The 72,089-nt window shown below is 37.8% G+C and overlaps 2 protein-coding genes, 2 long non-coding RNA genes and 1 other non-coding gene across 16 annotated transcripts; 1 reads left to right on the top strand and 4 right to left on the bottom strand.

Moving 5' to 3' along the window:
- Positions 1-8,569: 8,569 nt before the first annotated feature.
- Positions 8,570-8,676, bottom strand: LOC141635864 (small nucleolar RNA R71). Its single transcript, XR_012540519.1, has one exon. It is a non-coding gene; the product is annotated as a small nucleolar RNA R71 (small nucleolar RNA).
- Positions 8,677-24,933: 16,257 nt separating this feature from the next.
- LOC141626917 (uncharacterized) lies at positions 24,934-25,691 on the bottom strand. Its single transcript, XR_012536485.1, has 2 exons — positions 25,519-25,691; positions 24,934-25,189 (listed from the first exon to the last, which is right to left on the bottom strand). It is a non-coding gene; the product is annotated as an uncharacterized LOC141626917 (long non-coding RNA).
- Positions 25,692-25,813: 122 nt separating this feature from the next.
- On the bottom strand, positions 25,814-38,108 carry LOC141632715 (uncharacterized). The gene is made up of 3 exons (XM_074445234.1): positions 37,959-38,108; positions 26,561-26,659; positions 25,814-26,470 (listed from the first exon to the last, which is right to left on the bottom strand). The coding sequence occupies exons 1-3, from the start codon at positions 38,106-38,108 to the stop codon at positions 25,814-25,816; spliced, it is 906 nt and encodes a 301-aa protein (XP_074301335.1).
- A 6,518-nt stretch (positions 38,109-44,626) lies between these two features.
- LOC141632714 (protein FAR1-RELATED SEQUENCE 5-like) lies at positions 44,627-46,183 on the top strand. Its single transcript, XM_074445232.1, has 3 exons — positions 44,627-44,756; positions 45,224-45,418; positions 45,528-46,183. The coding sequence occupies exons 1-3, from the start codon at positions 44,627-44,629 to the stop codon at positions 46,181-46,183; spliced, it is 981 nt and encodes a 326-aa protein (XP_074301333.1).
- Positions 46,184-59,494: 13,311 nt separating this feature from the next.
- Positions 59,495-63,755, bottom strand: LOC141633329 (uncharacterized). 12 transcript variants are annotated; one of them, XR_012538111.1, is made up of 6 exons: positions 63,432-63,755; positions 61,225-63,215; positions 60,979-61,056; positions 60,019-60,715; positions 59,845-59,908; positions 59,495-59,755 (listed from the first exon to the last, which is right to left on the bottom strand). It is a non-coding gene; the product is annotated as an uncharacterized LOC141633329 (long non-coding RNA). The 12 variants fall into 12 exon arrangements; XR_012538117.1 differs by having other exon boundaries at positions 60,019-60,128; positions 60,264-63,215; XR_012538112.1 differs by having other exon boundaries at positions 60,019-60,124; positions 60,264-63,215.
- Between the last annotated feature and the right edge of the window lie 8,334 nt (positions 63,756-72,089).

Genomic DNA, 72,089 nt, shown 5'->3' with positions numbered 1-72,089 from the left:
GAGAGGAGCATTTTGTGAGAAATTCAGAGTGAGACTCTGCACATGAGGTTCTGTCTATGCTATCTCTTATGGGATGAAGGATTTCATAAGAATAAAGGTGAGAGGTTGATGTCCATGGCAACAAATGATTTTTGTGTTTTAGGCCTTTTGGATGCCATGATACTCTTCTATGATTATGTAGGACATCAAAACCAAGTATAAAGTCTTTTCCAGGAAGATCAGACCCATATACTTTAGTTTTCAGTGTGTAACCCGAAAATAGTTGAATGTAGATCGGCTTACTCTTAAGAGATATATAGAAGACATGTCCATTTGCTGCCTTAAATGCTACAAAGCATGCCTCCGATTGTGATGATGGGAGAATACTCGGTTTGATTATAGAGGATGCAGCACCAATATCAAAGTATGCAATAACAGGTATTGGTTTCTCATATTTATTTGGGAAAATGTAGATTTTTGCATTTGGGGAAGGCTGAAAGGGATAAGTTGGAATAATGTCACTTTGTGGTTCTGCCTTACAGGCTTCTATGGGACAAAGATCAAACCTGACAAATTGATCGGTAATACCTTCATCATAGTCAGAGTCTTGGTCCGACTCCTCGGATGAATCTCCCCCAACTTCCATTCCCATTGCCAAAATGGTGTCATCCGTTGGTTCATCATCAAGGGAGAAGATGGACTCAACATCGGCATCATCAATATCTTCAATTTGTGCTAGATATCCCATAAGATTATCTCTTTTCTTTTTGTTTAGGCAATCTTTTGCATAATGCCCTTTCTTTTTGCAAATATAGCACCGATCTGATTTCTTGAACCCTCTCCGTTTTTTCTTTCTGAAAAATTTCAATTTTTTATCTCTAGATAATCGGGGAAATCTTTTCTTCCATTTATTCTTGTAACCTCTATGTTTTCTTCCCTCTGAGGATGTGCATTCACATTTTTTAGGTTTGCACTTAATGGAGAGCTCAGGGTGATCACATGCTTTTCCCAGAAGTTTTCCTTGTTCTTGTAGTTGCTTGAAAAACTTTTGATGGTTACATAGTTTTTCAAGAGCTGCAAGCGATGTTTGATAGAGTTCTCCTAGTGTAGCAGTATTTAGGGGTATGTTTTTGAGGGAGAACTGCCTAGCGGTTTCGTTTCCCAATGGCTCTGGAAGGGAATTTAGATAAGCTTGCTTGAGATTTACATGATCCATACCTCGAAGAGCATAAAACCGCTTGGACATTCTTTCATAATGTCGTTCAAGATCTTTTCGCATGAATGAACAACATTTCATACTGAGGAATTCTTCTCTTGCTTGAGTCGTGTAGTGATCCCAAGCACCCGGCCAGAAATTCATTATGGGTGTTTCCAGTGAAAGCGTCAACTGTAGAGGACTGTCGGATTTGCAATTGTCTATAACCTCCAAGACTAATCCACCATTGCCGCAGACGGCCATAAGATCTTGAGACTAGTCTGTCTATTACTGTTGTAAGTTTAGCTCCAGGGTAAAGAAGTTGTTCGGTACACCAGGCATGCATTTCGTAGATCTTGTCTCTCCATTTTGAAGGTGGGATATTATCAAAGGAAAAATCATGGCTTGGTATATCTTGACTTTTAGGGTTCTAACCTGATGGAGGATGAGTTTCAGGTTGTTCAGTTCCTTATGGATTCTCTGTATCACTCTCAAGGACTTCCTCAACTTGAGTTGGTTCAGCCATCATAAATTCTGGCATTAAAACCTCGTCTACCGAACATTGAGACGTCGGCTTCTTTATTTTGGGGTTGGCTATATTGTTTAGAAAGGAAGAGATGGGATTATGATATTCCATCATAAATTGGGAGGCGTCTTCTGGATTTTGAATTTTAGAAGATTCAATCTGGGTTACTATAGATGTTTTTCCTTCATCAGTTGATGTCGACTGCCTCTTTTTTGTTACATGTCCTTCCTCCAAAACTTTTGTTGGAAGGAAAGACGATGCTCCGAAAGGATTTGATTTTGGAGGTAGTATAGGAAGGGGTTGTGGATGTTTTTCAAAAGGTGGTGTATAAACTGGGTATGGAGTGAATATGTCGCAGGGCATATTTGGTGGTGTTTTTAGCAGATTTTGTAAGGAGGATAACTGTGCTTTTAGGTATTATAATTCGGACTCTTTTTGAGAAATAATTGGAGATGCTATGGAAACTGTCGTTGCAAGTCGCAGGAGTTCTTGGTGTAATGAAGAGATCTTTTGATGTATCTCTTTTATTATAAGATCCATGACTGTTTCCTTTTTATCTAGTTGCTGCAATAGATTGTTTTGGGCTCGTGTATTTTCTGATTGCCAGTTTAATGTTGCTTCTGCAGCACTTATTTGCTTCGTGGAACCATCAGGGTTTTTGATGACTGGATTTTTAATTTTCAAAGAATGTTTTGAATTTTCTTCCTCAAAATCGGTTGGTGGAAAATTTATGTCTTGAGAAGAGGATGGACCAAACATGAAACAGGTAAGGATCTCTTTTTGTGGATTGGTAAGTTTTTCTTGGCTGGAATATTGTGCATAGTATTCAAAAGTTTTTCCAGTTGGTTCTTCTAAGAGACCAACATTAGGATCCCCTGATATATATTTTTCCCTAAGGATTTGTTGTGAGGATTTTTTGTTTTTGTTTCTTTTCTTTGGATAGTCATCTTCATCTGAGTCTGTCATCATGCAATTTTAAAAGTCACAGATATCAAAGTATTTGTGTTCTGACTCATCTTTAAATACGTATACTGGATCTCCAAGAGAGTTAAAGTAATGTATAGGAATATTAAGGTAATTCTCATTTTGTTTCATTGGAATGAAAAGTGGAGTGATAGTATTTATTTCAGTACAGAAGATTGGAGGACATGATTTTTCATTTGGTTCTTTTTTGAAAAAGATCTCAATGGTACCATCCTTTTGTTTGGTAATTTTGGAGTCTAGGGATTGTATAGGAGTGTTAACATCATGTATTCTTTCATAATGAGTAATCCAGGACTATAGGAGCAGTTTGATGAGTTCATCTTTGGGAATTTGTCTAGGTATATGAATACAAGAGTGGCTATGTGGTGATTCTAATTGAATAAAGAGAGCATCATTTGTATCCCTTGGAATACTAAGATCAATTGCTTGGTTTTGGACTCTATATGCCATTTGATGGTGTAAAGTTACGGCATATGTGTTTCTAATTTGTGGGGTTCCAGTTATTTGAAGCTGGATTTGAAGATTTTGGAGAATTTGTGGGTCTTCTAATGCCATATTAAAATTTGGAAACAGGGTAATAAATACAGTACCTGCATTGAGTGTTGTTTGTATAGTTGCAATACAGGCATGTTTGTATTCTTTGTACCTTGTATCCAATAGGGCTATTCGTGCCACAACAGGAAGACCTTTCCTACCATGGAGAATTAGTGCTAAACGTACCGCTCCATAATGAAGGTGGGTGTAACCACTTGTTTTCCAGGAATGAAGCATAGCTTGATTAAGTCAGAGAGGAATCATTTGTTTTGCTTCTGTAGCTGGAACAAAATGTTGTTCTAATTGTGAGGCCAGAACAATCTCGCTAACTGTATTTTTATGTGGGCCAAGTGCCTGTTTGATTACTTTTGGAAATGAGGAAATTGGTTTATAAAAGCTCGGTATGGATTTAACAAGGGAAGTTGAGTAATAGGAACTTTTTCTTTCTCATCTACATATTCTACTTCGTAAAGATAATCTACTTTATTAGCATTTGATTTGCGAGAAGAGGAAAACGTATGTGCTAAAATATTAGAAGTATTTTCCACATATTTTGATATGAGACCAAAAACCATAACAGAATGCCTTATTTCTTATCGTTCCTTTAAGGTTTTAAATTATAATGAGTGTTCCTCCTCTTTAATATGATATAACGGTATAAAGAAGCAATTTTAATGTTCTTAAAATTACTAAACCGAGACAACCCATAGTTTAGAATTTTGTCTCAAGGTACAACCTTTTAAGAACATCATAATTAATTCTCTACACTTTACTTCTCCTAGTATGAATTTTTTCTGATGTGGAAGATCCACATAGTGGTAACCACATAGCATACTTTTCCATACTTAGGGTATTTTTGGAGGGGATAACTCATTATACTTTAATACCTTTTAGGAAGATAAGAGCCAAAGCTTAGACTGTCATGGCTCTGATAACAAGTTTACGAACACATAGTAAGTACAACCACAAAGGAGGTTAGTTAGGATCGAAGTTGTAATACTAAAAATAAAGAGTAGAACAAGAAGTTGTAAAGCTAGAACTTATATTAGGAACAAGAGTTAAGAGAATTTTGATGTGAAGTATTTTCTGATTTCAACTGAGCTTGTGTTTGTAAGGTCACAAGCATCTCTATTTATACTACTCAAGGAGGTTACATCATAAGCATGCCACATACACTTGGCACACCTTGGTGTTACACCTTGCACTACACCTAAGACACTTTGCTAGCTTATTTGTTTTACACATAACACTTATGTAGTGCTTACACCTAGCATACATGATTAGTACAAATAATTTACCTTAATGGTAAATTTGGATTATTTATTTACTTTTACATTTCCTTGTCTTGTTCCCCCCCTCTCTAGAAAAGGGCAGCGTTCACATTGAGCTGTCACTGTCATCAGAATCACTTTCTTCACTTCTTGATATATATTCATCGACATATATTTTAAAACCTGGAGTATATTTTTCAATCATAAGTGGATGCCTATCAACTCTGAACCTTGGGTGGTCAGGATGATTGTTGGGCCAGCAGTACTGGCTATGAAAGCCATGTAGCATTTCTCTGATTTCTTGAACAAACTTTTGAGGATACGTGTCTGTATGATGCCAATTTGATGTGAGTAAGTAAAATAACCTTCCATCCACGGTAGATTCTTTTACTCTATTGAGGGCTGCTAGTTCACATTTTCGTCTGCTAAAATGCTTTTCTTTAGATAATGATCCCTTATATCCTGCCATGACCTGAGTGTCGTATCTTCGTTACACCTGAATTTCATTGATTTCTTGGACTGGGAAGATAGTAATTTTGAAGGTGATAAATATTGTATGGCCTTCTTTCTCTCGGATACTTTCTTGCCACCAAGTGGGATTTTGGAACAAGGTTAACCACTTGTACAGTAGCTTGTAATGAGGCTTCCTTCTGGTTAGAAGACACTTTGCCAAATACTATAACATTTGACCCTTCTCTATGAGCACCCCAATAGTGTATAACTCAGCAAGATACCAGAGCAGGAGATAGGCTTCACGGGGAAATTTGCTATAATGTCTTGGATTTAGGTTGATAGTGGTGAGAAATGGATACGTCGGATGGAAAGGTAGACCAAGAAGGGGGCTTTGATCTAATCCATATCTATGGACGTATAAGATGAGGAGTTTATGAAGGGTTTCAATGCCTCTGGTGGTTAGGAGTTTCTTGAGAAGGTCTTCTTGTAAAACTTGAGGCATAGGACTTACCAATGATTTTAGGGATTCCTCATCTGATTGTGAAGGATTGAGCATATAAATCATAGGGATGATTGATGAGATTTGACGTTGTGTTCTTGATAGGAAATCAGGAAGGAAATTATCCTTTCCTTTTATATGTTTGACATCGAACTTCCATTGATAAAACCAACTTGCCCAACGGAGTAGTTGTGCTTGGGGAAGAGTAAGCCGATCTACATTCAACTATTTTCGGGTTACACACTGAAAACTAAAGTATATGGGTCTGATCTTCCTGGAAAAGACTTTATACTTGGTTTTGATGTCCTACACAGTCTTAGAAGAGTATCATGGCATCCAAAAGGCCTAAAACACAAAAATCATTTATTGCCATGGACATCAACCCCTCACCTTTATTCTTATGAAATCCTTCATCCCATAAGAGATAGCATAGCCAGAACCTCATGTGCAGAGTCTCACTCTGAATTTCTCACAAAATGTTCCTCTCCATTATGGCAAAATCCTGAATTCTTTATCACTTTGCCATTTAAAAAAATGAAGATATCAACCCAACAAAGGCGAGTCATATAGGAATGAACCGAGATCATTACACTCTAGCTCTCCAAGAAATTGACCAGCTACAAAAAGAAAACCAAATTGAGCCAACAACCTCCCCATGGGCTTGTGAAGCATTTTATGTCGATGATGTGACTCATATTTGAGCACATTTAGTCCCCGAATTAGCCTCGTTCCTATGCTTTATAGTGCATAATTGGGCCATTTACTATCTTTAGTTTCCCATTTGGCATATTCTTTGAGGTTTTGTTTCCTTGGTAGGAGAGGTGTGCAAACCTTTCATTTTCACGGCGAAATGGAGCTACATTGATCGCATTCAATGACCAAGCATCAAAGAAAAGATGATACTAGAAGGTCTATGTAGATAATAAAGTAGATTGGGCAATGATGAAAGGATCCTTGCATCCTAAACAAGATCCCCGCGGATTGTTGAGGAAAGAAAAAAAGAGAAGTGCCTGTCTCACAATCCGAGCGGATTGCAGCCAATCCGAGCTTCTCCCTGCCCACAAATCCGAGCGTCCCGATGCCAAGACGCTCGTCTTGAATCCAAGAAATTCGAGCGTCTCTCCTAAGATCCGCTCGGATCCCCTTACAGATTCCACCGTGCCAACTTCCTAGACGCTCGGGACGAGCATATCTTCGTGGGACTAGCAAAACAGAGATGCGCATCTCCTTGGAGAGGAGCACTTCCTCAACTTTTCTTAAGGGTCTTAATAGTCATTTAAGCCCTTATTAACCCTAATATTTGTACCTAATCTTTAGTATAAATACCCCTTTGTACTACCTAGATTAGGAAGGGGGGATCTCAATATAATCTTAATCTTATCTTAATCTTGTAATCAACTTTTAATCTAGTATTAATACAAATCTCATTCCTTAACCTTTCTTTAATTTCTCTATTATTCATCATTTATTGTGGGTAATTAGAAGATTATTTGGGTTTATTTGGAGGATTGACAACCTTCCATCAATCATCAAGTACTTCTATTATTCGTTGCTTTATTATTTGGAATCATCTTCATAGGTATAATTCTCTCTTAATCCTTTTTAATTATTGTTAATCATTTTCATTTTTTCATCATGTTTTGCCTTGCTAGTATGATTGACAACCTTGTTAGCATGTTAAACTTGATAATGAGTGAGTAGTTTCCTTAACTAGGGTTAATGGGGAATTAGGGAAAACCAACATGGGGATTGATTCATGCTTAATCTAATATGTTTTCATAATTACTTTGCTTGCTTGTTGTAATTCCAACTTATGCACATGTTATGTTTGATGAAATGCGAGCCTATGAATCCTTGCATTTTTTACCCATCACTTACCTTTTCAATGAGACTTGTAAGACATAAACCAACTCGAGTCTCATTAGACTATGCATATAGTTGGATAGAAAGGATTAAGTCGACTTGTAGGTGTTGTACAATCTAATCGACTCGGCTCCGGGATCCAAACCTTCTTAGGGATTGTAAGATATACACTAACTTGATCCCATCACAACAATAAGTGCTTGCATTTAGTAGAGAACGTGTTTGTATGGTCAAATCCCATGAATCCTCTATGAACCCATGACACCCTAGTGCTTTTAATCAATTGTTTAAATCTCATTTTAATCATCTTGCTTATTTTCATTACTTTATTTACATTGTTGATTAGTTTAGTTGATCTCCTATCTCAACTCAAATTGTGACACCCCTAGACACAACCATTTGCAATTGAAAATCCTACATCAATACCCGTCCCTTGAGATCCGACCTTTACTTACCTTTTCACTAAGAGTAGAGTAGTTTGTGAAGTTATAAATATTGTTTCGGTAAAGGTAACTTTTGATGACGAGTAACAAAACCGACGAACCAAAAATGGTGCCGTTGCCGGGGACGGTGTTAACTTGATTTGATTTTCTTTAAATTGTTTTTAGTTGTGTCTTTCTTTACCTTGGGGAAGTTAAACTTCTCAAGGTTCGTTCTAATTTTTTTCGAGTTGTTTGATATTTTGCATGTCTAGGAGATCACAAGGTAACTTGTTACCCATTGATCTTGAAATTAAAAGAACTTTGACCAACAATAGAAGACTTGCTAGAAATATTTTGAGAGGTATTGGTCAGATTGTGGACATTCAACCAAATAATATTGAGTTTACCAACCCTTTTGCAAGAGAAGGAGAGGATAACCCAACACAAAACCAACCACAAAATCAACCCACAATGCCTAAATTTTCATCACATTCCGTACCAACCGAGGAGAACTTACCAAATGGTACTCCTACCCCACAACATTTAACCGGTAATTTCATTGCAAAATACGCATTTATACAATTTGTTGAGAGAAGTCAATTTGGGGGGATGCTTAGTGAAGACCCTCATTCTCATATGGAGACTTTTTATAACTATTGTGATGCGATTTCTCAAACCGGAGTTACTCAAGACCAAATTCGATAGGTCTTATTTCCTTTTTCTTTGATTGGTTCCGCGAAATAATGGTTGAAAAGCCTAGATAAGTCTACTCTTGGTATTGAATCTTGGAAGAAATTGGCACATGCTTTCTACAAGAAATTCTATTCTCCGGAGAAGAGTAACATGTTGAGAGCCCAAATCACCGGGTTCAAACAAAGGGACGAGGAATATTTGTATGAAGCATGGGAGAGATTCAAGGATACTTGTCGATCTTTTCCACACCATGGACTTAGTGAGTGGTTCCTTGTACAACAATTCTGAAATGGTCTATATGAAGACTCCCGAAACATTCTTAATATGGGGTCAAATTGTATGTTTACCTAAGTTGATGATAATCAAACATGGAACAAGATTGAAGAAATGGCGGTCCATAACTCACAATATAGTAGACCTCGGAAGGCTACTAGAGGAGGAAAGCATGAGGTGGACTCTATTACTCAATTGGGTGCTCAACTTAGTGCTCACATTGACACCATTAATTTGAAGTTTGAGAAGGATATGACTAAATTTGAAGAGGCCTCCAAATCACCCAAGCAACATGTTAATGCTATGGTAGCATCATCATCATCAATTCCAAGTGGAGTATGTGAGAGTTGTGGAACTTTGGGACATGACCAAAGTGAATGTAGGGGAACAAGTGAACAAGTGAATGCTTTCCAAGCATACAAGAGTGGTACCCCTTATTCCAACTATTACAATGAAAACACCATATTCCACCCCAATATTTCATACAAAAGTCAAAATGTTCAAACCCTCAACCAACATACACCCCACCTCCAATGAGAAACCAAGATCAAAGACCCTTTTACAATCAAAACCAAAGTTATCAAAACCAACCTCCATACAATCAAACAAATGGCCAAGGTTTTGATGTTCAAAAAGCGGTCCTCTAAATGCAGAAGAACCAACAAGAATTTTCACTCAAATGCAAAAGGATAGTCAAGCAAAAGATATCACCATCGACAACATACTAGCTCACACGAAGATGTTGGAAACCCAAATGTCTCAATTAGCATCTTCTAGTTCACAAAGACAAAAGGGGCAATTACTACCTGAAGGTAATCCCCCAAGACATGAGTCGGTGAGTGCCATCCATTTGAGGAGTGGTACAAGGTATGAAGGGCCGAATAGGCCCTTGATGAAGATGTTGTGAATGCTAGTGACATGGAAAGAGTTGAAGACTCTAAGAAAGAAGAAGAACCCACCACCATTCAAGAAGTTTCAAAGGAGAATGAAGAGAAGGCTAAGGAGAAAGAGCCTATTGTGATTCGGCTTCCATTTCCAAGTCGTCAAGCTAAGCCTAAGTTTGATGAACAACTGTGAAAAACTTGGAAGTCTCAATTCCATTTACGGAATTGATCAATCACGTTCCGGCCTATGCGAAATACATGAAAGATATTCTTACAAAGAAGAAATCCATCCGGAAGCTTGAAACTATTGCTTTCACTAAGGTGAGTAGTGCCATCCTACAAGGAAGTTCACCTCCAAAACTAAAGGATCCGGGAAGTTTCTCTATTCCATGCACCATTGGCGATACTACAATCAACAAAGCTCTATGTGACCTTGGGGCAAGTGTGAGTGTCATGCCATATTCGGTGTGCAAAAGGTTAGGAATGGGAGAGCTCAAGTGCACTAATATCACACTCTAAATGGCGGATCTATCAACGAAGACACCTTTAGGGGTATGGGAGGATGTGCCGATAAGAATTTCAAGTTCTTCATCCCGGTGGACTTTGTTATTGTTGACATGGAGGAAGACTCCAACATTCCTATCATTTTAGGAAGACCTTTCTTACACACCGCGGGAGCAGTGATTGACGTGAAACATGGAGAACACACACTTGAAGTGGGAGATGAAACAATCACTTTTAATCTTGACAAGACAATGAGAGCTGCCCGACTACATGAGCCATGTTTCATGATTGATCATTATAGCCGGGAAAATGATAGGAAGAAGTTGGCATCTCAATGCAAAGAACAAGCTATGGGTAAAGAATCACCACCCATGTGGGAGAAGAAAATGGGTAATCTCCAAGATGCTCCACCCAAAGAGCAAGAATGTTTCGACAAGAATGAGAGCTTGAATAGCTCACCACCACTCATGACAAGAGAAGAGGAACGCCTCATTGACCATAATGACAAGAAGAAAGAGGATTTGTTCTCATCAACACATGATACTATTGGGGAACAAGTTGATGAAGTATGCGGTCTTTGGGATGATGAGTTTGAAGGGTTATCAATCCTTATATTGGTACTACTATTACCCAAGACCACGATGAAGAACAACATGTGCAAAGGTTTATTGAGGATCTTTATTATAACAATGAACAAGCCTTCGATTACTTCTTCAAGGTGTTGAGCAACATCAACAACACCTTGGCTATGCCCCCTTGACATCTCATACATGGATGAGAGTTTGGTGGAGTCCTCCCTAAACCACCATTTGTAAATATTCTAAACCCTTAACTTGCATTTTACTTATTGTATTGCATTTTTGTCAATTTTGGATTTGTATTTTTATGCTTTGATCAAGATTTTCATTTTGAGAGAAAGTGAGGGAGGGACTTATATGTTTATTGATGTGTAGTGTTTTGACATAGTGTGGGGATAACAATTGCCTAGGATATCCAAGCCTTCGTAGTGCCCCCACAATGAAGACCAAAGGAATGAAGAGTAAATGACTCGGGTTATGAAATACCCACGGGTGGAACTGACTCCTTGAGGTACATGGACAATCCGAGCGGCCCGACAGAAATCCGCTCGTCCTGGAAGAAAATCCGAGCGTCCTCTGAAGAAGACGCTCGTCCTGAGAGAGCTGGAAAGGTAAATTTTTGTCTGACTGAAGATCCGAGCGTCTCCATATAGAATCCGCTCGTCTCAGCCAAGACGCTCGTCTCACTGAGGATCCGCTCGTCCTGCTGCTATTAAAATTTGGGATTTCTCCCTGACAAAGAATCTGAGCGTCCTCAGAAGAATCCGCTCGTCTCCCTTCAGAAAGACGCTCGTCTCCTACTGAAGACGCTCGTCTCAGCACGGGCTCTCTTTTCTGAAATAAGCTGATAGAGAATCCGAGCGTCCCGACCCAAAGACGCTCGTCTCCCCTGCTGAATTAAAAAATAACGGGATTAAAACCCCCCTTTCCCATTTCATTTTACTCATTCAAAACATAAACACATCCCTAAAACCCCCAATCCCTCCATCCATAAAAATTAATTTTCTCAACCAAATTCACCCAAATTAATTCCAAACTCCCTCAAAACTCAAACAAATCACTCCTTTGTCAACAACAAGCAATTAAAACAACAAAATCCTCCAAGTTTGAATCGATTTTCTAGGGTACAAAGACAAAATTTGAATTTCCTAAATCGATTTGGGTCTTATTGAAACTTGAGGAATTCAAGCAAATCTTTTGGTGTTACTACATACAAGGAGAATATGGCTAGGACAAAAGGTGGAAACAAGGCACTTCCAAAGAAGAATCTCTCAAAAAGGCAACAAGCTCTTCAAGCTTCCAAAGCTTTGGCTTTGGTGGTTACAAGTGCAAGGATGGAAATTCAAGAGACTACATCTCCTATGGTGGAAACTACTACTTCTACTCCGGTTGTTGAGCGACTACATGATTATACGGAGGTAATTTTCACATCCGATGCTCATAGGAAGAAATTTGTATCCCTTGCTAAGAAATCTATTTTACCCACCAAGTTTATATGCCAAGAGACCTTGACCAAATTGGGTGTCTTTGAACAAACCAAGAATTTCTTCGAGTCTATAGGATTGCTTACTTTGTTTAATATGCAAGAGTTGACCTACTCATCCCTCACCTTGGAGTTTTTAAGCTCATTGAAAGTTACGAAGGTGGAGACTCGAACAAACATTAAATTCCGCCTTGAGAATGTTGATAGGAAAATGTCTTTTGGCGAGTTTGGTAAAGTTTTTAGGCTTAGAAATGACTCGACCTATGTGAAGAAACCCGGAACAAAATATGATCCCGCTCCTTTATGGAAGGCTATTACCGGAAGAAAGTTTACGCCTTACCATGATTGCCGGGCATAAGGGTGTGGCACAAGGTTGTTGGGCACACTTTGATTGCTAGAAAGGGATCAAACCACTTCACCGAGCTTGATTGTATCTATCTCGAGTCGACCTTGAATGTTGGTAGAGAGTTCACCAAAAAGTACAATATTCTAAAATTCTTAATTGAGAGGTGGCTCAATATCGATCATGGCAAGGAAGGTGCGGCCTTCATTATTAATGAGGGTTTGGTAACTCATTTGGCAAAACACTTCAACCGGAATTTCAACAAAGATGACACTTATAAACTGATTAAGGGAGGCCATATCATTGATCTAGCCACTATAGTTTAAAAATTCAAATGGCTCAAGAACGACACTCTTGACAACAAATTCGAGTGGTTAACAAAAGATGCCAAGTCCTTCACTTTACCGAACAAAATTTGCCGACTCAGTGTCCATAGGCCACACTACCTTCTCCCACTCTCCGAGGAAGCCGAGTACATTATACAACACCAAAGGGAGGACATTGCCGAGTCCTCCTCCTCTATTATCACTCCACCCTACCCATTCACCTACCATGAGTTTCAACCCGAAAATGTTAAGGCGGGGAATGACTACTTGACTCTTTTGATGCAATAAATGCACAAGCAAGCCCATGAGGATCGAGTCGATGCATATAGAGAACAATATCCTCCTCTCTTACATCTAGCTAGGCAAGGACTTCTGGACCCATCTTGTCCTTTGCCTAGTTGGGGGATAGGGAAGTATTCTTTCCTAGTGCTTCTAGGAGTGCTAGCTTGGGTGAAGAGGAGGTTGTTGTTGAGAGTGGTGGAAAAGAAGGTGAAGTAAATGAAGAGAATGAAGAAGGTGAAGAAGAAGAGGGTAGTAAGGAAGAAGAAGGAAGTTCAAGTGAAAGTGGTGAAGCCTTCGGATCTATGGAGGTTGATGAAGCTTCTAGTAAAGAAGTTGGTGATGATGATGGAGATGGGAATGATATCGCCATGAGCGATGATTGAGTATTAGCAAGCTCTTGGGAGGATGCCACAATACTTTGTGAGTCTCCTACACCTCCTTTAGGCTTTGTTTATTTCTATTGTTTTTTATATAATTTTTATCTTGATCATGATTTTGAGTCCTAGCATCATTTAGAGGACTCACACCTCGGTCTCATTGAGGTGTTTCCTTTATTGTTCCCACCATGTAAAATCCAAAATGATAATTGTAGTTTCATGCATAGCATCCTTATGCATGAACTCCCCCGATTTTTGACATTAGAAATAATGTCTATTTTGGTTTGGGGAAGTTTATGCATATGCATTGGGAGTTAATTTAAATTATGCTTTCCAACCAAACAAAAACTCATGCATCATATAATATAGTGTAGTTGCATTCACTTTTGTATATATATCATATAGTTTGCATTTAGTTTAGGAATCATGCATTTCATATAGCTTGCATAATTTCTTATCGTATTGGCCATTGAGGACAATGCCCATACTAGTGTGGGGATGGGAAATTCTAATATGACTTTTAAAAACAAAAATGATAAAAATTGAAAAAATTTGAAAAATACAAAAACATGTCTTTTTATTTCATAATCATAAAAACCATAAAAATTTGAAAAATGCAAAAATCCAAAAACATGTTCACTTCCTTTATAGTGTAGTCTTGTATATCTTGTGTTTGTTCATTCTTTTTCACATTGATCGACTACGCCACATCCGAGACATGAGGATATTGAAGACCGCATGGTATGATCTTTCCAATCTCCTTTCTCCTCTTTATGTTAATAACTATGTGACTTTATTTTGATTGATGCGGTACAAACAATGTGATTATAGGATTGCATTTATATTATTTGGCATACTAGTTGGTAGAAGCATATGCATTATGATGTATAAAAGTTAGTTGCATCATGGCATATAGTTGCATTTTGGAAAAATTTTGTGAAAGCATCTATTTGGGAAGCTTGACAAGTGTATATAAGGCCCTTGTAGATACTTTTCTTCTTAAGACTTTGCTTGTTAGAATACTTGTAAAACACCCTAGGATGTGTCATGCTAGTATCCTTTGACCCATGGATTAAGGCCTAGTCAAAAGTGCCTTGTGGTGTGATAACTCCTTGGCTACCGTTTATTCCAAGGTGACCCTTGAAACCATGCAACTATCTTCCATGTTCTACCACATTTTATCATCAAAGGGAATGGGCACAAAAATTGTTCAAAATTTGAGTTCAAAATCGAAATGAAAAGCCAGGAAAGTTTGCAATTGCATCAAAAGAAAAGAGGAGTAACAAAAAGGAAAACTCCTATGCTTCAAATATAAGCACCCTCACTAAAATGGGGTGACTTTGAAAATGTTCAAAAGAAATGCAAGAAAAAGTTAAAAAAATTGTCAAGTGTTGAAAAATGCCAAACATCAGAAATGGCAAAAGAAAATGTTATCAAAATGTCAAAAGCCACAAATTGGGGGGAAAAACAACAACAAAAAGCAAACTCCCATATGAAACTCAAGTTCTATTGATCCCTTTTCCATCGTATCCACTTTTGTGCATGGTAGAGAGGGGACGACCCTTCTTCTTGTCTAGGCAAGAAGGGGAATTCTGCGATCCTCTAGTGTTTCTAACACCATAAGGAGTCTACTCTTGAGAAAAGCATTTAACAATTGAGGACAAAGGTACCCTAGCTTGACACAACTTGGAGGTGATTTATTAGTATTCTTCTAGGCTTAGTACTTTGAAGAAACAGTATCTATAATGGAATGTGTACCCTTAGATTGCTTCCCCTCTAGATAATTTCCGCCACTTAGATGAGGAAACTGGCTATTCATTTTTGTAGATGCATCCATTACTTGTTTTATGTGCTTTAATGCTTGGATGTATCGCCATTTTGGCAAGCCCCACCTTGCCTTGCAAGAAGGCATCTTATCTCATGGTTGTCTTGTTGTGAGTTGAAGGGGTGGAGTGAGACCCGCTAATTGTCTCACATCGGCCATATTAGTAGGTTAGTTTTAATAAGGATCCTAGTCTGAGCAAATGTCCGGTTTGGGGATATTTGATGTGACTTATATTTGAGCACATTTAGTCCCCGAATTAGCCTCGTTCCTATGCTTTATAGTGCATAATTGGGTCATTTACTATCTTTAGTTTCCTATTTTGCATATTCTTTGAGGTTTTGTTTCCTTGGTAAGAGAGGAGTGCAAACCTTGCATTTTCACGGCGAAATGGAGCTAAATTGATCGCATTCAATAACCAAGCATCAAAGGAAAGACGATACTAGAAGGCCTATGTAGATAATAAAGTAGATTGGGCAATGATGAAAGGATCCTTGCATCCTCAACAAGATCCACGCGGATTGTTGAGGAAAGAAGAAAAGAGAAGTGCCTGTCTCACAATCCGAGCGGATTGCAGCCAATCCGAGCGTCTCCCTGCCCACAAATCCGAGCGTCCCGATGCCAAGACGCTCGTCTTGAACCCAAGCAATCCGAGCGTCTCTCCCAAGATCCGCTCGGATCCCCTTACAGATTCCACCGTGCCAGCTTCCTAGACGCTCGGGACAAGCATATCTTCGTGGGACTAGCACAACGGAGATGCGCGTCTCCTTAGAGAGGAGCACTTCCTCAACTTTTCTTAAGGGTCTTAATAGTCATTTAAGCCCTTAGTAACCCTAATCTTTGTACCTAATCTTTTGTATAAATACCCCTTTGTACTACCTAGATTAGGAAGGGGGGATCTCAATACAATCTTAATCCTATCTTAATCTTGTTTTAATCTTGTAATCAACTTTTAATCTAGTATTAATACAAATCTCATTCCTTAATCTTTCCTTAATTTCTCTATTGTTCATCATTTATTTTGGGTAATTAGAAGATTATTTGGGTTTATTTGGAGGATTGACAACCTTCCATCAAATCAAGTAGTTCTATTATTCTTTACTTTATTATTTGGAATCATCTTCATATGTATAATTCTCTCTTAATCCTTTTTAATTATTGTTAATCATTTTCATTTGTTCATCATGTTTTGCCTTATTAGTATGATTGACAACCTTGTTAGCATGTTAAACTTGATAATGAGTGAGTAGTTTCCTTAACTAGGATTAATGGGGAATTAGGGGAAACCAATATGAGGATTGATTCATAATTAATCTAATATGTTTTCATAATTAATTTGCTTGCTTGTTGTAATTCCAACTTATGCACATGTTATGTTTGATGAAATGCGAGCCTATGAATCCTTACATTTTTTACCCATCACTTACCTTTTCAATGAGACTTGTAAGACATAAACCAACTCGAGTCTCATTAGACCATGCATATAGTTGGATAGGAAGAATTAAGTCGACTTGTAGGTATTGTACAATCTAATCGATTCGGCTCCGGGACCCAAACCTTCTTAGGGATTGTATGATATACACTAACTCGATCCCATCACAACAATAAGTACTTGCATTTAGTAGAGAACGTGTTTGTATGGTCAAATTCCATGAATCCCCTACGAACCCATGACACCCTAGTGCTTTTAATCAATTGTTTACATCTCATTTTAATCATCTTGCTTATTTTCATTACTTTATTTACATTGTTGATTAGTTTAGTTGATATCCTACCTCAACCCAAATTGTGACACCCCTAGACACAACCATTTGTAATTGAAAATCCTACATCAATACCCGTCCCTTGGGATCCGACCTTTACTTACCTCTTTAGTAAGAGTAGAGTAGTTTGTAAAGTTATGAATATTGTTTTGGTCAAGGTAACTTTTGAAGACGAGTAACAAAACCGACGAACCAGTCAACAAAAGAGCAGAACAAGTACGTGGAAAATTGCGGTTGGTTATCAATTACCAACCTCTTAACCATTTCCTTACAGATGACAAGTTTCCACAACCAAAAAGAGAGGTTCTTTTCCAAAAATTACCCCAAGTAAAAATATTTTCAAAATTTGATCTTAAAGATGGTTTTTGGCAGTTAGGAATTAAACCGGAAGAGAGGCTAAAAACCGGTTTCTGCATTCCTGAACGACATTACCAATGGAAGGTTATGCCATTTGGATTGAAAACAACTCCATCCTTATTCCAGAAAGCAATGATCAAAATCTTTAAACCCATCCTTACCGACGCCCTGGTCTACATAGATGATATTCTCTTATTTTCCACGAATATTGATTCGCACTCAGCCCTGATAATAAAGTTCCATGATATCATTCAACAATATGGGATAATGCTTTTAGAAAAGAAAATGGTTGTTGGAGAAACAAAAATTGATTTTCTTGGAATGCAAATTTCCAAAGGTCAATATTATCTCCAATCTCATATTGCTACCCAACTTGAAGAATTTCCAGATGAAAAGCTCTCTTACAAGCAAATTCAGCAATTTCTTAGTATTGTCAATTATATGGCAGATTTTATTCATGACCTAGCAAAGCACAGGTCAATATTATCGGCCCAATTAAAGAAAAATGCTGCTCCTTGGAACCAAGAATGCACATAAGCCATAAGAGAGTTGAAACGTATTACGAAAACTCTCCTAGCATTAACAATCCCTTCAAAAGGAAAGAGAATTCTATAGACAGATGCAAGTGATTGTTATTGGGGTGCTGTCCTACTTGAAGAAGACGAGAAAGGCAATAGGCAGATATGTGGATATAAGAGCGGAGCTTTCAAAGAAAGTGAAAAACACTACCACTCAACTTACAAGGAGATCCTTGCAGTCAAAAGAGGTATTGAAAAATTCGAATTCCATCTTATCGGGCAACATTTTCTGATAGACATGGACATGTCATCATTCCCAAAAATGATATTACAATTTAAGCAGAAGACTCTTCCCCAAGCACAACTACTCCGTTGGGCAAGTTGGTTTTCTCAATGGAAGTTCGATGTCAAACATATAAAAGGAAAGGATAATTTCCTTCCAGATTTCCTATCAAGAATACAACGTCAAATCTCATCAACCATCCCTATGATTTATATGCTCAATCCTGCACAATCAGATGAGGAATCCCTAAAATCTTTGGTAAGTCGTATGCCTCAAGTTTTACAAGAAGACCTTCTCAAGAAAGTCCTAACCACCAGAAGCATTGAAACCCTTCATAAACTCCTCATCTTATACGTCCATAAATATGGATTAGATCAAGGCCCCCTTCTTGGTCTACCTTTCCATCCGACGTATCTATTTCTCACCACTATCAACCTAAATCCAAGACATTATAGCAAATTTCCCCGTGAAGCCTATCTCCTGCTCTGATATCTTGCTGAATTATACACTATTGGGGTGCTCATAGAGAAGCGTCCAATGTTACAGTATTTGGCAAAGTGTCTTCTAACCATAAGGAAGCCTCATTACAAGCTATTGTACAAGTGGTTAACCTTGTACCAAACTCCCACTTGGTGGCAAGAAAGTATCCGAGAGAAAGAAGGCCATACAATATTTATCACCGTCAATTACTATCTTCCCGGTCCAAGAAAGAAATGAAATCCAGGTGCAACGATGATACGACACTCAGGTCATGGCAGGATATAAGGGATCATTATCTAAAGAAAGCATTTCAGCAGACGAACACGTGAACTAGCAGCCCTTAATGGAGTAAAAGAATATACCATGGATGGAAGGTTATTTTACTTACTCACAGCAAATTAGCATCATACAGACACGTATCCTCAAAAGTTTGTTCAAGAAATCAGAGAAATGCTACATGGCTTTCATAGCCAGTACTGTTGGCCCAGCAATCATCCTGACCACCCAAGGTTCAGAGTTGATAGGCATCCACGTATGGTTGAGAAATATATTCCAGGTCTTAAAATATATGTCGATGAATATATATCAAGAAGTGAAGAGAGTGATTCTGATGATAGTGACAGCTCAATGTGAACGCCGCCCTTTTCTGGAGAGAGAGGGAATAAGACAAGGAAATGTAAATATAAATAAATAATCCAAATTTACCATTAAGGTAAATTGTTTGTACTAATCATGTATGCTAGGTGTAAGCACTACATAAGTGTTATGTGTAAAACAAATAAGCTAGCAAAGTGTCTTAGGTGTAGTGCAAGGTGTAACACCAAGGTGTGCCAAGTGTATATGGCATGCTTATCATGTAACCTCCTTGATAGTATAAATAGAGATGCTTGTGACCTTACAAACACAAGCTAAGTTGAAATAAAAAAAAACACTTCACATCAAAATTCTCTTAACTCTTGTTCCTAATATAAGTTCTAGCTTTACAACTTCTTGTTCTACTCTTTATTCTTAGTATTACAACTTTGATCCTAACCAACCTCCTTTGTGGTTGTACTTACTATGTGTTCATAAACTTGACTATAAGTCTATAACTACGAGTATTTATTTAGTTGGACAGTCCGAATGCAATGGACGAGGGACCTTGGACAACTTCACGCATATGGACACAGATAGATTAAAAGCATTGACAATTTATGAAAAAAAAAAGGAAAAACAAAGTGTCCGAGACATGTTTCGAATGTCTCCATTGACTTTGAGTCGACACATACTCCCTCTATTAAACCATTCTCACAGTCTTGATACTTGATACAACTAAGATATTATGAAGGAAGCTCAAGTGTTGATATAACTAAGATATTATGAAGGATATTATTAAGTGTATTGTGCATCGTCCGGGCAGGCATGTTAGAGTATAAAATCGATCTTGGGGTTCCAATCATCGGTTTAAACTTTTAGTTGAGATGGTTCCTTGACATGGTATCCGAGTCAGTGTGACCAAATGGTCACGGGTTCAAATCTCACCCCCTCAATTCTAAAGTGGAATATTATCACCAGATATGGGGATGGCTGCAGTTGCATCCACACTTCAAGCCCAACAGGCATTCGTGTGAGGGGGCGTGTTAGAGTATAAAACCGATCTTGAGGCTCCAACTATCAACGTGAGATGGTTTCTTGACAGGGCATTTTTTTAATACCATTCTCGCATTTTTTTAATATCAATCTCGAAATAAATATTTTGAAATCAATGTTGTGAATAATTTACGATATAAATATTTTGAATTCATTGTTGTGAATAATTTATGATATTACCCGGGCAACGCTCGTGCTTGAAATCTAGTATATATAATTAAAAGACAAACATACCATCTATCTTAATGTCACATTAATATTTTCACCTATCTACACCACTCAGGCACCCACCTCCACATTACCAAGTCATTTATTAGCAAGAAGCAAAAAAACAATAAAAAAAATCCACCATATTACATCATTCCCTCTTTTAAAAGAATTTTAGCATGTCACACTATTATTTGTTATTTAAAAAAGAAAAATAAAAAGTAAACGTCTAAGTAATTTGTAACGTTAAATACAAACTAAAGCACCACAAACATCAAACAACAATTAAACATCAAAGTAAATTCTAAATTTTAATTGTAGAATTTTATTGTTAAAATAAGTTATCTTGCAAAAAAATAATCACATTACATCACTATAATATTTTATTGTTACGTACAACATCATATTATTAATCAACTATTATTGCAATGAAAAAAGAAAAAGTATATTGCAATGAAAAAAACAAATTACTGCAAAAAAACAAATCACGGCCTACGTTTGGTGGTTCATGTGAAATTGACATGGTTAATTATGAAAATATATGAGACACAAATTAAAAAAAAATATATATTGGCCAATGATGAAAATAAGCAACGGAACTAACACCTATTCAATTAACGAAGTTAGTTTTGTATCACAGTTCTCAATGTCCAATTAAGTAGTTCCATATTACCTCCATCCGGTAATATTACGTCTATTTACCCATATAATATACAAGTAATATCTTAATATATTAAAATAGATATTAAAATCAAATTACACGAATTATAATTTAAGTGAAATATCTTTGTGTGTCTGTGTTAACAACACAAGGCTACAAAATGTCAACATGTTTCATACTAATGATGTTTAAACAATTAATCTCAAACGCACATGTGATTTTCACGGGTACAAAAACTAGCTGAATTTTAAAATCCCATGATTTAAAAAAAAAAACGAGGTTGTTTGGTTGTCATATTTCTTGGAGAATGTACGAATTGAAACTTCACAGAAATTTTTGATACCTACATAGTGTGGGGAGTGACTTACTCGAATTAAATGATGGATGAAACTTGATTCCTATGAATTGAAAGTTCTTAGAAAGTTGAAATTCTTTATCAACCAAACGACTCCTTACCTAACACAAATGCAGCTATTTGTTTGGATAATATTGGTCCACCAAAAGCATAATGTTTTTTTTTTTCAAAGTACGTGTTATTTCCCGAAATATTTCAACAAGATAGATTTTTAAAAACTAACGTTATTTATGTTCTATGTGAGAATTTAACAAATCATACTGAAAAAATTAGTAAAATCGACTTTTAAATTTTGGTTATACATGCTGAAACATTTTGTTTTTAAAAATTTCATGATTTCTTATCACTACAAGAAAAAAAGTGGCCAACTTCATGAACATTGAAAACCATCAAACCTCCATTGATGATGGAGAAGATGAAGATGGCTGTTGTAGTGATATAGAAGTATTTAGAGAAGGAAAAGAGAGAGAAAGCTATTGTATATTATTGATACAATATTATGTGTAAGATATCTTGTTTACAATGAATGATCTTGCTTATATACTAAGATCTCTAACCGACTAACAAACTTAGTTGGTGGTTAGTTACATGTTAGTTACATGATCATTGACTAGTCAACTAACACCTAACTTATATATATTCTACATTCCCCCCTCAAGATGGACTACAAGAGGACAACTATAGTCCAAGCTTGGCAGCCAGAATATGATGTTCACTGGCACCCAGGGGTTTAGTCATTATATCAGCTAGCTGCTTCTTTGTGCCAACATGCTGAGTCTTCAGAAATCCTTCCATTTGCTTGTCTCTTACAAAATGGCAATCAACATTGATATGTTTTGTCCTCTCGTGAAACACAGGATGCTGAGCTATGCACTGTGCAGCTTTGTTATCACAGTACAATGGAATTGGGAATTTGATAGGAACTTGCAACTCTTGTAACAAACTAGCAGTCCAAACCAACTCACTTGCTGTGTAGCTCATACTTCTATATTCTGCTTCAGCAGAACTCTTACTCACGGTCTTTTGTTTTTTAGTTTTCCATGAGATTAAAGAACTACCTAGGAAAACACAGTACCCACTGAGGGACCTGCTACTAAATGCACAGGTTGCCCAGTCTGCATCAGTGTAGGCCTGCAATTCCAGTGAAGCAGATGTTGAGTAAAACAGTCCTGCATTAATGGTACCCTTCAAGTACTTGACCAAATGCTGTGCTGCAACATAATGTTCATCTCGAGGAGCACTTAATAATTGACTCAAATGCTGGACTGCATATGAGATGTCTGGTCTGGTCAGACTAAGATACAACATTCTATCAATTAATCTCCTATACTTCTCCGGTTCTGATAGAAGGCTCCCCTTGTCATTAGACAGCTTAAGCCCTTTCTGCAATGGAAAGGATACTGGCTTGGAGTCCTCAAAACCAGCATCTTGAATGATGTCAATGATGTATTTCCTTTGATTTAATAATATGACACGTTCATTTATTGCAACTTCTAAACCCAAGAAATACCTCATTAAGCACAAGTCTTTAATTGTAAATTTAGAATGCAACTGATCCTTCAATTGTTGTATTGCTGCAGTATGTTCACCAGTTACCAACACATCATCTACATAAACCAATACAACCAGGAACTTCTTTGTAATTGAATCAATTCTTGTAAATAAAGAATAATCCAATTTGGACTAAACAAATCCCAAATCTATGAGATATTTAGTCAACTCAAGGTTCCATTGCCTTGATGCTTGCTTAAGACCATACAATGATCTCTTGAGCTTACAAAATTGCCCCTCCTTTGCAAGTGTATACCCCAATGGAGGATTCATATACACTTCTTCATCCAAAAAGCCATGAAGAAATGCATTGTTAATATCAAGTTGGTGCAATGGCCAACCTTTAATAGCTGCTAATGCCAATAATATCCTTACTGTTGAGAATTTTGCAACTGGAGAGAAGGTCAATTTATAGTCCCTATCCTTGACTTGATTATAGCCCTTGGCTACTAACCTTGCCTTATATCTCTTAATAGACCCATCTGGTTTATACTTTATCTTATAAACCCACTTACTCCCTATAGCCTTTTTATTTGAAGGCAAGGTAGTTAATTCCCATGTCTGATTTGCCTCAAGTGCATGCAGCTCTTGATTCATTGCTAGAACCCATTTATCATCTTTACAGGCTTGATGATAATAGCTTGGTTCATGTGACTCAACCACATTACACAAGGACATGACATAATCCCTGTCAAATGCAGTCAACTCATTTAGAACAGTTGCTTGAAAAGCAGTTGACTTCTTTATCTTCTGTGGGGGGCAATGATAATCTGAAAGTAAAACAGATGGAATCCTGGGTCTAGCAGACTTCCTGATGAGCTGACCCTGCTGATTAGATACAAGAGCTAAAGCAACATCATTATCAGATGTGTTGTTTACCTCAGCAGCTGATGTGACAGGCAATTCAGCTGGTGTGTCTTCAGCAGTAGAGATTTCAGTAGCCATAGTAGTGACCACAGGATCTTCTAATCTCTCAGATGAACTAGAAGGAACTTCTATGTTGATGGACTGTAAAAAATCAGCTGGCATAGTATATTCTGCAGAGGAACCAGTAGGTGCGTTGGCATGTACAGGTACTTGAAAAGGATACACCTCTTCCCTGAATACAACATCTCTGCTGGAAAAAATAGTGTGTGTTTCCAAATCATACAACTTATAACCCTTCTGGTTATAAGGATAGCCAATAAACAAGCATTTTCTGGCTCTCTTTTGAAACTTGTCCATTGCTGTAGGAGGCATAGAAGCAAAGCACAAACTACCAAATATCCTAAGTTCATCATACTTAGGGTTTTCTTTGAACAAAATATCTTAAGGAGTTTGCCAATTCAATGCAGCAGTGGCCATTTTATTAATCAAATAGGTTGCTGTCAGTAAGCACTCACCCCAAAATTTAATAGGTACATTAGACTGTAATTGGAGTGCTCTGGCAGTGTCTAGTAAGTGCCTATGTTTTCTCTCCACCCGTCCATTCTGTTGGGGTCTATCAACAATATATCTTTGAAGCACAATTCCTTTACTAGTAAAATAATCTTTGCAATATGTTTGAAGAAATTCTGTCCCATTGTCTGATCTTATCACTTTAATATTTCTATCAAATTGTGTCTCAACATAAGATACAAATCCTTTAACCAAACCAGGAACCTGAGTCTTATTATGCATCAAAAAAGTCCAGGTCAATCTAGAATGGTCATCCAAAATAGTCAAAAAAGATCTAGCACCAGTCAGTGTGGGGACTCTATATGGACCCCAGAAATCCATGTGCACCAATTTAAAACACTCATTAGCATATGATCTACTTTTTGGAAAGGGTAAAATATGATGCTTGGCAAGAATACAAGTATCACAATCAAACTGCTTTATTCCTTTCAATTGATCACTGTTTACATGCTTCATTTTATCCAAAGAACAATGTCCTAACCTAGCATGTAATAAACTGACATTCTGAGATTGACTAAAGTTCTTATTACTATTTACAAAGTGCTCTTTATTGACAGAACTACAATTAGCTAGTGAGCTATAGGCACTATGACTCCTTAGCTTGTATAGGTCCCCAGTCCTTTTAGCCAGAGCAACTATGTCCTTACTTGTAGGGTCCTGAAACACACAAGTATCATTCAAAAACAACACAAGTAAGCCAGTTGATGCTATCAATTTTCCCACAGATAACAAATTTTGTTTAAAGTCAGGAATAAGAAGAACATTATGCAGAATTATTTTATCATTAATTCTTGCAGTCCCAATTTTATGTACTATCTTAACAGTACCATCAGGCAATCCAACATACACAGGCTTAGGCAAACTAGAGACATTATGAAGCAATGATACATTGGATGTCATGTGGTCTGAGGCACTAGTATCCACAATCCAATCCAATTTGGAACTTGAATTATTGACTGCAGAAGCCTGGGAAGAGAGGTACATACCAGCAAAGTTAACTGAAGACTGTAAAGAAGAAGTAGAAGGATCAGTCTTCTCATTCATTGCCTGGAATACCTTAGCCATAACAGAATTGACTATCCCTTGAACAAAATCTGGTGAAACATGAACATTAGAAGGCACCTGATTATGCCCAGAATATCCCAGAGAACTTCCAGCAGTATACCCATGCAACATTGGTTGTGCAATAGAAAAGGGAGCAACATCCTGATAGTGGTAATCTTGTTCAGAGGAAACAAGTTCAGCATTATGAGCAGCTTTAGAAGAACCTGCCTCCATATTTTAATTACCCTTCTTGGCATTATAAGCTTTAAACTTATAACATCGTTTCTTGATATGCCCTTTAGTGTTGCAGAAAGTACAGGTCTTGCGTCTCCAGCATTCATCAATAGTGTGACCAGACCTGCCACAAAACTCACAGTATTTGCCATCCTCAGAACCAGCAGAAACATCATATTTAGCACGTTTCTTGCTACCCTCTTCTTTAGCAGAGTAAGACTGAGTTCTTTTCTTAGCAGCATAGGCAACTGACTCCACAGCAACATCAGAAGTTACATCATTAATTAACTTCTGACGTTCAATCTTTTGAAGCATCCCTAATGCTTTGTTGATGGGAGGCAAAGGATCCAGGGTGAGAATATGAGTCTGTAGCTGTTCAAACCCAGAATTTAGCCCCATCAATAGCTGGATTAACTTGGTCTGAGTTTCCCTATCCAACAACCTCTTAAGCAATTGACATGTGCAATTCTTCATGGCACCACATGTACACTGAGGAATAGGGTCCATAGTGTCAATATTCTCCCACAAATTCTTGATTTTACCATAATAATCAAGAAGTGAAGAAGTATCTTGAGCAATGTTATTCAAATCCTTTTTAAGAGCATATAAATCGAGGACATTCAACTGCCCATAACGCTCAAGTATATCAGACCATAAAGACTAAGCAGATGAAGCATACTGTAGATTATTCACTAAAGGCTTAACAATGGAGTTCTTAATCCAACGAGAGACGAGAATATCGCATCTTACCCAGGCATTATACTTCTTATCAGAGGCAGGAGGACAAGAACATTCTCCAGTTATGAACCCAACTTTGTTTTTTGAAAGCAGAGCAGAGATGATCTCACGCTGTCACTGAATGAAATTGGAGCCATCAAACACTACTACAAATACAGGCAACTACAACGGTCCTTTAACAACGCTTATTCACAAAAATCAACAAAACACGTTGTAGAATTTATGCCGCGAACTTTACCAAAATTAATCACAACGGTTCTGTGTTGTTAATCGTTGTTATTGGTTTTAACAACGGGTTATACTTGAAAAACCGTTGTTAATATAAACATTAATAACAACGGTTGAATCTGTAATAAATTTTAACCGTTGTTAATAATTTGGCGCAAAATTATGAAAAGTAATCACAACGGTTATATTAGAATCCGTTTTTAATACTTTTTAACAACGGTTTCAGGCTGAATAACCGTTGTTATTAATGTTATGAAAATCTTAAGAATGAACAACAGATTGCTTTATTCTGCTATACGCTACAAAACACAAACACAAGCTAATACGTCGATCTTTGCTACTATATCATCCTCCATTCCTCCCCGATCGTCTCTCTGTCTTCATCTCCGTCACTTTGTTGTCACCGCACCGTCTTCTCTCCCTCATCGTGTTTATCAATCGGTATATATATGTTTCTTAGCAACGCTTATAGATATAGGATTTTTGGGTTATTATCTAATTTGTTGATAATTTAGCTTAATTGCTTTCCGAATTTCGTTTATTTGTTTGCCTATTATTGTATTTTCCGAATTAGTTGCCTATTATTACGAATGTAGAATAATGACTCGAACTTGGATGATTGATGCAAATATGAGTGACCGCACCTACAAGGATGGTTTAGCTGAATTTTATGAATTCGTTTCGAACAATTTGAAAGGTTCTTCTAGTATTGCATGTCCTTGTGAAAGATGTGGTAATATTAGCTATATGGCTTTTCCGGACGTTAAAATACACCTAGAAAAGTGGAGATTTAGTCGATCCTATACACGTTGGATTTTTCATGGGGAATCATTAGAGGAAGAGAATAACTCTGAAGAAGATGATGTTGAGGTACACGAAAGGCTAAGCGATGATCCCGAGTTTGCCGAGTTTTTGAGTTAGAAGAGTTGGAAGTAGAGAAGTTGAATGTTGGGTCTATAGATAATGAAGAGAATGAGGATGAGTCGATTGCTTTTGAAGATGTAGGTGATGACACTAGTAATTGGGATGACCTTAACAACATGTATGAGAAGTTGTGTGAGTCTCAAGCACCTCTCGTATCCCGGTTGTAAGTTCACAAAAATGTCTACTGTGGTGAAGTTGTATAATATCAAGGGGGCAAATGGGGTGAGTGACACGTGTTTCACTTGTTTTTTAGCCTTGATAAAGGAGTTTCTTCCTGATGGTAATGTTCTACCTGTTAAGACATATGAGGCGAAAAAACTAATAAGAGGAGTGGGTATGAAATATGAGAAAATACATGCATGTCCAAATGATTGCATATTGTATCGGAAATTATATCAAAACTTAACCAATTGCCCTAAATGTTTGTTGTGGCGTTATAAGGATAAAGAAGGGATCCCGGCTAAAGTGTTGTGGTATTTTCCATTGATACCAAGATTCATAAGGATTTATGCGAATCCCGATGATTCAAAAATGTTAACTTGGCATGAAACAAGAAGAATAAATGATGGAAAGATAAGACACCCGGCAAATGCTATGCAATGGAAATCGTTCGACGCTAAGTATCCCGAGTTCGGCAATGAACCTAGAAACTTACGTCTAGCGCTGTACACTAATGGAATGGACCCACACGGAAACATGAGTAGCCAACATAGTACTTGGCCAGTAGTGTTGGCTATTTATAACTTACCTCCATATGTGTGCATGAAAAGAAAGTATTTGATGTTGTCGTTAATTTCCGGTCCTAAACAACCTGAAAATGATATAGATGTATATTTGGAACCTCTTCTAGATGATTTGCGATTGTTGTGGGATAGAAGTATTTGATGCATATAAGAACGAAACTTTCAATTTGAGAGCGATGTTATTGTGTACAATAACTGACTATCCGGCTTATGGCGACCTTTCTGGGCACACAGTTCATGGGAAAGAGGCTTGGCCATTGTGTGGGGAGGATATCGAGTCTGAATTCTTGAAGTCTTCTCGTAAGTATGTGTATATGGGAAATAGGAGGTTCTTGTATCATGACCATTGTTATCGCAAGATGCAGAAAGCATTCAATGGAAGACAAGAACTTCGTCAACCTCCTAGAATTTTGAGTGGGCATGAAGTTTATGTGGACAGCGGGCCGCCAACGGGGGCGCTTGGTGAAGGTCGAAAAACAAGTGTTTGCATTTTGTAAGGAGTCGCCACCAATTTTTATGGGAAATTGGAACCGTTCGAATACCTCGTGTCATGTCAAGACACAAAGTAGTGACATGAACACTAAGCAATCGTTACCCTTAGCATTCTATGTCTAGAATGACTCTCGTGGATGCCAATGAACACAGGTGCTCACGGAGATCTGGAGTAAGGAGTGAGGGTACGTATTAGGAAGCTCTTTTGATCGAACACCTAATCCCGCCCGCCTCGATAGCGGCCTCTACTAATGATTAGGGAAGTTATTCGTACTTGATATATCGTCGGTTATATGCATGCAATGCAACATCCAAGTTTTAATCCTAGCATGTGAGAATTAACTAACTCGGTTGACACGTAATTAGCATACAATTGGGTCGAAGTTGGAATTTAATGTTGATTTACATGTGGAAACATACAAATGGTAAAAGAAATACAATAATCATAAATTACAATAATGAAAATTACATTAATTACATTGGAATAGGCGATTTATGTCGAAAATACCTTTAAAACGGATAGATTGAGAAAAAGAATAAAAGAATAAAAAGAAATAAATTACGAACAGGAATTAGCGTGATATTACGGATAATAGCTAGTTAATACGTGGACTAATTAAACTAGGTCAAGGCAGAAACGGAGTTCGAGGACAGAAATCATCCTGGAACAGGCGCAGCAGAGCGCGCCCTCGGAAGAGGCGCGGCGATTCTTGCGTCATTCCCAAGGGTGAGTTCAGGCGTAGTTTTGAATCGCAAATCGTTAATGTTAATTGGTAATTTTATGTATCGATTAAATTATTTACTCGGATGAAAGTGATTAATACTTTTATTACATGTCAATGATGGTCATGAAAGCGATAAACATGGATGAGACGGATGCAAACGGATTATTTACAAGGTTGAATGATTAATTAGTGACATCGGTGAATGAAACAAACTAAACATGATGAATTAATGACAAATTAATGACGAACATGTGAATGAACAGATGAAAACTATATCAAAGACGAATTCTAGGAACTCAATATGAACAAATTGAATCCCTACAACCCGGATTGAACTTAATGACGAAAACCCGCAAATATTGGACTATAAGGGATTTAAGTCGGATTTATGACAATTAAAACATGAACATGATGATGATTATAATACATGTGGAATTATTATGATACTACGATGAAGAATTAACAGACGAACAAGCAAAAGAAAGATTTGAATACGAATTACAGAGGACAAACGAAGAAGAAAGGAAGCAGGAACTGCGGCAGCCTCATGAAGAGGCGCAGCAGAATGCGCTCTTTTCAAGAGCGCGGCGATTCTTTGCGTCCTTTCTCGACTGTTATCTACTGGAAATTCGCAAAAACAGGTTTTAACAAAGGGTTTTAGAAATCGATTTTAACGGTATTTTCGACGTAAACCTTACAATTGATGATACGACAAGTAAAATACAATAAATAAAAGAGAGATTTACACCCTCAGACTTACATGTTGACGAAACGAGATGAACTAAGATATCGACTAGTGAATGCTCGACGCGAATGCAAAGAGAGTGCCCTCGTAAGAGGAAAACGATTGATTAATTTAAGTTGATTGAGTGTAGTTGGTCAAATTGGTCGGTCATGCAACGGAGAGGCTGGTACCCGGAAGGATCCGAGCTTACGTGGTCGGAAGTCCAAGCACGTAGGCGCCAATTAGTAAGAACAAAGTCTAGAATGCAAAGGGAGAAGAGAAGGGCGGACACTCGCGTGAGAAATATGAGGAGCGAAGGCTCCTATTTATACTAATCACACGGAGGAATAGGGTTTCGGAGACTCTTTGGAAGTGAATCTCGGAAAGATATGAAAAAAGATACATAAGACATGCAAAGAAGGGCCTGGGAAGAGGCGCAGCAGCCACTGCGTCTCTTGGAAGAGGCGCAAAGACTGCTGCGTCTATTCCCGGAGGTTTCCTCCTCGAAGAAAGATTTCGCGTTTGAGTTATGGTAGGACGGAAATAATTCGATTATCTTATGAATATTACGGGATATTATTTGCCAAAAGATAGAATTTATGAAATATGGAATAGAAATATCCAGGAACATTCCGAATATTCGACTCGGGATTTAACAGTTATCGAGAAAATTGAGACGGTTTTTGACCCGGACTCCGAATGTACTCTAATTACTGCCAAAACGACCGTATCGGGACGTAGATGACAACTAAGAGGTTGACATTTAATATTTGAGTAATCACTTGACGACAATCTTACGAACTGTCACAAATCGTTCCGCGAATCAAACATGCGGCCCAATCATCACCGGGTGGTTTGCGGGAGGTGCAGAAATGAGGTATCTACAGTTTATCATAAAGTAAAGCATATTGAGATAGATTATGGGAAGAAGAGCGGCTCTAAATTGTCTACTCGTGGGTATAAGAAAAGATCCATATTTTTTGATAAACTTCCATATTGGCCTGACCTGGAGGTCAGGCATTGCCTCGATTTCATGCACATTGAGAAAAATGTCGGTGATAATATTATCAATACGCTTCTGAATATTCCTGGTAAAATAAAGGATAACGCCGCAGCTAGGGAAGATAGAAAATGATGGGTATTAGACTAGAGTTGGCACCACAGAAGAGAGGTAATCGTACATTTTTACCGCCAGTAGCTTATACCCTTTCACGGAATGAGAAAAAAGAGTTATGTGCATGCTTGAATGGAATTAAAGTGCCACATGGTTATTCGTCGAACATCAAAAGCCTAGTGTCGATGCAAGACCTAAAACTCACCGGGTTAAAGTCACATGATTGTCACACTTTGATGCAACAATTACTACATGTGGCTATTCGTTCCATTTTACCTGAAAAGGTAAGATATGCTATAACTAGATTCTGTCTCTTCTTCCAGTCCATATGCGAGAAAGTCATCGATCCCAATGACGCGGATTCATTGAAGGACCTCGTTGTAACCTCTCTTTGTCAGTTGGAAATGTATTTTCCACCCTCTTTCTTCACTATCATGATTCATCTGACCATTCACTTGGTTAGGGAGATTTTGTACCTTGGGCCCGTGTACTTGAGATACCAGTATCCTTTCGAAAGATTGATGAAAGTCTACAAGGACTATACATCTAATCGGTATCGTCCGGAAGGTTGTATTGCTGAACGCGTTATTTTAGACGAAGCTCTTTCATATTGTTACGCTCATCTCTCCCCTGAGGAGTTGATTGGCATTCCTAAGAATCGTCATAGTGACTGGATGACCGAAAAAGGTATTAGGGCCGGGTTGAAAAAATTGTGACACGTGAAATGTTGCATTTAGCACACACGTATGTGCTAAACAACGAAGATGAAGTGCAACCTTATATTCAACAACACAAAGATGAGCTCAAATACGATCTCCCAAACAAGACCAAGAAGTGGATTGCGAACGAGCATACGAAGACGTTTGCAGAGTGGTGTAGGAATATTTTCTTAGAGTGTACGGATCAAACTGGTGATGACATCTCTCCTAGGTTACTACGTCTTGGTTTAGGTCCAAATGCCAGGGTTACCTTTTACAACAGTTTTACCATCAATGGATATACTTTTTACACCCGCAAGCAAGATGAGTTGAGCACAATGCAAAATAGTGGTGTGAGTTCTGAATTTGAGGTAATGCACTTTGCTACTTCAAAGATAAAAAGCTTATTTGGGGAAAATGCCTTTATTATGGTGTTATTCAAGAAATATTGGTACTAGATTACATTGATTTCACCATGCCTTTGTTTCGATGTAACTGGGTTGATAACAACATCCATTGTGTCCGAAAGGATAAGATGGGATTTACGTTGGTCAATCTGGGTAAGGTTGGCAATAATAAGGATGATCCTTTCATAATGGCATCCCAAGCTAAACAAGTGTTCTATGTCACCGATCCTGTGGATAAGAAGTGTTCTGTTGTACTGTCTATAAGGAGTAGAAGGAGTAGTCCATCCGATAATGGTGATGATGATCAGGATGTCGTTTTTGAGGGAATGGATCACTCTACCACTGTATCTTATTTCGACGATGTTGACACTGATCATGAGGACACTGAAAGCATCTATATGCGTGATGACCATGGTGAAGGTATTTGGGTTAACGAATAAACTATGACATCCAAGAAACGCCCCCGATCCCGAGATAGTTCATCGGACACGATGATATGGACGACCAACATTTTGAGTCATTTTCAGATCAATAATTTGATGGTTTAATTTATTGGTAAATCAATAATGGTCATTGTTAAATAAAAATTCCCAAATTTGCATGGCATGGTAAATCATGTAGCTTAGATATGCAAAGTATGCATGCATCTTTGGTGTTGTCTTATGTTCTTGATCTTATTATTAGATGTGGATCTTTGGTGTTGAAATTCTTGAATAATGTTGCAAAGATATGGTGCTTTCATTGCATACAGTATGTATATATTGTTACTGAGTTTGACCGTAATGGAATTACGGTAATTTTTTTTTTAAAAAAAAGTTCAACAATAACAACGGTTATATTTAAATTACCCGTTGTTAATACTTTCAACAACGGTTATAGTTACATTACCCGTTGTTATTACTTTCAACAACGGTTGTATTATCCCTACCCGTTGTCATTGATTTTTTTGACATATTTCATTTTGGCGCAAATTTGGTGAAAATATATTACAACGGGTATATTTTAACCGTTGTAATAAAGTTTTGACAACGGTTGACTTATATTGACCCGTTGTTATTAACATATAACAACGGTTTTCCTTTTAGAACCCGTTGTCAATAGTCTGTCTTAATAAAAAACTAATTTAAAAACACATACACACACAACACCAGTTCAACCGTTGGTATCCTGAGTTAATTCTTCTCTCTTCCTCGCTTTCTACATTCTCGTTGCCGGCCGTCGTCCAATTTCCGACGCCTTGATTCAGTTTGCCTTCCCTTATCATCCCGCTCGTTCTCTTTATCATCATCATCATCAGGTATGTTCACTTTAATTTTGTGTTTCGTCATTAGGGTTTTAAGACGATCATCTTTTTTCTTCTTCATGCATCTGTTTGTTTTTCGTCTTCTTTGTTATCTTTATCATCCCGCATCATCTACTTCACTCCTCTTATTAGGGTTTAGGATTTTAGAAGCTCAATCTGTTGTATTAAATTTTCATTCCTATTAGGGTTTAGGGTTTTAGATAATACTCTGCATGTACGTTGTTAAGTTGTTCATTTCCTATATCATTCATATTTGGGTTTTAGGATTATGATGGGTGAAAAACGGAAAAGAAGTCAAAAGAACTCACATCTACTTGGCTCGGTCGTCTCCGCCTCAGCAACCGAAAGCAGTTGGGGTTAGAAGAAATACATTTATATATATATGTTACATTTTTAATTGTTGAATGTTTTTATATGTTAAATTTATATGTTATTTTTTTTTTTTGTAGGGAACAAAAAAGCCGGCTTTCGCGGGTAAGTCTAATGTCCGGGGACTTGATGAGGTATTTAATTAAATTCTCTATTTTTATGAAAACCTCCCTTTAATTTTTTTTGTTTCTGTATATATTTCTAAAAAGCATGGAAATTTTTTGTATGTGTAGGGAACAGAAAAGCCGGCTAAGGCGGATAAGCCTAAGTCCCCGGACATGCCAACTACCTCGTCCAGACAACAATTTGATGAGGTATTTAATTAACTTCTCCATTTTTTTAAAAAACCTCGCTCTCTTAATTATATTTTGTCTGTATTTCTAAAAAGCATGCATGGTAATTTTGTGTATGGGACAAAAAAGACTGATAAGCCTAAGTCCCCAGTCATACCTGCTACTACTACCTCATCATTGAAAGAGCAGGTTGGCGAGGTATTTAGTTAAGTACGCTTTTATTTTTATTACTCCAACTAGGATATGTTATCTTTGGATTTTTTATTATTTTAATTATCTACATGTGTAGGCTGGTGGTAGTAGCACAAAATCAAAGAATCATTATTTCCCCGACCTGAAAGAAGTTAGGAGTTTAAACTCCACACAATATACTGGGAAGGATTACATGCAAAAATTAAGAACGGCGACGATGAGGAAACTGCATGAGGAGGCTTGCCGTCGCATAGCCACCGAGCAATTGATAGTTATTCCGCTCGGGGAGGATATTCTAGGGGCTGAGCGCGAAGCACTTATGTCATGGGATATGCTAGCCATTTGGGCTGGCCTAGACCAGATTGATGTGGCACACCTATTTGTTTGGATGAAGTAAGTTTCTTAATAAATAATTTCACATTCTAATATTCTGACTACTAGATAGTGTTTTAATTAAATACCGGAATTAATACCGTAATAATGTAGGATATTGAAATTGAGAGTGATCCCCGAGAAGAAGATTCCATCTGATCAATACGGATTCCTGTGCCCCTATGTTTTATCTTTATTTATTCCGGATTTCTCGTTCGAAGAACGGGTAGATTATATTGCTCAAAGAATTGGCGACAACCAAGAAGTGATTTTTGCCGCTTATAATGAAAAAGGGTAATAAACAAATTAATATTACGTTTCCCCCTACAATTGCATTTTCATAACTAATATATGTACTTGTTAATAATGATGATGTCTCTTGATGTAGGACTCATTGGGTGCTAGCAGCCATCATGCCGACAAAGAAGAAAGTTTTTTGGTTGGACTCTTTACATAATCCACCAAGCGAGACTTTTAAGCGCTTGATTAATAAGTAAGTTTATAATATTGATTTATTTATAATAACATTAAGTTTCAATTTTTATTTATAGCAAAAAGCTCATTTTTGTCCCTAAAAAAATGAGTGTCCGCTTTCTTTTTTTTAAAAAAAAAAGGGCCTTTGAGAAGAGAAAAGCTAACGAAAGGGATCAACCCACTAAAGATTCGATGATGGCCCCGATTTTATTACGATAACAGGGTACGTGGTCAAATACAATACATTAAGTGCAAAAATCTGTGTTTAATACTAATACAATACCTAAAGTTCAAGATTCGGATGTGAGCCTTCTCTCGTCTGTTTGTTTTTATGTAATAATAGGCCCCTCGCCAGCCGGATAGCATACAATGTGGATACTACGTTTGTCGGTTCATGTTGGAGATTATTAGGTGAAGATATATCCTTATTCCAGAAAAGCTTAGTAATTTTATAATGTGTTACGTTTATTACTTTTTTGATGTTGCTATGCAAAGATTTGATGTTGTTACAATAATGTCTTGTCTTTAATTTGTTTTTTCCGCAGTATGTAATCAACCCGTCACCGAGAGATTCAGAAGTACTCAAGTGTAGATATAGACGAGGTAAGGGACATGTTGGGCAAATACGTCTTAGAAAATAGAAATGCATGATACTCGAGTAGTTTAGATCGGTTTATTAGTAAATTTTTTGTTTAAGTTAGGAAATCTTTGATTAGTTCATGTAAATTTAACTCCTTGTAAGTATATATATATATATATATATATATATATATATATATATATATATATATATATATATGATGATCTTTGTTGTGGTTGAATTGAATCTATTGAGTTCGATGAACCAAATTGTGATTTATCTGGTTTGATATATGGTGTCTCTTTGATATATGCAGGTTTTTGAATGGCATGAAACAAATTTAATTTTTAAAAACATTAGGAGTTCGTAATAAAAACGGTTACTAAAAAAAACCGTTGTGAAGACCTTTCACAACGGTTACTAAAAACAAAACCGTTGTGAATACCTTTCACAAATACCGCCCATAATATTCAACAACAGGTTTTAAACGAAGAACCGTTGTTAAAAGTCTTCACAATTTTGGAGGGAAATTTACAACAACGAGTTTTAAACTAAGAACCGTTGTTACTACAAATTTTAACAACGGGAATGTATCATATACACGGTGTTAAAAGTCTTCACAATTTTGGAGGGAAAGTTACAACAACGGTTATTAAACTAAGAACCGTTGTCATATTATTCCCACCAAATTTTTGAAACACTTTCCACAACGGCTTACACGCTAAAACAACGGCTTTTAACCGTGGTGAATACTTTCTACAACGGTTTAATTAAATAACCTAACCGTTGTAAATACCTTTTACAACGGCCGCTTTAACAACGTCCGCTTTTTGTTTTTACAACGGTTTTTACCCGTTGTTATTGACTGTATCTGTAGTAGTGAAAGAGAAAAGACGATAAAATCAAGCTCGGCTGATCAGTTTGAGAAAGAAATAAAGGATCGTCTAAAGGCGAATACAGCGTTTCCTCAGGCATGATTAGAGAAAAGGTGATGTAAACTGGAAGAAAAAGAGGAAATTTATGAAAGATTTATTGTGCGGAACCGTAAATGAATAGGATCTTATACGCTGATACCATGAAAACCATCAAACCTCCATTGATGATGGAGAAGATGAAGATGGCTGTTGTAGTGATATAGAAGTATTTAGAGAAGGAAAAGAGAGAGAAAGCTTTTGTATATTATTGATACAATATTATGTGTAAGATATCTTGTTTACAATGAATGATCTTGCTTATATACTAAGATCTCTAACCGACTAACAAACTTAGTTGGTGGTTAGTTATGTTGTGCGGAAGCGATACGGAGTAGATGCAAAAATAAAAGACACAAAGATTTAACGTGGTTCACTATCAATGCGATAGCTACATCCACCTGGGCGAGGGAAAATATTTCACTATGTCGGGAGAATTACAGATTACAAAAGATGAGCACAGAGTTTTTCTAGATCTGCCTCTTAAAACTCTCAATGTGTTTGCCTCACAAATCTCTCCTTAAAAGAATAACTAGGTTAGAGTAGTGTTTATATATTAAACTACCCTAACAAAGATTATTCTAATTAAGAAATATAATTAATTAAAACAAAATTTCCTAACTAGCTAAGGAAACCAAAAACTATTGGTGACGTCAACTCCAAACATAAAGTCAACGCCAAAAAAAGTTGTCATGCAGCAATAAACACACGAAATTCTGATTTCATCAGAATTCCCAGCGACCCGCGGATGTGTCGCCCGTAGTTTACCTCCTTTTCTTCCTTTGTCTAATATTATCTCACCGTAATCAAACTCCGACATATTCTGTAAGTGACATACGAGTCATATACTAACAATTCTCCACCTTGACTCGGACAGTCGCATTTAGCAAACGACTTCCAAACCACTTGACCACTATACAAGTCACTCCCAAGTAAACTTGTATCTGCCATGTTCCAGCAAATGAGCGCTCACACTAGAACACAATAGACTCCACCTTGAGTCTATAACCATCAAATATACCCTGGACTGGGTCTGCCATCCAATTAGCCCTGGACAAAGGCCTGCGTCCATTTAGCCCTGGACCGGGCCGCTCAAGGCTCCACCTCGAGCTCAGCACCCCGAAGGGTCTAGACATAACTGTCTATATTCAACAAGTCCAAGCAATGTTTGAACTTGCTGAATGGAACCGGCTTAGTGAAGCAATCTGCAGGATTGTCAGCTGTTCCCACTTTCTTCACTTTAATTCTCTTCTCGTTCCTCAGAAAATGATACCTGACATCTATGTGCTTGGTTCTATCATGATGCACCTGATCCTTCGCCAAACAAATAGCACTTAAGCTATCACAATACAACGAAGCGATCTCCTGATGTAGACCAAGCTTACTTACAAGACCCTTTAACCATATAGCCTCCTTAGCAGCTGCTGTTAAAGCCATATACTCCGCCTCCGTGGTTGACAAAGTCACAGAAGATTGTAAAGTTGACTTCCAACTAACAACAGAACCACCAAGTATAAAAACATACTCGGTTACGGACCTCCTGCTATCTACATCTGCAGCATAATCAGAATCAGAATATCCAACAACTAAACACTCATCATCATTTCCATAAACGAGACCAACATCCGTCGTTCCTCTCATGTAGCGGAAAATTCTCTTTACCGCTAACCAGTGTTCTTTGCCAGGTTGAGCCATAAACCTGCTAACAACACTAACAGCATGTGCAATATCAGGCCTAGTGCAAACCATGGCATACATTAAACTGCCAATTGCACTAGCATAGGGAACCGTTGACATATAAGACTTCTCAGCTTCAGTTTGAGGTGCAGAAGATATAGTTAACTTACCGACAGCATAAGGAGTATTTAAAGGTCTAGCATTACCCATACCAAAACGGCCAAGTATCTTCTCAATGTAGCTTTTCTGAGATAAGAAAAGCTTCCTTTTAGAACGATCCCTGTAAATCTCCATCCCTAATATCTTCTTCGCGGACCCTAGATCCTTCATATCGAACTCTGAACTGAGTAGCTTCTTCAAATTATCAACATCTGACCTTTTCTTAGCAGCAACAAGCATATCATCAACATACAAGAGTAAATAAATCAAAGACCCATCTTCTAGCTTGTTATGATAAACACAACAATCATATGGGTTTCTCTCATACCCATGCTCTACCATAAAAGTGTCAAATCTCTTGTACCATTGCCTTGGAGATTGTTTAAGCCCATACAAGGACTTCTTTAAATGACAGGCAAAATGCTCTTTCCCTGGAATTTCGAACCCCTCTGGTTGTTTCATTAGAATATCTTCCTCCAGCTCACCGTGGAGAAAAGCGGTCTTGACATCAAGTTGCTCAAGCTCATAATCATAATGTGCCACTATAGCTAGTAACACACGAATAGAAGTGTGTCTCACAACAGGAGAAAAAATCTCCACATAATCAACTCCCTCTATCTGACTAAACCCCTTAGCAACAAGTCTAGCCTTGTATCTAACCGACTCAGCCTCTGAAGTTCCTTCCTTTTTCTTGAACACCCATTTACACCCTATCAATTTTCTCCCTTCTGGTGGTGGCACAAGTTCCCAAGTATTATTCTTGTGGAGAGACTCCATCTCTTCACCCATAGCAGCAAGCCATTGCACCGACTCACTACTAACAATTGCTTCTTTATAAGATGACGGTTCTTCAGACTCAATTTCATCAGCTACCTGTAATGCATAACCAACCATCTCCTCAACATAGCAATTATTGCCACGAACTTTGCCACGAACTTTGCGGCCCTCAAGCTCCTCAATAAACCTACTAGTCTTCTTGCTTACACGTTTAGGCAAGTCAATAGGATCAGTTGGTTGATTAGAAGATTCACCCTGGTGACTTTCCTCATTAACTGGAGTAGGAGTAGTCACAGGACTAGAAATAACTGGTTCGGCATCCTCCTCGATCACAACCCGTGGTAAAATAGATAAAGTGGCAGGAGCCACCTCAAACTCCACCTCTTCCTCGGCACTATTATCCTTTTCAACACCCTTGGACACCCCTTTAGAAATAAACATGGAATTTTCATCAAAGGTAACATCCCTGCTAATAATAACACGTCCCTCTGACGGAGACCAAATCTTGAAGCCCTTAACTCCATCTCCATATCCTAGAAAGCACCCTTTCCTTGCCCTTGGATCTAACTTACCATCTTTTACATGATAATAAGCTACACATCCAAAAACTCTAAGTGTAGAATAATCCGGTACATTGTCGCTCCATAACTCATAAGGAATCTTGCAGTTTATTCCCATATGAGGACCACGATTGATCAAGTAACAAGCTGTAAGAACAGCTTCACTCCAGTACCTTCTAGCAAGACCTGCATTAGAGAGCATGCATCGAACTCTCTCTAACAGTGTCTGGTTCATTCGTTCTGCTACACCGTTCTGCTGTGGTGTACCCCTGATGGTATGATGCCTTCCTATACCTTCATTCTTACAGAACTCATTGAATTCTCCTAAACAGAATTCCAAACCATTGTCCGTTCGTAGCTTCTTGATCTTCTTACCTTTCTGATTTTCCACCAAAGTCTTCCATTGCACAAAGACTTTGAAAGCCTCACTCTTCTGCTTAAGCAACCTAAGCCATGTGTACCTGGAATAGTCATCAATAAATGTAACAAAATAATAATAACCTCCCATACCTTCAACTCGAGCAGGCCCCCAACAATCTGAATGGATATAATCAAGGACTTCTTTTGTTGTATGAACACCCTTGCTAAATTTAGATCTGTGTTTCTTACCAAACACACAATGTTCACAAAACTCAAGGTTCCTCACCTTGACACCGTTAAGAAGATCCCTCTTGGACAATAACTGCATCCCTCTCTCACCCATATGACCAAGCCTTTTATGCCAAAGGTTAGTCATCTCTCCGTGATTTACGGATGCACAAACCGCAGAACTAGTCAGTGTTTCACCTTGAAATACATACAAGGTATTTTGTTTGACACCTTTCAGAATCAAACGAGAACCCTTTGTGACAGACAAAATCTTCCCTTTACCCTGGAACTCATATCCTAAATCACTTAATGAACCAAGTTACATAAGATTCTTCCCCAAAGCTGGAACATGCCTCACATTAGTCAAAGTACACTTCTTACCCTCAGCAGTCTTCACCTTGATCGACCCAATACCCACTACCTCACAAGTAGCATTGTTGCCAACAACAACGTGACCCCCATTAAAGGACTCATAAGTACTAAACCAATGCTTGTGTGGACACATATGATAAGAACACCCAGAATCTAGAATCCAACGATCTACAGGACGAACAGAATCAACCGCAAGAGCATAGTCCGCCTCAGAATCGTACTCCACATCCTTACTTTGAACTACGACGCATTAGACTTAGCTTTCAACTTAGGACAACTAGGTCTTTTATGCCCGGGTTCTTTACATAGGTAAATGAGATAGCGTAATTACTAGTTGTATTTGTGTAATGGGAGCCTTAGCCTTAGCCTTTTTCTTGACCTCCACCCTTCTTAGTGTTATTAACAACTAAACCGCCCCGATCCGTCTCCTAAGTCACATTTGCTTTTTGTCGCAACTCCCTAGTGCAAAGTGCTTGACTTCACTTCCTCTAAGGTCAATGTCTCTTTACCAAGAACAAAAGAATCTCAAAAATTCTCATACGACGAGTAAAGAAACCAGCAGAATTAAAGCAGCATCTTCATCCTCAATCTTAACATCTATATTACGCAGATCTAATAATATAGTATTATATTTGTCTAAATGATCACGAAGTGACATACCTATCTGCATCTTGAAAGAGAACAGACGTTGTTTCAACAACAACTTATTGGTGAGCGACTTTGTCATGTACAAACTCTCCAATTTCAGCCATAACCCCATTGCAGTCGACTCATCGGCTACCTCAGTTAGGACATCGTCTGGCAAACTCAACAAGATCGATGAATGAGCCCTCTCCTCCATTGTTAACAAGGCAGGATCTTCCGTCTCAGTCACCATAGATTCAGCACCCGTAGCCGAAGCTTCAGTCTTCGTCACCTTCGTAGAGAAACCCGGCGTCAAGGGTTTCCAGATGCACAACTCCTTTAGTAAAGCCCTCATCTTCAACTGCCATAGTGCAAAACTATTCCTCCCATCGAACTTCTCAATCCTTATAGTCTCACTCGACATCTTCTCCTCCCTGGATCCAAAAAACTCAAAGCTCTGATACCAATTGTTGTGCGGAAGCGATACGGAGTAGATGCAAAAAAAATAAAAGACACAAAGATTTAACGTGGTTCACTATCAATGCGATAGCTACATCCACCTGGGCGAGGGAAAATATTTCACTATGTCAGGAGAATTACAGATTACAAAAGATGAGCACAGAGTTTTTCTAGATCTACCTCTTAAAACTCTCAATGTGTTTGCCTCACAAATCTCTCCTTAAAAGAATAACTAGGTTAGAGTAGTGTTTATATATTAAACTACCCTAACAAAGATTATTCTAATTAAGAAATATAATTAATTAAAACAAAATTTCCTAACTAGCTAAGGAAACCAAAAACTATTGGTGACGTCAACTCCAAACATAAAGTCAACGCCAAAAAAAGTTGTCATGCAGCAATAAACACACGAAATTCTGATTTCATCAGAATTCCCAGCGACCCGCGGATGTGTCGCCCGTAGTTTACCTCCTTTTCTTCCTTTGTCTAATATTATCTCACCGTAATCAAACTCCGACATATTCTGTAAGTGACATACGAGTCATATACTAACAAGTTACATGTTAGTTACATGATTATTGACTAGTTAACTAACACCTAACTTATATATTCTACAAACATAAATACGGAGTATTATTTAGGTATAGTAAATGTTTTGAAAGACACTGTTTTGAAAGACGAAATCAAGCTACGATCGAAAATACTAGATTATCCCGTTCTAATTATAAAAGAATCACTTCGTTCTATTTTTAGGCATTAGATGGACCCGTCAATCACATTATAATAAGTTAACAACCCATACTGATCATAAGAGTATTTCATACAAGATCGAGAATTTGGGTATTGTTTTTATTATTCCCCGTATTTATCGTGTTAATATGTATTATTCGTTCTATCATAATTATTTGTTTATTTTTAATTAAAATATTGCTTAAAAGGGTAAATAAATAATTGAGACAAAGAAACATCCGAACACTGGTTATCCAACTAAGTTTACAATTCATTCAGTGAAATAATAAACATTGGGAAAGGAATTGAATATTACAAATTCATTTAAACATCTTGGTATTTTCTTAGGCATTTCACTTTTATCTTATTTAATACTAGTGTGTAACCCGTACAAAATGCACGGGTATAATATGCATTTATGTATAACATTATATTTATACATATATGACAAAATCATGAAAGTATTATAAGCATTATTTTGTATAAATAGGTACAAAGTAAAAATTTTCTTCACAGTAAATAGAGGCAACACAAATTCTCAAACATCTCCACAACCTTGTGATGAGGCCAAACACGAATTCTCAAATATTGAGATGCGATATTGACCCGATCTTACCATACCATACTTCACTGTATGATCATATATTCTGATATTTTGTACAAAGTCTAATAAATTTCAAATAAAATCGTGCATTGTGAAATTTATAGAACAATATGCCGAGTAAGACAAAACCATAGCCACTACCTCACAAATACTATCTTACAACCAGTTGTATATTAGCATTGTACAACCGCCTCAAAGTTGTTGAGTTCTTTACACAAAGTTGTCGAGCTATTTTATAAGTTATTGAGCTAATTTAAAAAGTTATTGAGTTTACTAATTATTCCTCTTAAGCTCAATAACTTTGTATTGTAACTCGACAATTTTGTTAGTAAAGCTCGACAACTTTATAACAAAACTCAACAACATTGAAAACGTTGTACATAAACTACATACAACCAGTTGTATAATCTACTAATTGCCACTACCTCACAAATAAAACGAATGACAATTAGAAAAAAAAAGGTGTTAATATGTGACGGTGGTTGCAAATTATTACTCCGTATGTTGTTAATTATGACTTCTTTATATAGACGATAAAGTCTGAGGATCATAAGTAGTGCTATTAAGATTCACAAATTCTCATTGATGGCGGCCTATATCCGTCACAAGGTGTAGACGGGTCAAATAGTTGAGTATTTGGCTGAAATGGGCGGGTGGGGCAACTAGTGGGCTTATTATTATATTATGAAGACTCTCGTTATTTGTGCTTCTCACAATTATTCTATTCTACCAAACCCCACAGACACACCCAACCCATCACCTTTTGAGAGACCTTAGTCACACTCAATCGACTTTTTAAAAAAAAATCCTATGCAATCTTCTTCTTCCATGAACTTCTTCATTGTTGCATAATTTGTTGTGAAATTATGTAAATCTTCACCAAAAATATCAAAACAAGAAATTATTTTTCACTTAAATATATGGCAGAGGAAGAACTTTGCTTAGCTTTAGAGACGGTTTTACAAGATAATGTATGTGTTGTTGATAACGATGATATTGTCGTTCGATCGTTCATCGATGATGAATTTGTGACGATGATAACAAATAAAGGTTCGTTTTTTTCCCTTTTTATTATGGTTATTTTTTTTGTTGTGTTTCTCGTTGAAATTCATGGCATTATAGATCAATTTAGGTCATCTTTTGTTTTTGTGTTCTTCATTCTCTCGTCTTCTATATTTGATTGTCTTCTACATAATATCCTAGCTATTTTTTATGTCGCTGATTTAGTGTTGTTGTTAAAAGATATCGGAGGATGATGAATATGAGACGATGATTATAATACTATTAAATTTATTATTACTGTATCTTCAAAATACGAGCATTCCTTCGAAATTTTCATGAGCTTGGAAATCTGACAAACAAGAACTCTCTATATATTCATCCTGTTGTCTATAATTTGCTGTCAAATCTGTTTCTCAATTTATGATACATTGTATGTTGTTTTGTTGTTTCAGCCGAGTACTATTTTCGGATACCGTTCCACAATCACGTATTTAATGTTGTATTTTCTGTTGCAGGTACTGACCTAGCTGGGTCTCTTCTTGGAATCAAAGCTGCCAAATGGGAGCACATTTACGCTCTCTATATGAAACATTCGCAACACATTGGATTTAGTGTGAAGAAATCCACGTCTCGTAGGGCTCAGACTAAAGAACGACCGTTCATTGAGCGATACTTTCGATGTTCTTGCGAAGGGAATCACGGGAACAAGAGTAAAGTCGCCTCAATGGTGGTGTTGAAATATTAAAGACAACTTGAGGAATGTCTCAATTACTCGTTGTGAGTGCAAGGCTTGTGTTCGGACGCAAGTAAATGAGGCAGGATTATGGGAGGTACTGCAGCATGAGATTGAACATAATCATCCGTTAACCCCCCCTGAGTGGCAGCATCACCATCGGTCCGAGCGTAAGATTTCAGAAGCCGAGGGCGAGTTAATAAAGGCAATGATCGATGGCCACGTGCCCCCTATTTGTGCAATTGAGTTGCTTGCAGCTGCCATCGGTGGTGATGAGTTTGTTGGCCACACAAAGCGAGATCATATTAACTATGTTAATAGACTACGGATGAAAAAAATCGAAGGAGGTGATGCAGCAACACTGATCAACATGTTAACAGCTAGGCAAGCGGAGGAGCCGGGTTTCTTTTTCCGTGTCCAATTTAATGAAGAAGGAAGATTAAGTAACATATTCTGGCGGGATGCGATGATGAGGGAGGACTACTTGTTGTACCGAGACGTTATCATATTTGACACTACCTATCGTACGAATAGGTACAATCTTATTTGTGGCGCCTTTGTTGGTATCAACAATCATTGGTCGAATGTTATGTTTGGTTGTGCTTTCCTGTCAAACGAGAATCAAGAATCATTTGAATGGTTATTCAAAGTCTTCAATGAATCCATGGGCGATGAAATCCTACCAGTCACTATCTTCACTGACCAAGACCAAGCAATAGCAAATGCCATCAAAGAGGTTTGACATTATCTCATTACAACTGACAACATAAAAATGTTAAACAGACCATGTCACCATATTTGTTTTTAAATGTTATCAAGTTCACCTTACATTACTGACTAAGCTATCAACATCTTTTCGCTCTAATTATCATGTCACCACCGAGTGATATATGTTCTCTCCTGCTACTAATCTTAAAAGTGGTAACATTTATGATTGTTACTGACATTTTAACACATTTAACAGATGACACCATTGCAGGACTAATTAATCTTTTATAGTGCCTACATTTAGGTCTAAACTACCAACATTTGTATTTTTATATACATGTTTCATTATGATCCGATTTATGTTCCTCCCGCAATCAATATTAGGCAAATGCCATCAAAGAGGTTTGACATTATCTCATTACAACTGACAACATAAAAATGTTAAACAGACCATGTCACCATATTTGTATATAAATATTATCAAGTTCACCATACATTACTGTCTAAGCTATCAACATCTTTTCGCTCTAATTATCATGTCACCACCTGAGCTGATATATGTTCCTCCTGCTACTAATCTTAAAAGTGGTAACATTTATGATTGTTACTGACATTTTAACACATTTAATGGAGATGACACCATTGCCGGACTAATTAATCTTTTATAGTGCCTACATTTAGGTCTAAACTACCAACATTCGTATTTTTATATACATGTTTCATTATGATCTGATTTATGTTCCTCCTGCAATCAATATTAGGCAAATGCCATCAAAGAGGTTTGACATTATCTCATTACAACTGACAACATAAAAATGTTAAACAGACCATGTCACCATATTTGTATATAAATGTTATCAAGTTCACCTTACATTACTGTCTAAGCTATCAACATCTTTTCGCTCTAATTATCATGTCACCACCTGAGCTGATATATGTTCCTCCTGCTACTAGTCTTAAAAGTGGTAACATTTATGTTTGTTACTGACATTTTAACACATTTAACAGATGACACCATTGCCAAACTAATTAATCTTTTATAGTGCCTACATTTAGGTCTAAACTACCAACATTCGTATTTTTATATACATGTTTCATTATGAACTGATTTATGTTCCTCCTGCAATCAATATTGGAAGTGGTGACATTTAGACCCCGTGATGAATAACATTGTAATACATTTATCTAAGGAGTGCTTACATTCTAAGACTTTAACTCTAACATTGTACCAGGTTTATCAAATGTCACCTTCTTCAGTATAAATGTTGGTGTTATAAGATCTTCACACATAAAATAAATAATTTGAAAACTCATCACTATTTTGTCTAACCTATCAACATTTATATTTACAATGAACATGTTACCATTTTTGTCAATTTCTATAAACAGCTACATTTGGAAGTTGACACATTACTGAACATTACAGTGGTTACATTTATGCACTAAACCATGAACAAAGCATGTAACCATCTGAATTGATATTTTTTGTGATCACATATATTAATGGTGACATGTCCACAGGTGTATCCCACATCAAGGCATAGGTTATGTCAATGGCATATTCAACGTAACGCCATATCTCACTTTGGGAAATTAAAGGGTGATCGGCCGTTTCAGAATTTATTCAACAAGTGTCTAAATGGTTGTTACAATGAGGTTGAATTTGAAGATTGTTGGCGGAAAATGCTGAAAGACTATGGATTAGAGGGCCATAAATGGTTTAAGAGATTATACAAACATCGTGTCAAATGGAGCACTGCATTGAACAATGAATACTTTTCAGCCGGTATATTATCGTCTCAGAGGAGCGAGAGCACAAACCATGCTATAGGTTTCCAAGCTTCAAAGACCACTTCAATCACTGCTTTTTTTGGGATATTTGAAACCACGGTGAAAAGATGGAGAAATGAGGAGGAGCGAAAAGAATTCAACGGTATAAGATCTACCCCAACCTCCGTGTACCCTCTTTCTGATCTCTTGCTCCATGCATCTCAAGTTTATACCGTTGAGCTCTTTCGCATCTTTGAGAGAGAATTTGCTCTTGCCATGGGAACTCGGGCCACTATCTTACCAGTTGATGATCCTCTGTTGGTGTACCGCGTCCAACCTGGTGTTTCTGAGGAAGAGCCACATCATGTTACATATGATTGCTCTAATCAGTTAATAGAATGTACTTGCCGAAAGCTTCAGGTTATGGGAATATTCTGCAGTCACATTATCCGCGTCCTCCACATGCATTCAGTGGGCGAGATACCGTCCAGGTATATATTGCGCCGATGGACTAAATTTTCAAAAACAGCTGTGTGGGAGCGGCTCCTCCCAAGCGACATTCGAAGAAGCGCTGCTAACGACGCCATTAACTGGCGTCGTTCAATGTTGATAGCTACGAACCATCTTATCACTAAATGCCACAATGTGGCTGAGGCAAGAAATATTTTTGAGAAACAGTGTGTGAAAGCTAATGAAGAAGTTTCGTTACTTTCCAAACTTAGTATGGAAGAAGAACTACGTACTGAAGATCCATCCAATGTGCAGCCGACTGGTCCCCCAACACTAGATCCAGTACGTTGTACGACAAAGGGTCGTAGTGCACGTAAAAAAAGGAATTTGGGGCCAAAGAAAAGGGCTAAGAAAGCGACCGAAGAACGCAGTACCATGTACACCGCTGTTCCGCGCCTCATTTGAATTCCACGGTTCCAAATGAAATAGGTGAAACATTTTGGGAAGTTTTTGGCTGAAGGTGAAGTGTTTTGTTAGACCAGTTAATTTTGTGGGAACACTGTACTCATATAAGCTGTAACATACATGAAATCAGATTTATATATCTGCGTTCATACATGTTACCATTTTATGACGATACAAACTGGTCACATTTGTAGAACAAGGTGGTGACATTATTACTTCTACTCCCATGTCACCGTTTTTATTGTAATATATGTATTTTGACTTGAAGTTTAGTGTATGGTGTTTTATCTTGGATAATTTGCGACCTTCGACATTTGTGTTTCTGTTGAAAACATGGGTTACCCTTATCACATTTGTAAAAGAAGGAGGTGACATTATTAGTTTTACTCAAATGTCACCATTTTTTTGTTATAAACTTATTTTATTCGAGTTCCTTTGCCACCTTTCACAAGTGGCTTTTTGTTGATAAGTACAAGGGGAATTTACCTATGGATGATAGCATTGTATAACAATTGATTATTAACATTTCGTTTCATACAAAAGTTAACATTGTCAGTTAACTGTTAACATGGGTACATTACTGATTATTTATGGTGACATGTATGGAATGTTATTACTTCACTACAACAATGTCACCATGTCTGTTCACACATGAGAACAACCGTGCTTTATAAGCTGCTGACATTTATGGTCAACATCAAAATGTTACCACTTTACTACAACACTGTGACCATTTTTGTTCACAGATGTGACAATATTCGCCCAACATAAGGTTGTTACAATAGTAAGAGTGTAAGACAACCTCAAAATGTTACTACTGTACTGGTAATAGTAATACCAATTTAGTCTACACATCGGTAGATCATACGTTGTTAACATAACGAGGACAATACACCAAATCGTTTCACAGTACGACGGACCAAAAGTGGTGCCCCAAAATACATCATTATCAACAAGCTGCAAATATCAGCCCCTTCCTCACTTCCTCTTATTACCGGCAGGCTTTGTGACTGGACGGCCCGTGGCACGGGTGACATCGGAAGTGCTACTCTGAACAGCAGCTGCAGGCTTAGGGACTGGACGGTCTCTAGCACGAGTGTACCTGAGCCCGTACGAGCGGCATGGTGCTTCCTTGCCAATGTCATCTATCCCCAAGTTAAATGATGGTGGGGGTACCACGTTTTCCAAAGCTTGGTCAACCTGATCGAGCATGGCAATGAAGTCAGCACAGAACACGGGATCGTTATCCAACTTTTGCGTCAAAGACTCTGCTACTTCTCCCGCCTCTCCAACATCAGTTGTCTGCTGCTGCCGCGCCTGCTGAGACAGGGGAGGATCCGATGTCCAATCTGCTACCATTTCACGATGTAAGCGTGATACTAATTGTTGGCTCCTCTTTTACTGGTACCACTTCAGTACACGCTCCTACACATTCACCAATATCGATGTTGAGCATATTAAACTAATCAATACACTAATATGGGGATAAACGCACATACATATAATGTCACATTTATGCAGAACTACTTTAAGAATGTAACCATCCTTAATCAAGATGTCACCATAATTAGTCAGAATGTCACAACTTTAATTTCTCAACAAACACCTACAAATCACTGTTATGCTGGTCACATCTCAACTGTCCATAAGAATGTAACCATCTTAAGTCAATATGTGACCATATAATGCTTGTTATAACCAAACACGTATCAAAGCCGACAAATATCATACTACAAGAACCTGCATATGATAACCAACATTGCCACATTTTAACATTATACCATAATGTAACCATCTTATCTCAGAATGTCACCATTTTAATTTGTACACACATACACCACTTGCTGTCACAATTAATACTACATCACCTACATATCCCCTCTATGATGGTCACATGTTATCAGTCCACGAGAAATTGAGGTTGACAGTTTCAAATTTAAAGAGTTAATCAAAATGCATCTAACATGCTGATTAAGGGCTTTCCTCATATATCATACAATATTAATTAATTTTCAAGGGAAGGGAATTGTTGGTACTTACGTCGATATATAGACAGCGGAGATCCTCGTCAGTAGGGAGGTCATCCGGCGCAGTAAAGACAGTCCGTGCAGCTTTGACTGTTTTTTCTGCACGGACGAGCTTCATCTTTCACGGTAGCTTCTACTTGAGGCACCACATTTTCAACCGTCTTTCGATAGAATGACTTTTCCAGATAAAGAGAAACTGGGTATGTCTTCAGATCCCACACCCCTATACCAAAGCCCCTATGAACTGTGTAAGCCTTGCATTCCTCCTTAACTCGCCTCTTGAGGTCGTCATAGGTCCAATGCGTTGTATCAATGGTATGGTACTTGGTGCAGTAATCCCCTCCAAGTCGGTCGGTGAAAGTAGAGTAACTGAAAGAACATTAGGCATCCCCCAATGCTTTTCGAGTTGTTGCCCTTCCATGACCCCACTGAATAATCAAAACGATCCATAATGAAAGAGCACCAGTCCATCTTCGGGATTCCAGCCACATCCTCGACCGCGCCAATTAACCTCGTGTCAACTCGATTGTGAACGGTTGGGGCCAAGAACGATCCCATTGAGAACAACACAAACATTCTCTTAAAATCTGGTCCACCGCCTACTAATTGCAGCATCTCATCTCTAACCTTGTCCAACGGTATGTCTTTTTTCGGCAACACACCGAATCGCTTTCTCCAAGACTGCACTAACTCTTTATCTTCTGTACCCACTGGTACATCCTCCCCCACACGGCAAAGATGAAAACATCGTAGACATCATGTTTACAGATTGAGAAGTGCACAGACCTATTGAATAATATCAGCCTTGTATGCGTATCATACCGATCCAACAACCAATCTACCATTGTATGAATAAACTTTGACGCCTTCAACTCAAGAAGCCCTCCGAAGCCAATATCTTCAACGTCTTTTCTCCGAATTTTGTTGATAAATGGGTCACGACATAGTGTAGGGAAGCTGGTGACCCATGTCCCTCCACTCCTTTCAATTTCCTATATTTGAATACAATCAATTAGCGTTAAAGAATACAGTTAACATGGTTGCATGAACAAGATTATTCAAAGTAGTCTCAATCAAATGCTAATGATTTTAAAGGATTGTAGACATACGTTCCTTCCTTTTTCGCTCGTTTTTTTTTCACAGACCACTTCGCCACTGTTAACTTTCTCTTTGACCCTTGACCAACCTCCACCTCTTTCCCTTTGACCTTTTTCTCAACAACAGACCACTTTGAGATCTCCGCTTGCACCAAAAAGGGCATATCACAAATCTATTACCATTCTAAAAATAACATTTTAACCATTTTAGAATGAATTTTATAATGCAAGATGGTCACATGTTAAGACTAAACAATATGTCACAATGTTAAGCAAGATATGTCAGCATGTTAAGAACATTTACTCCACAAAAAATGGTCACATAATCAACAATTTTTAATATGTCACTATGTGTTATTATATATGTTGTGTTTTTAAGTTCATGTCACATCTTCACCCTACTATGTAACCATATTAAGATATTCATAAAACTCAACAGATACGTACATTTTCAAACTATGATCGTCACATTTCAAACAACAACACATATGTCACTATGTGTATGTAAAGATGTCGTGATGTTAAGCTCATGGCACAATATCTGAACATTTTTATGTCACCATGTTTACAAATTTAGTCTACATTACAGTGGTGACATTTCATAATGTGTACAAACCACAAGGATATGTTATGGTATTTTCTCAATTATGTACCTATGTTAGTATTTAAACATGTTCATCATATGGTGGTCACATTTTAAACAACTTCACATATGTCACTATGTGTAAGAGAATATGTTAGGATGTTAAGCTCATGTCACAATATCTGAATATTGTTATGTCACCATGTTTAGATATTTATTTTACATTACAGTGGTGACATTTTATAATGTGTACAAACCACAAGGATATGTTATGGTATTTTCTCAATTATTTAATCAAGTTAAGACATGAACATGTTCATCATATGGTGGTCACATTTTAAACAACTTCACATATGTCACTATGTGTAAGAGAACATGTTAGGATGTTAAGCTCATGTCACAATATCTCGAACACTTTGTTATGTCACCATGTTTAGATATTTATTTTACATTACAATGGTGACATTTTACTACAATGATATTTATTTTACATTACAGTGGTGACATTTTATAATGTGTACAAACCACAAGGATATGTTATGGTATTTTCTCAATTATTTAATCAAGTTAAGACATGAACATGTTCATCATATTGTGGTCACATTTTAAACAACTTCACATATGTCACTATGTGTAAGAGAACATGTTAGGATGTTAAGCTCATGTCACAATATCGAACACCGTTATGTCACCATGTTTAGATAATTATTTTACATTACAATGGTGACATTTCCTAATGTGTACAAACCACAAGGATATGTTATGGTATTTTCTCAATTATTTAATCAAGCTACGACATGAACATGTTCATCATATGGTGGTCACATTTTAAACAATTTCACATATGTCACTATGTGTAAGAGAACATGTTAGGATGTTAAGCTCATGTCACAATATTTGAACACTGTTATGTCACCATGTTTAGATATTTATTCTACATTACAGTGGTGACATTTTACTACAATGATATTTACCCTACACTAAAATGGTCACATATCAGACTGTTTACAGATAACAAGGATATGTTATTGTATTTAATTTAAATAACCCCAATAGATCGGAACATCTATTTGATCAAAGCGAATAACATGTGAAAAGTGACTAATATGTGACCCTGTTTTGCAATATTTGTAACCCTGTCAAATTTTGGTCAAAAAACACCCAAACACATATATCAGATCAAACACTTTGGACATTTATCGATTAAATGGTCACATTTCTCGGACAAATCACTATGACTTACCATCCACCGTGCTTGTGTCATCATTGGTCATCTTCTTTGCACCCATAGTACCGCCATTTTGACAACTTTACTATATCCGCTAAGCCACCATCATCGATTGCGACACGCTTCTCCTCCTCACCGTCGTCTTCCCTTTCATCGCCGCCACGCCTTCCCGTCATCTTGTCTTCCCCTTCTACCTCATCTCTGCTTTCAGTTTCCTCCGAAATATCCTCTGATTCATCACTTTCTTCCCCTTCATCTCTTTCCACTGGCTCCCTAAATGAAACCCCAGATTTCACCTTTTCTTTTCCCTTCTGCATCGCCTGCTTCCCTTTATCTTTCTTCTCATCTACCAACAGAAACAAAATCAATAATCCAAATCACCAAAAAATTGTTATCAGTGATTTTGTCTACAAAAAAAAAATCACCAATACTACTCAATTCAAGCATGCATAATACAATCAATTTTACGCACCGAAATAACACTAACAACACCAAATTTGAGCTAACCTGACATTATTTCAACCTAAACAACCTTAACAACAACAGATCTGACCTTTTTTGACCCAATTTAATTACATTAATGTCACCATTAACATGTTCAACATCTCCGTTTATCAAATATACTCATGCATGCATGCTTCAACAACAACATTTGACAATAAACACCATATCTTTCACCTAATGTTACCTGACACCGCATTTCACAACAAACAACATTGAATAAAAGCAATATCCTCATACCTTCCATAGTTTTCTTCGGTGGTGTCCTCCTCGCCATTTGTTTCTTACCCATGGAATGCGAAAAACTTGTAGAGATCAAGCTGGTGACGGATTTTGAGAAGCTAAAATGGCGATTCCAAAGAGAGTGATAAGAGAGTGATTAAAAAAATAAAAGCTTATGTGAGAAGCTAAAATGGCGATTCAAAAGAGAGTGAGAAGAGAGTGATTAAAAAAAAAAAAAAAAGCTTATGTGAGAGTGTGATGAGAGAGAGTGGATTTTGGGTTCTATAATTACACTGACACAGACGAAATCTTGGGAGCTACCCCATTGTTTATTATTTTCTTTGTTTGCTTTCCCAACAATTTGTTCAATTGTTTATTATGTAGCCTGCCCCACTACTATCCATATCCCATTAATATGGTATTAATTTGACCCGTCTACACCTTGTGACGGATATACTCCGTCACAAGAGAGACTAATTGATTAAGATTATACTTGTTTAACTTTTTATTAAATAATAATTAGAAACATTATAAGTTACGGGATATAAAGTAAGACGGTCTTACATTGCTAGACGATATATTTTTGAAAGAAAGCTACTCATTTAATGCGATTAAAAGCGTAAACTTTTTCTTACACAAAGCAGCAATAACTACTATAGAAACATAAGTTCCTATATTGATTTCTCTTCACCCTTGCATTTAACAAATAAGGATCATCTGTCTCATTTGGTGTCTCATTCCGTGTCTTACTTCATACACATTTTGACACATCAATACTTTAGCATATGTGTTGCATATTTTTTATTTGCAGCAAGTGACGTGTCAAAATATAAGTGGAGTGGCACATAAAATGGGACACAAAAGTGGGATAGAGGACCCTTACTATACATTTAACCTTATACGGAGTGGTATTTGTTTTAAAATTCCTATTTGAGTTTTAGTATATTGCACTATTGCTCATGCAATAGGATTCGTTGAGCTCATACGTGATTTCGCTTAATACTTCCGCAATTTAATAGGTCATATACGTTTTTATTCCTTTTTTTGTGAGTATTTTTAATAATTCAAGGAAATAACATAACACAAAATCCTTATGAGTCTTCCACTCTTCCCTCCCCAAAAAAATTACACAATTACACGGTAAATGTTACAGTATTATTGTACATGGAGAACACATGAAAACCATATTAGTTATCAAAAAGCGTTTCATAAATGAATTCAGAATGATAGTATTGTTCACCATACAACTAAGCATTAACACCGAAGTTAAAATAATTTTGATTAATACACCTACCAAAAATAACAAAACATTTGAACTCCAACTAAATCGCTATGATATTTGTCTCGATTAGGGATGGCAATGGATAGGATCTGGATAGGATCCTATAAGATCCAGATCCGGTCCATATCTACAGGATCTAAATTCACCTATCCATATCCGGATCCGCAAGATCTGGACTGGATCATGATCTATCCATATCCTTTTGATAGTAGAAGAAAAATCGCTCTTAAATATAAAAATATTAATTTTTTGATTTTATTGCGACGTAACATAATATTTTTCTCTATTAGATACAAATAATAAAGCTAAAATTTTAAAAACATAAAAATAAAGTCTTATTAAATTACAATAACACTAAAAAATATTCCCTCCTACTCCTCATTTTCTTCCCTATTTCCTTATTCGGATTATTCGGGTTTTCTTCCCTATTTCCTTTTTTGGGTTGATTTGTGTGGTCTAAATTAAATTACATGTGGGGTAGTGTGTTTTGTGTGGTCCAAAATCGGTTTCTTATTCCTTGTGCAAAAAGGAAAGGAGAAGAATATAGTGAATGGGAGGGAGTGTGTTTTTTAAACCGAAAAATGTTAATCAGAAAAAATCATGTTTTGATTTATGAAGAAACATTTAAAAAACAAAGCATATAGTTTTAGTATTTGTTTATTTAACTTAACCCATTATTTAAGAAAATGAAATAAAAACGGATTTAAGGGTAGGATCTAGATCTCGACCATACAATTCATATCCTTATCCTTATCCACATGATCTAAAATATTGTTATCCTCGTCTGTAGGATCTGGATCACAGGATCTGGGAAGTATTTGGATTCCATTGTCATCCCTAGTCTCGATATCTCGCCAAACTTTATAATAGTACATCCACGCTAATAACTATCTCATCATTGAGTGAGTGACACTCACCATCTTAGCAATACACTTAGCATTGTAATAGCAAGAACATCAACAACAATGCTCAACGTTCCAAGGGGTTTATCATCAAAAGAAGGGTTTTTTGTCAAAAACTACCTTATATTTAGGGGTATTTGTAAAAAAACTACCTTATATTATTTTTCTTGTTTTAGACTACCTTTTTTTTCTAATTTTTTGGTCAAAAACTACCTACGCTGAAAATATGGCGAGATTTGATCGATTTAGTGACATTAACCTATCTCACATGACTTTCTTAACATCAAACAACAATGATCAACTGCATCCAAACCAAAATTTAACTTCAGTTAAGCAAAATTAATAAATTTCATATTTCAATAATAACTACAAACATCTACTAAAGTTTAGCGTAAGTACTTTATGACTTCCCAAAATCGGGCCTTAGTAAGATTAAAACATAAAAGAGTCATGTGAGATATGTTAAAGCCGGAAAATAGACCAAATATGTCTAGATTCTTAGCGTAGGTAGTTATTGACCAAAAATAAAGAAAACAAAGGTAGTTGAAAACAAAAAAAATAATATAAGGTAGTATTTTTACAAATACACCTAAATATAAGGTAGTTTTTGACAAAAAACCCTCAAAAGAACAATATTAAAGGTGCTCAACATTGTAATATTAAGAGCTTTGTCATTTTTGCTTACAACTTCTCATCCCAGTTCAAAGCAACAAAATAATAAATAAATTAAAAAATAAATCAATATTTGATTGGTAAAAGACTGTACAAAAGGAACATCAAAAGAGAGCTAATAGGACCTTGTGATAGGATTAAGGAAGTCTACATGCTCATTTGTCTATCGTTGGCTCTCTGAGGGTCACACACATCAACCTCGTCCCGGTAAAAAACAGAAAAGATCAAAAATTTGCAATCAGATTCACACAATCCTTCAAAAAAGACAAATGAATAAAAACAATAATTATCTACTCATCTCCTAGGATTTCTTTAAAATTTACAGTGCAATCTTCCACAAAAGGAACAAAAGAAGTACTCCGTACCAATAAAAACGAACACCACGTACATAATATGAATTTAGTCATCTAAACTTTGAACTATTAAAGCAATCAATTAAGTATTTAAATATTCATTGAAGTGATGGATGACTACATATTGAATGTCAAAGGACGAAAACAGCGAGGCTTCTTAACACTTCCAATTGTTGTTAGACCATCCCCAAGCAAGGTCAATTGGTAGGTTATGACCTTGCTTGGGTCAAGTTAATTACAAATTAAGAAGAGGATTAGGATGACCCAAGGTAGAGAAGGTCAATTTGTGACCTAAGGTAGAGTAAATTGACCCACCAATTGACCCTTCATGTGTCACAATTTTATTGGTTACAACATTTAAAACCCAAAAAAAAAGAAAAAAACTAAATAAAGTTGAAGTAAGAGAAAGGTTTTGGTAGGGTAGTGAATATGGTAAATGATTGAAAATGTTGAAAAGTGGAAAAATGATTGGGTTGGTGACCTAGGTCGTGATTTTCTGTTTGGGAGGGTAAAAGTGGGTCAAGATTAATAAGATGTGATTAAGAGGAAAATTCCGATTGACCCAATTAAGTCGACCTTTTGCTTGGGGATGGTCTTAGAGTCCATTTCTGACACAGTGAACATCAGATATTGTGTATAGTTTTTATAACACAAATTCTCATTATAGATTTTTTATCCGTACATATGTATAAAGACGGATACCATTTTACCTCACAAAATACTTTCATTTTTGCCATAAAGTGGGAAGCACATAGAGTCTTCCCCCTTGTCTCCCCTACCCATTTTATTAGAGGTCTTTACCCGTCTGTTCACCCCACCCGTCTATACCAAGACCTATTGTTTTTATAAAGTAGTGTCTGGTGAGTAAGGATAAGATAGGCTCCACCAAGTTTAAAGTGCTGAATCCATTTTAATGTCAACTAATATAAAGAATCTAGCTAGTCTCCCGATCAAATTATTAGCATTATATCAAGTTAAAAAGGAAAAATACATACATAAGAAAATTAATGGTACGTCCTGCTCCGGGAGAATTCCAACTAAACCGAAATGTTGCAAAAAAAAAAAAAACACAGCTTTATGTACTGCAAAGCCTTAGAGATGACACCTTGACGACAAAACTAACTTTGACAATTTACATCATAAACTCTTGCGAACCAACAATTCATCCTTCGTTAGCTGGAATATACAAACTAAGATAAAATGACAGTTAAAATCAATAGGCAAAGCACTTTTCTTAGATTTTACGGTATCAATTATCTATGTAAGCAACAACGGTAATGTCGACAACAATAACATGTAGAAATTCCCATGTTCTTCAACCACTCCTCCAACCCGAAAATTTGGGGACTATGGTTTTAGCTAGATTATGTGGTAGAAGCTTTCGAGTTTGAGTAAGAGGGTGATAATTTAAAGGAAGTATATTGAAGACATTGGTATAATCACTAGTAGAAAAAGTGCCATTGACATCGGTTATTTTGTCCCATTTACATCGGTTTTGTGGCGATGTTTATGGGGGCAACGTATATAGTATTTTAACCTTTCATTTACATTGGTTTCTTTCTAGAACCGATGTTAATAGCCTCTCATTTACATCGGTTTTGGTGTAGAACCGATGTAAATATCAGTTTATTTACATCATTTATTAACTAAAACCGATGTTAATAGGTATTTTGTACATCATTTATTAATTAAAACCGATGTTAATTGGTTTTATTTTTTATTAAAAAAAATTACATTTTGAAGCGTTTCTTATGGGACAAAAACCTCAAATAATGAGAGTTGCACTCAATAAATAAAAATAACACTTCCAAATCCGATAATTTATAAATAAATACTCCAAAAATGTATATATACACGTGTTGTGAACAAAAACAATTAGATCTACACATAAAGAGATACTTGTAGTCTCACTAAATAATGATAGTAAGGTACAAAATGTCATAAAAAAACCAACATAACTAGTTTAATACTCCTCGTTTGCTCCTTATATCTAAGCTCCTTCTAGCTAGCAACATTGCGTCGAGTTTGGGACAGGATTCCCATGCCTGAAAAAGCTGAGTAATGTGAAGTTCAGAAGACCCGTTGTCCCGAATCTAAGTAAAATAGATAGTATGTACAAGTGAATAACGAGTGTACAACTTACCCACCCTATTAGATCAGCATCAAGTATTTCAGGAGAGTATCAAACAAATTCGAAATGAGACAATCTGCATACAAAACCCAAAGATTGTACAACCGCAAGATTGTCAAGGATCACCAAATGTTGCGATATTTGGAGTTGGAGTATAACGGTCAATGAGTAGAGTAAGAATGGTACCTATTTAGACAAACTTTGTATAAAATCTTGAGATTGGTTGCTATGGCTCTAGAAATTTGTCTACTCGTCGGTATTCCGACTTTTCACATGAACAGCATGCAGGTTACTAGCTTAGCATTCAAAATCATAACAGCAAATCAGAACTAGTTGAATCACAATTTCAGTTTAGCATTTTCATCAAATCAGAACAAAGATTAACCTACAACACTTGATAAATCAAGAAAGGCGGAGAAGTACATCCATACATTGCTTTACAAGAACGAACAGTACTTCAGAAATTTAACCAGGCAGCTTTGATCTCCGATTTCTTAACAACCTGAACTTTGAGAACATTGTTATCTGAAGGAATTACCTCAAAAATACAGATATCTCCAGCCTTTACACGATTATGACGCTATCCCTGACGCGCAAATTCTCTAGCAAATGGCATCGAAATATTCTGCATTGTTCCAAACCAGTATATCATCAAGTTAAACAACAATAACATTACTCAATCCTCAGACGGTCCAAAAAATGTACAGTAGTATGCTGTCTTACCATAAACCCTAACCAACTTAAATGATATGGAGTATAATTCAATTGAAAGTAATACCTAACACAGCTGAAAATAATTAACTTATTGGGTGCCTAAAAGCGAGGTGTACTTACGACGTCAACGCGGCGATAATGGAAGCGTATTGCTATTGCCATGACAGCCCTCGAATAGACATACAAACCATTGCATTGCTTATCAACATATTAAGATAGGTGGATCAAAATGATTAGGAAAATTGTCTATAACAAGCATGATTTATCAAAAGGCAAATCGGAAGCCAAATCGGACCATAACAAGCACGAGTTTATCAGAAGGCAAATCGGAAACCAAATCGGTCCATAACATTTTTCGTACAAAACTCGTTCAATCAACAGTAATATAATGAAGAAACATTAAGATAAATACCGATTATTATTTGTATGTACCTTTATTCATATATCAGCATCGAAGGAGTGCGGTTGATGGAGCAGTTGCAGCAAAGATGAAGGACTGTGGTGGTCGGCCTGGTGTGAACAATAATGGGTATTAAAACCAATTAAACAAGTGAACAAAACTAATACCAGTATAACGGAGATAAGACCATATATATACTTTCAATTATTGCCCTATCATGAAATCAAACAACACTAATATAATGGAAAAACAATAAGAAAAAGTATGATTCATATTACCTTAATCGATCATACAACAGCGTCGAAGCAGACAATCGATTGAAGGATATATAGCGGGTGTGACAGTGTTGATCAGAGGAGATGAAGTTGTAGGGTTGGAGGTGTGGTGATCGGCTTGGTGTGTAGAGGAGGGCGTCGACGGGTTGTTCGTGGGGTTCAGTGGAGGGCGACGACGGGTTGTGAAGTTTGTGACTTGTGAGGGTTTTGTTTGGGGTTTCTGTGAAAAGTATGGAAATGAGGTAACTGAAGGGTCGGCGTTAGGCTATTAGGTTGATATTGGCATGTAAACAATGGGATTTTGTGACATCGATTCAATAATTAACCGACGTAATGTAAATATAGGCCCTGTTAAATTGACATCGGTTTCAACAAAACGGATGTAACGTAAATAAATTAACATCGGTTTTCAAATAACCGATGCTAACAACTGATGTAAATAATAAAAATAAAATAACTAACATCAGTTTTTTTGAAAAATCGATGTCAATCACTCTATTATTAGTGATTACATTGTTTTTATTAAGAAGTGATGTTATTAGGGCAATGTCAATAGCACTTTTTCTACTAGTGAATGGAACTGTGTGAGGAGATATCTAAGATGATTATTTATTTGAAGAGTTTAAAAAAAAAAAGTTTCTCTAAAGAAGGGGAGGTGCTCTGTATTCACATGACAATTTAATTCATAAAGAAATAAAACATCCATTGATCTCATATGTGTAACAAATCATTAAAATGAGTGCAACATACATGCTAATATGCCATATGATTTTATTTTTGAAATGGAGAATATTGCTTCTATGCCATTTCTCCTTGTTTCATAGTAGTTCCTTCAAGAAAACACAATAGAGATCAACATGAAAAAAAAAGCTTATTTTATCATTCATCTACACCAAGCTCTCCTTCAGTACATAAGAGTACAAAAGAGTTGCATCGAGAACGGAAAACCTCTTCATTATGCAAGAGTTATATATGTACAAACAATTGCATTCTTCCATAATTACCAATCAGTTATTAGAATATAGATTTCTATAGGGCTCACTATTGCCTTTTATGGATTAGAAAATTTGGGGGGAATTCAAAAGAATCGAAGGTAATATGTCTTAAAATAGATGTCTCAAACTGATTTACGAAAACTGACTTATCCTAAACAGGAGGCCGCATAATTGATAGTGCCAAGAATATATAATATAGCAAATGCTTATATTAACTACATACAAATCATTTACTTTTAATTCATCTATCAAAGAAATCTAAAACCCCAGTTACCAACCTAATAATTTTATTATTGTCCTCTTCAATAGTCAATCGTCATCATTCACATATTTAACAATAAAAACAAAATTTTATAGCATAGTGGTTACTTAAGAAATTCTCAACACACTTTAACTCCTAAACTCTTTCACTCATGTCTTTACAGATTAGTAAATAATTATTCTGTATAATGGAAACAATTACATCACTGAGCATAGCCAGGAAACAAATTTCATTTCCAGATTTTTAATGCAAACTTGAACTTCCGAAAACCCTCAACTCCTACCTCTAAAGATTAGTAGGGTTTGAGCTAATTTCTTAGAAGATACTTGTAGGTCTATTACGTAAGCAACTTATGCAAGGTGAAGCAAAATGTAAAAAATTTACTTTACGGTAGCGTCAAAGTCAGTATCTAAGAATGAGAAATAGCTTCTTGAAAATGATATGAACATTTGAACACTGCAAATTCAACAAATGAATACCTGTGCATAAGAAAACAGAGAATGCATACTCCTTAGTAACCATTGATCTAGGTTCAATCAGACAATAATTTGAGGACTAAAATCAAACAAAACCAATATTTTCGATATTCAAATAATTTCATAATCAGCTAAATTAAGGGTCTTTAGATTTCACCTTAATTCACAACTATTCTGAAACTTAAACAATCGGAAACAATACCAGATAATGCCGTCATCATCATTTCGCCAGTATCACTGCGGCGGTGACACTAATCGATCCTGCCATCATCAAATCATTAATCAAGTTAATTTGGTGAATTCACATAGTCAATCATTTTCGCAAATCAAGAAGAAATGATAAAAGACCAATCGAAGCTGACCAACATCAAAATCAGTAAGAAACACCATCAACCTTCAATTAATCCCAAATTATATCACATCAATTAAAAACATGGTATCAACTAAAACGATTTAAAAAGGAACAAAAGGAATTACCGGGTAACGATAATGGTAATCGAGAGAGTTGATGGATTGACAATTTAACATCTCAAAAGTTCAAAATTTTCGAGGAAGGAGATAAGTGTCGCTGCAGTTGTTGATGCGGCTTATCCGACGGTCCTTAGGTATTCTGATTTTGATAGGTTGGTTTGATTGTAAGATGGGATTCATCAAAGTGAGGTGGTTGTTGATATTTTTACTTTTAGTTGTGATTGTGATCAAAGAAAAGGGTGATAACTGATAAGCACTCAAGGAGAATGAGGTAGTGGCATAATGCCGTAGTTGGCAGTTTATTTACTGAAAGAAATACCATGTACCCGTAGCTTATAATGTTTGCATGTTGAGTAGTGAGTACATATACGTATAAATACCCTGAATTAATGACATCGCGACACATCAGCCTTTTTTGTTGGAGTGGCTTTGGCTTTAATATATTAAATGATGATGATGATGATTGTGAAACAAACGTTGGTCAAATCAGCGACATAAATTTTTATTTTGGGTTATTCGGAAATTTCCGGGCTTTAAATATTCAAAATCAAGGAAAGATACATTACATTACATCTCATCTGATTGAAAATTAAGGTTCTAATCTACGCATATACCATCAATATATCTCAAAAGGTAAAAACATTCCATTGGAGTTGGAAATTACAGTCTAGTTGATAACCATCCAAAAGATGATCGAACTGTGATGCAAGTTCGTGTCACTAATTGATACAGTACATTATACGTCAAAAACCGGCTTGATTTCTGTTATGGATAAAAAATACTATTTATCACTCATGACGTGGCATCATATTATTGGCAGAAAAAGTGACAAAAGGATGGCAACGTGGAACGCAGCAGTTGGTAGAAGAGGGGAGAGAAGGATCGCTGAGGTGGCGCATTGTGGACCGTAGGATCAAATAGCAACAAACACAATATGGGCCAAAGGAGAAACCCACGTGCAAAAGAGGATAAAGACTCAATCAACAAACAAACTCCTATTTTGTAGAGGATTGACCTGATATTTCGCAACAGACGCAGAGGCAGCTGGAAAAACCCTAAGCTTTGGTTCCAACATCTATATAAAGACGAGGAGAGTAACACTCAAGACATTCATGAGTACGAACAAGCAATACTTCACTCCTAAAAAATCCATCCACGATTGGCGATACTCCTCTAGCAATATTATACTTGTATTTCCTTACTTGTTGACAAAATCTCGATTATAGTGCAAAATTGGCGAGATTCCGACTCCCCCCGCGGTTGTTCTCACACCGGGTTTTCCGCGTCACCAAAAATCCTTCGTGTCCTTCTTTTCGTTTGTCTTTATTTCGTCGTACCTATCATTTGCATTTTAGACATAATTGGCATTTAGGATATTCACTATCACTCACATAAAAAGTTCATAATCGGTAAATTTTTACCAAAACAATTTGGCGCCCACCGTGGGGAATAGTGATCATTTTCTATAGCCAAACCTCGCAAAACCTCACCAGCCGTCACCATGTCTGGAACCAAATTTAGAACCCTTCCAACGACGAGCATGTCGCCCCGCATGCCGGAGCAGGACTTACCTCTGCATCCGCAGGATCAGTCAGTGCACCCCTAGCGTCCAGCCAGACGATCCCCGTCAGCATGTCAACCAAAGCCATGCCCCAGCTTCAGAGGCCACCACAGATTCCAAAGGCAGCAGGTGCATCCAGTCAGTCCAAATCAAGTAGGGAAAGCAGCCCCAGCAGAAGTGAAGCTGTATCCAGAAGCTAGACCCAAGAAGGCTCAGCGCGAAGTTCTCGCGGAGGATCTCGGCGCTTGATCCGTGCGGTGATGATTGAGGATGGACACTCTGCGTCGGGCCGTTGAGGATATGAGGAAGGATAACCAGAACCTGATTGCTCAAATCGTGACAGCAGTCTAGACCAAGCCAGCATCAGCGCCAGAGGCTCCTACCAGAACCAGCGGTGGAGGGTCGGGTCGATCAATTCCATCAGAACTAGTCACCAGATTGGACCTGGTGTAACACTACGGATTTTCTTTGGTGACTACTCGACCGAGTAGAGCCTACTCGGCCAAGTAGTGCTGTTGTTATGAGTTGTTTTGGTTCTGCTGATGAATACTCGGCCGAGTATAGTGAATACTCGGCCAGGAGTAGAGGATACTCGGCCGAGTATAACTTTACTCGACCGAGTATTGATCTGACAGTATTATTTTGACGGTTTGATTAGGGAGCGTTTAAGATTTATTTTATATCCCGCGTCGGTTTTCAAAACATCATTTCTACTTCATCATTTTACGTTAACCCTAATCTCTCCCTAATCATCCCATTGCTTTGTTGTTTGCGAAACCGTCGGAGTCCTTACGTACAATTCCTCATCCTCTTTGTTGGTAAGTTTTATTCTATGTTGTTTGTATTCGTTGGGGTTCTTGTAATTACGAAATTGGGAATATGGGGGTTGTGCGATGTGTAATTGTGTGATATGATTATGGTATAGGAGAAGACTTCGTAGAGGAGCCTTTATGAGTGTGCAAGTTCATTCCCCTTTGTTGATTTCTAAGGTAGGGTTTCCTACTCGGTTCTTGTTATTGTAAGACATGTTGTTGTGATTATTGTTATCTGTTGATCATCGGAGTATGGAGATTGTTGTGACGATGATGGTGTAAGGGTGTTGAGATGTCTGTGATATCTTGTGTTTGTGATTGTGGTGGAGTCACTTGCGGGAGTGGCTTCACACCCTAGTTCGCCCTCCGTGGAACCCGCCACGGGAGGGGATGTGCACATTAAGGGACAGGGATTGTTGTCGCTCGTTGAGGAGCTGGACTAGGTGGGATCGGCTGCGGTCACCCACTGGCGGCGAGGATTACCTGTTGCGATGGGTGATCTGGCAGGGCTACACACTTTAGTATGTAGTCGGTTACTGTGTGAGAATAGAGTAATGGGAATTGGCGATGATCAGTGGATTTCTCCGTTTGTTTGTCTTAATGTTTGAGTAATACTGACCCCGTGTTGTTTGTGGAATCTGCGGTGATCCATTCGGGGATGATGAGAAGGCTTGACAGGTATTGCTAGTGTGAGCTTGGGAACTGTCTTGGAAGTATCGTCATCACCAGTCATAGCATCACCTTCTGAGTCTTAGATTGGATTTCTTTTATTGTTAAACTTTGGAGATTGTATTTTGTTAAACCAGTATTTGGATTTGGGATGTTGTAAACTTTATGCTTTACAGTATTTTAATAAATGTGCTCAGTTCAGACGCTTTTGATATGTACTAACCTCGGGCAACCGAGATGGTAACACACTTTCATGGTAAGGTGGTCCTGGTAAGGCACCTTGGTATGAGGGGGTGTTACAAAGTGGTATCAGAGCCGAAGATTCCGGCACCTAAACAAATGAATATAATGAACCTAGGGAGTCTAAATAAAATGAACCCGGGGAGAGTTGTTTGGAGCTACCGCAAAGACTCGGGAGACGTCCCGGAGTCGCAAATTGGCCCTCACCAACTCGAGCCGGTAACATGGGGAAGTGTGATGAGAGCTAGGTTTTGTATGTACATGTATGTGAAGATGCATGTTGGTAAAAGTTGATAGTTGAAAGTATGTGTGTTGAAGTTCCTAAATGTTGTGATGGGAGGAATGGTGGATGTGACGGGTTGTGAATGTTGGTCATGTTGGATTTAGCATATGTATGAATTGCATGCTGATATGATTCTAATGTGGCATTAAAGTTCTTGATATATGAATTGCATGCTGATGTGATTATAACATGGCATTTAAACTCGTAATATTATGCGTTCTTTGCGGGGAATAGTGAGCATGATAGGGGAACTTTATCGTTTGTATACTGTCTATTTTGTGACTCGGCGAAGCGGGCGGTACTCGACCGAGTAGGGAGCACTCGGCCGAGTAACCAAGAGCTTGACCGAGTATTGATTTGCGGTGAGTAGCGGTAGCTCTTGTTTGTGACAACTCGTACCGAGTAAGAGGTATACTCGACCGAGTAGTGGCTACTCGGCCGAGTGTTGTTTTACTCGACCGAGTGTTGTTTTTGAGTTTTTGAAGTTCGCACGGGTCGAAATACTCGACCGAGTATCTAGGATACTCGGCGAGAGTAGTCGTTACTCGACCGAGTATGTTGGTATACTCGGCCGAGTGTTCTTTTGGCGGAGGTTACTACGTTTTGAGTTGTAGGCTTTTGTGTTTACGTTTCCGTGTTTCTTGTCGATTCGTATGCCGCCCAAAAGAACTCCCGTGAGATCCAAGCTTCGGAGATGACTCTTGACGAGGTTGCTCGTATGATTGAGCAACAAGAGGCTCTCCTTGAAGCTCTCAAAAATGTGGGAAAGGGGAACGAGAAGTCGATGGATGCAACTCAACTCAGCATCATCATTGCTCGCTTCAACCCTCCCACATATGACGGGGTAGGTGAACCAAAGCTACTCGAGAAGTGGCAACGTGAGATTGAAGCTCTCATGGAAATGGTTAAGTGCCCCGAGGACATGATTGTTGAGCAGGTAGTGTACTACCTAAGGGGTGAGGCTGCAGTTTGGTGGCAAAATGTCAAGGAAGATGCTAGAGCGTACTACCAGGCGGAAGGAGTTATTCCGTGTGCAGGTTGAAGAGTGCTATGAGAGAAGCGTTTGTCCGGAGCATATCCGACACAAGATGAGATCCGACTTTGATTCCTTCACCATGACCGAGGAGATGACGATCGCGATTACTATCATCGGTTTTGGAGCTATCTCATTATGTTGAAGATATGCGACTAGGACGAGAGAGGTTTGGCTCTCCGTTTTGAGCGGGGTTTATCTGCTAAGATCGTGAGTCGTATGCCACCGGGGTTGCTGCGACCTCAAGGAAGTGTACTTGAGAGCGGGTCAATTTGAGAGAATGGTAGATCTCTCAAGAGAGATCGATGAGAGGGCTCTTTGTAGAAAAGAGGAAGGGTGATGGTGGAAACAACGGTCACCGACCAACAAGAAAGGGAATTTCAACCATGCTAAGGCTTTTTACGGTGGAGTGGTTTCTCGGGAGGATCTCGTGGTTGGGGAAAGAATGGGGGTCGGGCTGTGAGTGACAACTCCAACCTTACTTGCTTATTTGTGGTGGGATAGGCCACAAAATACGGGAATGCACGAGCTACAAGCCGCCTTTGGTTGGGAGCACGGTCGGGGAATTTTCTCGGGGCCGATTCGAGTTTTGTTAGTAACCGACCGGGAGGTTCATGGGGCAACAGAGGTGGACGGGGCAACCGGGCGGTTACTGGCGCGGAGGTGGTGGATCGTATCGGCGCGCGAACAATAGCGTCACTCGAGATTCGGCGGCCAAGCCAAGTACCTCCAATGCTTCAATTCGGGGTGGTGGAGGACGGAAAAACAAAGTGGAAAGCTCTTCATGATGGACAAGCGGGAAGCACGGGATGATGCTCATATAGTTACCGGTACCTTTCTTGTTCATAATGTACCGTCCTTTGTTTTGTTTGATTAGGGGCTACACATTCGTTTGTGTCTAAGAGTCATCTTTTGTGTCTATGGGTTTGGGAAAGTTTGAGGTTGTAAAAGATGATGTATTCATACCTTCAGGGGAGTCTGTGTCGTGTCTCAAGCTGTATAAAGGAGTATCCATGGTAGTTGGAGGGGTAGATTTACCAGTAGACCTGTTAGAGTTTCCTATGGATGGGTTCGAGGTGATTGTCGGGATGGATTGGCTAGGTAAGTATGATGCCAGGATAGATTGTCGACAAAAGAGAGTGTCTTTAAAGGGTCCCAAGGGTGTTAGGGTGTCCTATAGAGGGTTTGTGGTAAAGCCTAAGTGTAGGTTCATATCTGTAATGACTTTAAAGTCATGTTTAAGGAAGAAGTGTCCCTTGATTCTTTGTCATGTGAGAGATCATCGAGTAGAGCCACCGACAGCTTCTGAGATATCTGTGGTGAGAGAGTTCGAAGATGTTTTTTCTGAGGAGATACCAAGTTTGCCTCCCAAGAGGGTTGTTGATTTCAGCGTGGAGCTTAAGCCGGGAACGGGTCCTATATCTAAAGCACCTTACCGTATGACACCTAAAGAGTTGGCGGAGTTGAAAAAGCAGATACATGAGTTGCTAGGCAAGGGTTATATCAGGCCTAGTGTGTCACCGTGGGGAGCTCCAGTTATTTTTGTAAAGAAGAAAGATGGGAGTATGAGATTGTGCATTGATTACAGAGAGCTCAATCGGGTCACAGTGAAGAACAAGTATCCGTTGCCGAGGATTGATGACTTGTTTGATCAGCTAAGTGGAGCAGGTGTGTTTTCCAAGATTGATCTGAGGTCGGGGTATCACCAGCTGAGGATAGCAGACAAGGATATTCCTAAAACAGCGTTCTGATCTCGATATGGTCACTACGAGTACGTGGTGATGCCTTTTGGGTTGACCAATGCGCCAGCAGCTTTTATGGATTTGATGAATCGGATCTTTACACCGTTTTTGGATAGGTTTGTGGTTGTTTTCATCGACGATATCTTAGTCTATTCTAAGACTAAGGAAGAGCATGAGGAGCATTTGCGGATAGTTTGAGACTTTGAGAGATAATCGCTTTATGCCAAGCTATCCAAGTGTGAGTTCGGTTAGAGGAGGTGGCTTTTACGGGCCATGTAATATCTAAGAAGGGGGTATCCGTGGATCCTAGTAAGATTGAGGCCGTTACCAAGTGGGAATCGCCGAAGAATGTTGCTGAGATTCGGAGTTTCTTAGGCCTTGCAGGCTACTACAGAAGATTTGTGAAAGATTTCTCTACCATAGCGCGGCCTATGACATCTTTGATGAGGAAGGAAGTTAGATTTGTTTGGGATGAGAGTTGTGAGACGGCGTTTCAGACCCTAAAGGAACGCTTGACCACAACTCCTATCTTAGCCTTGCCAGAGGGTTGTGAGAACTTTGAGGTATATACCGACGCTTCAAAGAATGGTCTTGGTTGTGTTTTGATGCGGGAGGAAAGTCATAGCCTATGCTTCGAGGCGGTGAAGCAATATGAGGGGAACTACCCTACTCATGATCCGGAGTGCGGGTGCGGTGGTGTTCGCTCTTAAGATTTGGAGACACTACCTTTATGGAGCAACTTTTAAGGTGTTCTCTGATCATAAGAGTCTAAAGTACATCTACACTCAGAAGGAGCTTAACATGCGACAGAGACGGTGGATGGAGTTGATTGGAGATTATAATATGGAGATCATCTATCACGAGGGTAAGGCTAATGTTGTTGCAGATGCATTGAGTAGGAAGAGCGTTCATTCGCTATGTACAACTATGTCATTGCTGAAGTTGAGGGATGAGATGTCTAATTTGGGGATCTTTATGATTCGAGAGGGGGATACCATCGGGGATTTGACGATCGAGCCAGAGTTGTATGAGAACATCAAAAGTAAGCAAGAGCTTGATCCGAAAATTCAGGAGTGGAAGTCAAAGGTAGAGAGTGGGACGGCTTCCAGGTTTTCTATCCATCCAGATGGGAGTGTTCGTTTTGATGGGAGATGGTGTGTTCTGAGGATGCGAGTTGCGGAGAGTGATCTTGACGGAGGCTCATTGCACTCCTTATTCGGTTCACCGGTGGATACAAGCTTTATAGAGACCTTAAGAAGACTTTTTGGTGGCCAAACATAAAGAGAGATGTAGTTGAGTTTGTGGCGGATGTTTGACTGTCAAAAGGTCAAAGGTGAACAAAGGAGACCACAAGGTAAGATTCGGTCTTTGTGATGCCGAGTAGAAGTGGGAGTCGATCTCCATGGACTTCATTGTGGGGTTACCTAGGTCACAACAAGGTAACAATATGATTTGGGTGATTGTTGATCGGTTAACCAAGTCAGCTCATTTCGTTCCCATGAAAGATACTTGGTCTAAGATGCATTTGTGCAATGGGTTACGGGAGGCATGTGGTTCGGTTACATGGTATACCTAAAGATATCGTTTCTGATCATGATGCGAGGTTCATATCCAAGTTTTGGCAAGAGGCAAGAGAGTTGATGGGTACAACTTTAAAGATGAGTACAATCTTTCACCCTAAGAAGCGATGGTGGTGACAGAACGAACCATCAAGACCTTAGAGGACATCGAGGGCATGTGTTATGGACTTTGGGGGCGATTGGGAAGACAGGCTTGATTTGATCGAGTTTTCATACAATACGATTATCATACAAGCATTGGGATGACACCTTTTGAAGCTTTGTAAGGCCGGAAATGCGAAGTCCGGTTTGTTGGGATGATAGTTACGAGACGGTGGTTTTAGGGCCACGGTTGGTTCAAGATATGGTTGAGCGGATCCAATTAATTCGGCAAAAGATGAGAGCGGCTCGGGATCGTCGGAAGAGCTACGCCCGACTTGCACCGCAAGGACATTGAGTTTATGGTAGGTGACAAGGTTCTTTTAAAAGTGTCACCTATGCGAGGTGTTATGAGGTTCAGGAAAAAGGGTAAGCTAAGCCAAAAGTTTATAGGTCCTTATGAGATTTTGGACCGTGTTGGCGAGGTGGCCTACAGGTTAGCGTTACCACCAGCTTTGGATAGAGTACACAATGTTTTTCTTGTATCTCAACTTCGGAAGTATGTGAGCGATCCGTCGCATATCCTTGAAATGGAGAACATCGAGCTTGATGAATCCTTGTCCTACGCCGAGATTCCTAAGGAGATTCTTGATCGCAAGGTTCGTA

The sequence above is a fragment of the Silene latifolia genome, chromosome Y (genome assembly GCF_048544455.1).
Source record: "Silene latifolia isolate original U9 population chromosome Y, ASM4854445v1, whole genome shotgun sequence".
NCBI classification, from domain to species: Eukaryota; Viridiplantae; Streptophyta; class Magnoliopsida; order Caryophyllales; family Caryophyllaceae; genus Silene; species Silene latifolia.
Note: the sequence above shows the minus strand (reverse complement) of the source record. Positions and strands in the feature narration are given on the sequence as shown.

Coding starts and splice junctions, on each gene's coding strand:
- LOC141632715 (XM_074445234.1), bottom strand. CDS start 38,108: ATGGCAGATACAAGTTTACTTGGGAGTGACTTGTATAGTGGTCAAGTG. Junction 26,660..37,958: donor TATGTCGGAGTTTGATTACG/GTGAGATAATAT, acceptor ATTCAGTGACAG/CGTGAGATCATCTCTGCTCT. Junction 26,471..26,560: donor ATAAGAAGTATAATGCCTGG/GTAAGATGCGAT, acceptor TCATCTGCTTAG/TCTTTATGGTCTGATATACT.
- LOC141632714 (XM_074445232.1), top strand. CDS start 44,627: ATGGCAGAGGAAGAACTTTGCTTAGCTTTAGAGACGGTTTTACAAGAT. Junction 44,757..45,223: donor GACGATGATAACAAATAAAG/GTTCGTTTTTTT, acceptor TTTCTGTTGCAG/GTACTGACCTAGCTGGGTCT. Junction 45,419..45,527: donor AGGGAATCACGGGAACAAGA/GTAAAGTCGCCT, acceptor TAAATGAGGCAG/GATTATGGGAGGTACTGCAG.